At 47.2% G+C, this 72089-nt stretch overlaps 1 protein-coding gene and 1 pseudogene across 3 annotated transcripts; one reads left to right on the top strand and one right to left on the bottom strand.

The window, feature by feature from the left end:
• Positions 1-38926: 38926 nt before the first annotated feature.
• Positions 38927-54805, bottom strand: LOC115309849. Of its 3 annotated transcripts, none has more exons than XM_040217264.2 (8): positions 54680-54805; positions 54475-54584; positions 53035-53251; positions 52706-52854; positions 51467-51568; positions 43709-43792; positions 40560-40643; positions 38927-39259 (listed from the first exon to the last, which is right to left on the bottom strand). In XM_040217264.2, exons 1-8 carry the CDS (start codon positions 54726-54728, stop codon positions 39185-39187), a joined length of 870 nt encoding a protein of 289 aa, XP_040073198.2. In that variant the 5' UTR covers positions 54729-54805; the 3' UTR covers positions 38927-39184. The 3 variants fall into 3 exon arrangements, with proteins under 3 accessions (XP_040073198.2, XP_040073199.2, XP_042144077.1); XM_040217265.2 differs by having other exon boundaries at positions 39182-39681; XM_042288143.1 differs by lacking the exon at positions 38927-39259 and adding an exon at positions 41763-41836 and having other exon boundaries at positions 40592-40643.
• Positions 54806-56718: 1913 nt separating this feature from the next.
• LOC115309846 lies at positions 56719-60737 on the top strand (annotated as a pseudogene).
• The last annotated feature ends 11352 nt before the right edge of the window (positions 60738-72089 follow it).

The raw sequence follows: 72089 nt of genomic DNA, 5'->3' as shown, positions 1-72089 counted from the left end.
TTGGCGTCCCCCAGGGCTCCATTCTTGGACCTCTGCTGTTCCTAATATATATTAACGACCTTCCTCAGTGCATTAATTTTTCTGACTGTTTACTATACGCTGACGATACTACCATCTTTACTTCCGATAACAGCCTTGACTCATTGTTACTCAAAATTAACGCTGACGCTGCCAATGTTGCTGACTGGTGTCGGCGTAATATACTGAACATTAACGCTTCTAAATCTACTTTTGTCATTTTCACATCAACCAACAAAATCGTTCCAGGGCTTCCATCGGTTCACTTAAACTCTAATGTATTGACGGCTGCAAGCCACGTTGTATTTCTTGGGGTTGAATTAGACACTCATTTAAAATTCCACAGGCATATTAACTCCTTAACTAGAAAAGCAGCATTCGGCATAAGAGCATTAATCAAAGTACGCGCCTTTTTCCACATCGATACGCTCATTTCCCTCTACTACGCATTTATACATAGTCATCTTAACTACTGCATATCTTCGTGGGGAAATACTTATCGCACACATTTGTCTCCATTGCAGCACGTCCAAAATCAAGCATTTCGTATCATCACCTTTAGTCACTTTTCATCTGATATTTCTTGGTTTTTCCGCGCTTTTAATATTTTATCTGTTAGCAATTTAAATAAACATACCCTCGGGTTACTTGTGTATAATTTCGTGAACGGCAAACTCGCTCTAACACTTCTTAACGATAATCAGTTTCCACAGCATAAGATAACTCGATTCGCATTTCATCATAACTTGTTATTGCCTAAGCCTAGGACTAACTATGGTAAATTTACCACCAACTTCTCAGCCACGGCTGTGTGGAATTCATTACCTTTAGCCATCAAGCAATCGCCATCAATTCACGTGTTTAAGCAGAAACTTCGCACATTTCTTCAGTCCTTTTAGTCATACATTGCTGTCGTGACGTCATTGTGTATCTCTCTTTTTGATAATTGCCGTTTTGTATCTCATATTATTGTAATTAGTACTGCATTTCACTTATTCTCAAATTTTATTTGCAATTCCAACTGTTATAACCTTGTTCTGTTTATTCAGTGTTATTTTATTTATAAGTTTATAATTATTATGAGTGTTTAACTTACTGTTATTTTGTTCATTTTATATCAATGCAATTAGTTCTGTGTTTCACTTATTCATGTCATAATTTATTTTCTATTCTGACTGCTGTAAATTTGTTTTATTATTATTGCTACCATTAACAGGAGGTCCCTTTCCAGTCTCTGACTCTGGGACCTCCTTCTGTAATATTTCTAATGTATTTACCTTTGATCAACGCACAATAAAACCTACTACTATAAAAAAAAAAAAAAAAAAAAATTATAAAATACAATTAACACTGTCCTCATGCCAAGCAAAACTCATCACACGAAAACCGCGGAGATTGAGAGGAAAGCAAGACGACAATCAGAATCATGCTTGCAGTGCACTTACTAATAAAAGAGCGATATCATGTAATCCTTGATAGATGCATAATCGAACTCAGGCACCCCACAAACATATTCGAGGATTCGAGGACTGACGTCTCGTCGTCGGCGAAGAGCAGTTTTTGTCGAAGCGTGTCCAACAAACACATCACAAGTATTCCACGAACTCCGGTGCAAAAAATGGCTGTTACTGAAAAATTGGCATGGACGTATTCCGACCGTTTACGACGAAAAAACACAGCCGCGTCTGCAACGCACGAAAGAAACAGAACACTGAAGAGCAGTTCGAAAACCGGACCTACGTGGCCCGCTTATTTCTATAACTAGGCAAACGGCGAAAACGACAGCCCCAGAGATCCCATCAGCGTGACAGAGAAAGTCACGTGAAAAATTTTCGTCCAAACGTTTTTGTCCTACGCGTCCTACGTAGAGAGGTCACGCTGGGTCACGCGTTTCGCTTCACTCTTTTGATTTGCTTAAAGCGGCTGTCGCGCTCGCTGACAGCCACACGAAGACAGAAAAGCAGGTGGGGAGGATTTCCAAAAGGCAAGGTCGAAGGGGAATCAACAACGAATAAAAGGAAAGGCCGCTTCTGCCGGTGACCTTGTCGCCTTGCCTAGTCTGTCAGCGTTCGGCTTCCATTGAGGGCCTCAGAAAGATAATCGCCTTTCTTGAGAGCGAAATGGACGGGGTGGTTATGTTTTTCGGGCTTGTCGCCATCCGATAGGCCTCAATTATTTCTGTCCCCACTCGCTCGCAGTGGCCTCCCATGGCTGTCGTGCCGGTGAAATTAGGAGCGCAAAAATACTCCAGAAGCCGGGCGAAGACATGATAAATGTAATAAGAAAAACGGCTTGACATAACAAAAATAACAATTTAATTAAACGTTTCGCCTCCCATGCGGGAGGCATCTTCAGTAGAGCGGAGAGCGCTCTACTGAAGGTCGCACAAAAAAGTTCGGCTATTTAGGCATAAAGTTTGTGTACACGTCCGGCAGGGGGCCACGGTTCTTGTTTACCAGCGATGAATCACTTCCGCGTTTGTCGTTCTGGATGAACCAAGATTCCAGCAGCTTCCTCGGTTCCCACCTTTTATCTTTCGCCTTGTCAAAGTCAAATTGGGTTCCTTATAATTATAATGCAATTATAATTAAAAGGACACCAATTTGACTTTGACAAGGCGAGGGTTATAATTATAATGCAATTAAATGCAAAGGTGCAAGCGAGCTGGACAAGCTCGCTTGCACCTTTGCATTTAATTGCATTATAATTATAACCTTAAATTGCAAGCTTCACCCTTGTTGGTGTTCGACTGGTGGCAGCTGATAAAACCCGTTTGCTCTACTGACGTCTCACCCCTGGTTAGCTCAGTTGGTAGAGCGCTCCACTTGTAATGGAGCGGTCCCGGGTTCGATACCCGGACCAGGCGGATTTTTTCAGTCGCTCACCAGTCACCTAGCTGTGTTTGGAGATTTATGTTTGTCCTTTGTCCCCCTTGTTCCCCTTCTCCAGGGATTACTTTCGTCTTTCTTGTGCAGCTCGCTTGCACCTTTGCATTTAATTGCATTATAATTAACAAAAAAAATGTCATTTATAACTTCATACATCTTCTTCATGTAGTCATCCTTATCAAGCACAACGGTTCCTTTTCCTTTGTCGGCCTTTAAAATCATGGTGGAGCTGTCTGACTTCAACTCATTAAGAGCAATGCGTTCTTGTTGATCTAAATTTGACCCGGCCGGTTTCGCATTGTTCAAAACACTGACAACGCGGCTTCTCGCGAGATTTACCCCTGTGACAACGTGCACTTAATCTGAGTTTCTCTTCAATTTCAATTATGAAGTCACGTTTTGGAACGTACCGTGGAGCAAGGGCATAGTCCCCCAGACAGCACACGACGTCGGGCCAACATTGGTATTTAATTGGCAAACAATGGTTCAATATCGGGCCAATGTGGCCATCGTAGAACCAATAATTGTGGTACACTGGAATATACTGGCCAACGTTGGCCTGATTTGACCAACGGCTCACCAACGTTGGTAAACGATTGGCTTAGGCTGGCCAACATTGGCCTACCTCAGCCAATGGCTTACCAACGTAGGCAAACGATTGGTTTAGACTGGCCAACATTGGCCAACCTCATCCAACGGCTTAGCAACGTTGGCAATTGGTTGGCTTAAGTTGGCCAACATTGTCCTGTCTTAGCCAATTGGTTACGAACATTGGTAATCAATTGGCTTAGGCTGGCCAACATTGGTCTATGTTAGCCAATGAGTTGCCATCATTGGTAATCGATTGGCTAAGAGAGGCCAATGTTGGCCAGCTTAAGCCAATCAATTACCGACATTGGTAATCGATTGACTTAGGCTGGGCAACATTGGCCTGTCTTAGCCAGTGGCTAACCAATGTTATATATAATTGGCTTAGTTCTTTTAATGTGCTGATCGCGCACGCTGAGAACAATCTCTAGCTATGCCTCCGGGGGGAACGATTCTTCTGTTTTCACACGCAGAACAAGTTAGCAACTGATTTAGAACGCTGTATGCATTGCGAGCTGTAGCGAGTTTGAACGTCCACGCAGAAAAAAACCGTGTTCGGTGACAGGTTAAAAATAAACGCTGGGGAGGAGGTCGACCCCTCCTGATCTTTCGATCTACAAATATGGAAAGAGATGGGAGGAGCTTCTACCACCTGTCACCGACTATAACTAACACGCGTCTTCCCAAAACTGATAGTTATGCTTAGTAAATTCCACACGAAATACAAAATGCACGCTTCCTTCGATTTGTGTATATGTTTATACGCCAAAAAGCATGGTGCCTCTTCTCTTATGCCTATTTAGCGACGCAGCCGGGAAACCTTTCCAAAGAGGGGGGGGGGGGGGGGGGGGAGGTAGGGTTCAACCCCGAAATTTCCACCCGCCTCCCCAACATAGGACACGGGTGTATTGTCAGCTGTATGTGATTTTGAAAATCTGAAGGCAACTCGCTTTGCTGAGCCGCAAAACGCGGCCTATAATTCAGACTGAACCGGACAAAATTAAAAAAATAAATAAAAAACACTAATAAATTTAGCAAAAAAATAAAACCTTAAACAAATATCCAGCGACTGATTAAGCAATTACATGTCTTCACGGATAAAAAATTGCGTTGAATTAACATCTCGAACACCCTATGTTTGAGGTAGGAGGTGACATAAAGCTGATGCGCATTTCAATCTCCAAAGAAAGGTTATCACGCAACATGCTCAGGAATGCCTACTGTTCTTCATTTCCATATAAGGAGTATCGTCCTAATAAGAGGTCTAGGAAGCCCTGGGTGACTAAACGTATTTTGAAACTTATTAGAAAAAGGAACTCTCTTTATGACATTTTTATTAAAACTAGAAACAAAGAAAAATTACTCCAATTTAAAAAATTCAGAAATTTCGTCAATTCCGAACTAAGGCGAGCTAAACACATTTATCACGCTTCGTTATTCGACGCGTCCAGTTTAAGAAACCCAGAAATTATGTGGAAACGCCTGAACCGTTTACTGCGCAATCCAACCGAAGATAGAGCACCAAATACTATGATAATTGACGACACGGAAATTTCGGGCAAGGATCTCGCAAATAAATTTAATGATCATTTTGTTAACATAGGCAGTAGCACGTACGACAGTACGGCAGCAAATATTTTAGAAACTAACCGTGAAACCCTCTTCCTGAATCCTACAGATCCTGCCGAGGTGTTTTCCGCCCTCATTAACATTAACAATAGCCGAAGCCGTGACTGTGAGGATCTCTTAATCCAACCAATAAAATATGTAATAGATCTCGTACTGCCCTGCCTAACCCACCTATATAATTTGATACTCTCGTCTGGCGTATTTCCCAATAGAATGCAAATTGCGAAAGTGGCAGTCCTGTACAAAGTTGGAGACATAAATGACATGAACAATTACCGGCCGATCTCTATTCTTCCTATTTTTTCAAAGCCCGTCGGGAAAATCATATATTCGCGTCTTATGCATTTCTTCGAGCAACATTCTTTATTGGCGGAGTGTCAGTTCGGTTTCAGAAAGAACAGGTCTACTGAAACTGCTTTGCTTGTCCAGAAGGAGATAATATTAGAAAATTTTGAAAGTAAACTCTTAACCCTAGGAATATTTATAGACTTCAGTAAAGCATTTGACCGGATAAATCACAAAATTCTTTTAGACAAATTAGAATGCTACGGAATTCGGGGTGTTAGTTTATCACTCATTGAATCATATCTACGGTACCGGAATCAGTACGTTCAGATCAACTCATACACATCATCCACGCAGCAAATTTAATCAGGAGTGCCCCAGGGAAGTATTTTAGGACCCCTTTTGTTTATCGTGTACGTTAATGACATCATAAAAATTGAAGTCGCTGTTAACTTCATAATGTACGCTGATGATACAAGCATATTTTTCACTGACACTCGAGAAGATGTGCTTGCATCTAAGGCGAACGTTTTTTTAGAAAAGCTAAAGACGTGGATAGATTCTAACTCTCTTGTAATTAATACCGCGAAAACAAAGGCTGTATTGTTTCAATGTCCAGGATCGCGTGTCAGATTGACAAATGATCTACTTTTCGGATCATGCCAAATTGACTGTGTTGAAAATGTCAAGACTCTTGGTGTTATTTTTTCAGAACAGATGTGCTGGAATAACCAGGTAACACATATCCATAAAAAACTTTGTAAGGTTGTTGGCATATTGAATAGGTACAGACATACGCTCCCTGTTCATATTAAAAAGTTAATTTATGACTCCCTCTTTCAATCTGTAATTCGCTACGCTCATGTAGTATGGGGTACGACCACTATGCGAAATGTCAATAAGCTGCGACTGTTGCAGAAAAAGGCGCTTAGAGCTATCGAAAATGTTCCTCGAGATTATCATACCCTTCCCCTGTTTTTGAAACATCAGGTCGTCGACATTTCCTACTTGTATCCCTGGAGACTAATTTGCATGTATCAACGATCAGTAAAACAAAACATCAAAGTTATTTTAAATCTTGGAAACCTGGTGAGAAACGAAGTAACATATTCATTACGTGACCCTCCTCATTGGCGTGTTCCCCCTTCCAGGACCAATTTTGGATTGCAGAGATTTAACTACAGATTGGCGGTTATGTTAAATAAGCTGGCATCCCGAGATATTGACATACGCTCCATAAACTATCAGACAATAAAAAGAATATTATAATATCGAACTGTTTTTCTTGTGTTTCTTCTTCTGTGGTTATTGTATAAGAGTTGTATATTAAGAATTTCTGTAACCTAGCTGTGCCCCCATCACTGCTGCTTGGTTTTGGGGAACGCTGGACTTTGTCAAGCTGCGAGTACGCAGCTTTTTTCCAGCCCCCTAGTCCCAAATGTAATTGTTTGTGACTTAATAAACTGATTGATTGATTGATTGATTGATTGATATAACAGAAGAAGCTGATCATTATGCCTGCTTGCCCAAAAATGACTTCAAAGTGCGTACAAAAGACGGCAACTGCAGTACTGACTACGGTAGTGACAACGCCCTCAGAAATATAAGCTGTAATAGAGCCAACGGGGTACCAAAGTTGGCAATGGATTGGTTTAAGCTGGCCACCAAATGCCTGTCTTAGCCAGTGGCCTACCAACGTTTGTAATTGATTGGCTTAGTAGGGGGGATCGGTGGCCGAGTGGGCTGAAGCGCACACCCAGCTCGACGCGCGTGGAGCGAAAGCTCGCGCTGCAGAACCCAGGGATCCTGGGTTCGAGCCCCACCCCTGTCCGTTTCGATCTGGATGAGCATCGTACCGGCGTGCGGTCGTGTATCACCACTGCGTGGTGCACGTTAAAGACCCCAGGCTAGCGGTGTTACTGTACTGCTAAATTGCTCATTTACAGCGTGTGACTCGTCGCAACTTTAATGACAGACCAACTACACGCTGTATAAATATCCCCACAACCCCTATTATTATTATGATTGGCTTAGTCTGGTGTGATGAGCGATCCCGCGACCAGCCGAAGAGGACGAGAAAGAAGAAGACGAGGTGGGGGCATGCGAGGAGCGCGGGAGGGGATTCGGGCGGTTGACAAAGGACGGTGCAGACGCGACCAGGCCGGACCTCCGTCGGCGTGACCAGACGTCAAGAGGCCCGACCCACAACCCACTTCTCACGAAGTCCGGGCGCCAACCTTCCGGAGGTAGACAAGACTGCATGCGTGGCGCAGTTGAACACCCGCTGCCGCTCCGTGCCACAGACGTTCTGGGCCTGACTCAAGCCTTCGGCCAACGCCCAACTGCCTCGTCGCTACGTCCTTCGGCCCAGACCGGCGTACGGGGCCTGATTCCACATGTCTGATGGCCCCCTACGATTTCACTTATGACGTTTTGCAATCGACGGGCTAATACTTTCATTAATATTTTATAGTCGACATTGCCAAGTGCTATAGGCCTGTAATTGTTTATATTTTTTAGCTTGTATTCGTCATCCTCCTTGGGGATAAGTACCGTATGCGTGTTCATAAATGACGGTGGTAATTGCTTCGTCTCATATGCCTCGGTTATTACTGCGTGAAGGTGCTTGGTGGCGACATGTTTATATTTCTTATGAAAAGCTGCAGTCAAACCGTCAGGACCCGGAGATTTCTTTGCCGGCAGTTCGTCAATCGCTTTCTCGATCTCGGCGACGCTTATTGGCTCTTCCAGTCGCTCCTTTATCTCGTCGCTTAGCCGCGGCATCACCGCAAGATAATCAGCGAGCTGCGAGTCACTCCCGTGCCTTTTGTGCGCGAAGAGGTTGCGATAATACTTAGTAAATGCCTTTTCTATGACATCGGGACGACTGCTGAGCAATCCACCGTGTTCTATATCTACAATTTGTTTCTTTTTCACATATTTCGCCTCAGCGCTTAATGCCCGTTTGGTTGGTTGTTCACCAAGAATGTATTTCTCAGCGCGAGCACGTATCAGAGCCCCTTTATATTTTTCTGTTTCTAATTGCGCAATATTGTCCTTGACTTGCTTAAGCTGGGCCTGAAACCTTCCCGGATTTTCGCTCTCGAGGTGACATAGTCTACGGAGGTCTTCCTTTAGTAGCCTTTCCTCGGCCCTCTTCCAATAGGCAAGCATGGCGGAACGTTCCATAGCACATAATTTCACCTCGCGTTTAAACCACTCCCATCGCTCGCTTGCGCTGACACTTACATTCAGCATCCTGCTGATTAAGTTATCCACCATCTCATTAAACAATTCATCTTCGAGGAGGTTGTTGTTAAGTTTCCAGAGATCCCAACAGAAACTAGATTTCATCTTTTTCCCTCCCACAACAAAAGACACCAGTGCATGGTCAGAAGAATAAACTGGCAACACATTATAATCATCAAATCCAGTTAAAAGTTCAATTGATACATATACTCTGTCAAGGCGAGCATGACTCGTGGACTGAAAATGGGTGAACCATAAATTTGCGTAACTTCTTTGATAATTTGCAACATTTTGTAAGGTAAATTCCGTTGTCATTTCGTTTAAAAGTCTTGTACTACTATCGGAGTGTCGTGTTCTACTAGAACGATCCCTCGCGTCGCAAACGCAGTTGAAGTCCCCCAACATAACAAGTTTTCGTTGGCAGTCTAAAAAAGAATAAATGCGCTCAAAAAACTTTTTCCTTGCATTTGTTTCATTCGGCGCGTACAGATTTATTATTCTATACTCAACATTGTTAATACTGCAATCACAGATAACAAACCGACCATCGCTGTCAACTATTACAGATTTAACATGGGCATTTAAAGATTTCCTTAAAAACAACATACAACCTCCGGATAAGCCGCTTGCTTGCGACACACAAACTTCAAAACTGTGCAAAAACGGCGCCAGCAGGAGTGCGGTCTCTTCCTCGCCTTCTACCTTGGTCTCCTGAATCGCGAGGACGTCAATGCCATTGTCGATTAGGAGCCTTTTCACCTGGTATCGTTTACGTCGCGAGGCAAAGCCTCGGATGTTGAGCGTTGCTACCTTCAGCTTATCGACAAGGTTAGGCGTCCTCGCGGCTCATGGACTCGTATACTCTAGAGACCCTCACCATATGACTCAGTGCCGCGTCAGCCGGTCGGCTTGTCTGAACCTTTGGGATCGGGCGTAGGGCTTGGTGATGGCTTTAGCGTCGGTTTTCGCCTCTGCGGCACCGTCTTCGCTGGCGGCTCCGAGGAGCTCCAGACACTGCTACCCTTGGACGAATCTGGGTCCTGCTGTAGTGGCCGCTTTACGGCCAGTGCGCCGGCGTCAGGCATGTGGACCTCGTTGGTTTGCTGCGCCTCGGTTTCCTTCGTTGGCGTCGTCTTGCTTGGCGGCACTGTCACCTCGTCCTTGCTCGAAGTAGCCTCCTTAGGCGTCGTTGCGGTCACTTTGAACGGCGGTGTGCCAGTCGACGTCTGTGGACGCTCTGACGCGGGTCGGACAGCGTCACTCTTTGCCATGCCATCCGATGCCTCGCTGGCGGTAGCCACCCCCTCGTTCGCCGCCTCCGCATCTGCCTCGTCCATGACGAGCTCGGCGTTATCTTCGCTCCCACCGGGGGCTGTGGTCGTTGCGTACGTCCTCAAGCAGTGATCTGCGTCATGACCGAACCGCTTGCAGCTTTCACAATTTGGCACCCGGCACTCACGGCGGATGTAACCGGTCCGCTGGCAACGCAAGCAGAGTGGTGCCCTGCCCGGAGCCACAACTCGCGCCAACCCTCCGGTGATCTTCAGCTGATGCGGCAGGTCATCTAGGCTGACCCCGGGCTTGAGCCGAATGACGGCAGTACGCGTCATCGACCCGCAGCCCGTCACGCCCTGCACCCGCCACTTCTCAGTCCCGACCTCGATGACCTTGCCATAAGGTGAAAGGGCGACCCTCACCTCGTCGTCGGGGACGTGGAAAAGCAGCCAGTGGAGCTTGAGCCGGACGTCTCGGTTGCCTGGATCGATGACTAGGCAGCGCTTCCCCTTCACGACCAGGTCGCCCGCCGCGAGAGCTCTACGCTTCCCCTCCGATGACTTGAAAGTCACGGCCCAGACGTGGTTCATTTGGTACGCCCCCAAGGCGAGAACCTCGGGGAGCAATACCAGTTGGGCCAGGGTGTCACGGAAGTCCTCGACGCGGTACGGGCGCCCACGGACGTCGGCATGCAGAAAAACGGTGTTCAACACCGCAGAGCCAGTCGGCAGTGGAGGCAGGATTATCTGGTAGTCTGATGTGTCAGCGTCATGCCTATCACCGCGGCCCGGCTGGGCCGCTATCCCCGCTCCGGAGAAGCTCATGATTCGTCGTCCGCTCAATTCGAGTGCCGGAAGAAGAATAATAAGCCACGCGCCCCATCGGTTAAAGCAGTTTTTCTTGGAACTTATTTGTCTGCTGAATTTGTTTTTAAACATTGTGTGGTTAGTCTCGTATTTAATTTTTTGCTACCTGTTCAGGATTGTATTTCAGCCATTGTGGTGATGTTGACATGCTCAATAATTGAATATTACTGTGTCTCCTAATCGTTTTAAAGCGCTTTGCTGATTGTTTTATTGCAAGCGTGTTGAAGATACGCGAACATAGCCTCGGTATAGTCGCTAGGCATCCATAATAGCCAACGAATGCGATCCAATCTAATCCACAATCTTATTTTGCACGTTTTGCCGGTCGTGTTGTCCGTGTGTGTTTCAAATCTCCGTCATAAAGTAAATTTACCGATTATTCGTGATGCGTGGAGTTCACCTTAGTTTCAAATGTGTCTGAAAAAGAAGGAAGCTACTGTGAGCCGTGCAACTACGTCGAATCTGCTCAACAGCCGAGATCGTGTCACGGTCGTTCCAAAGTAAGTTCCTTTCTTTGTTCGTTAGGGCTAGATTATTCTTTCCTCCCTTCATAATGCTTGTTAATGTCTCTAGATCACTTGCTTGTATCGTTGTTACTAATTGTGCGCGAATGGTGTTATGCCAGGCTGTGTTTCTTCTTTTTTTCCCCGATGCAGAGCACTCCATCCTCGCACCAATTAGCGGTCACAGATGAGCGCTCAGGCTGCATACTCGCTCCAGGTCCATCAGTAGCGGCGGAAATTTTCGGAACATGGGGGCGGGCGGGCAGGCAGGCAGGCAGGCAGGCATGCTAAGACGGGAAAATAAAGGGATGGGGGGGGGGGGGGCTTGATAGCCTCCCTCCGCCGTATTGTTTACTGGTAAACTAGGATGTCTGGAATAGCGCGGTGCCCCTCCATCGCCGAAGATCTAGGTTTGACACCACAGGTGGATTCTGTGTGCGTATTTCCGTCCGGAGAGCTGGACCAGGCAAAAGTCAGCGATTGATTGATCGAGCAAGCCCGTAGCTTCCGCCGCCCAGTCGCCTGCAAACGACTTCATTTTCTCAATTTATAACCGGAAAAGAATTGCCAAAAATTGGTGCCGCGGTAAATTCACCCCACGGTGATTAATGCATAGCATGCCACTCCCGATCGCAAAAATTTGTGCCCGCGAAAAACTTTTTGACACCGCTTCTGGGGTAGTTTACAAGCGTGTCCTTATTTTGAATTGTGTCGCGCCAATTTATGGGAGGTATATTTTGTTCAGTGTAAGTATATAGTGTTCATACCTAACCCAATCCCTGTTTTTTTTTTTTCTCTTTGGTACTGCCTTTAGCGAATGGTGTAGTTTGTAATTGTTTTTGGTTGTAAGGGGGTGAGCTGGGGCTTATTGAACACCTTGAAATGCACAAAAAGTCACGGAGACAATGAGAGTAACACATAGACCACATGCAAGCGCAGACACTCAACTCGCATGAACAGAGAAGAAGGAAATAAAGAATGCGGAAGGAGCTCGAGCAGAGGCCCAAGTGGAATGCGCTGATTTACCCATTAGCATGTGCAGATTTTAAAACCATAATTTTCTCGTCGTTTAAGGTAACAGATCAATGGCTAATACATCAAAACAGCTCAATTCCTATCTAAAATTCACGATGGACTGTCAGCTATCTATGCACTGTTTACACTGCTCGTGTATGTCATCCTTAGAAAAAAAGTGGATAATTAGCATATACTATGAAAAACATAAAAGAGGATTATTTTAGGCGTTTATTATTCGTAGTATGGGCAACCAATGTGTCCGCACATTCGTCTGTTACTTGAGCTAACAAGGAAATTGTTTTTAGCCTTGTGGCTATGGTTGAACTAGCACGTTCCACTTGGACCTGTTTAGACTTTTGCTAAAACTCCTTCCACATTCTTGTTTTTTTTTTGCTATAATTTATGTGACTTGGGAGTCTGCAGTTGTATGTAGTGTATGTATTCCTCGACCCTTTATTCCTTGTTTTTTGTGTACTATTTTTTAATATGTTCAGTTAGAAAGAACTCACCACTTTACTACATGGAAAGGATGTTGTTAATTCTAGAGCGTCTGTAAAACAATCTACCTGACATCTTTGCCTCGCGCCACGGTTCCTGAAGCTCAGTTCTCCGAGCACAGCCTTTTTGATTTCTCTGATGCTCTCTTCTTTCTTTTGTTTTCAATGGATTGAGTTGCTAGTGTGCACCTGTCTGTGTTCTACGTGTTCCTGTCCTTCTGTCCTTGTCTTTTTTTTTTTGTGCACTTTTTGCAAGTTGGTCCACAATATTGTTGATTGCATATTGTACTCTGTTTTCATCTTTATACTTACTGCAGCCCTTGCCAAGCAGAAGTTGGCATTCACTTTCACCATCCCGATGTGAGTGTCCTGGGACGACACAAAATGACAGTCTCCTCTGCTGAAGTCCAGGCTTCATGGGAGACTATTGCTGCTGGGATTGTTTTAACATACACTGTGTTTATGGGCTGGCCTTCAGCAATTCTGATGCCACTCGCTTGGAATGAAAGCCTCTAGGGAAATTGCACATTTCATTCGTAAGCGGAATGCAGAGTTGACAAAAGAAGTGCATCACTACTTGCATGCAGTGTTGCTGGGTGTTATATTTTTGGATTTCTTTATTTAGTGTTCCCCATAATGGCTAAAGCCTTCCCATTGGTGCGCTTGTTAGCCCCTAGTCCCACTAGAGCGACAATACAGAAACAAACGACATCGACGAGCCTCAAACCAGAGTCTTTGTCGCGATTTCACAGGCTTATGCATAGAATAAAAGAGGCTACGCTCGGATACAAGTATTACGCACGCGAGGGTATCTTCGGCAGGCTTGCAATCACCCGGGGTCACTTCACGAGCACCGAACGACTATAAACGCCTGCCAAGGGTATACCATTGCGAGGATACCGCATGTGTTGAAGGCTTGTCGGTGTCGTCTGTTTCTGTTTGTCGCTCTAATGGGACTCGGGCATAAGTAACAACACACAAACACAAACGAACGGCAAGAGTGGTAAACAGTGCCTTTCACGTCCTTCGCCACCGTGCCCCTTGGTTTTCAGAGAAGTTTCCAGCATTAATATCTATAATATTTTGTCATATATCGCACAAGGACACAACCAGGAGCTGTACCTACAATTCAACACTCACAAGACTTGCGTGAATACACCCCATAGCTGGTCGCATTTTCAGAGTCATTTTAATGTTGCGAGAATAAATAATGACATTGGCATATTTGTCGTGCCAAATGCTATAGCAACCTGTTCCGAACTCTGGTCTCCACGTACTGCGGACTTTTTGCATCGATTCTTGTACATCTCTGCCTCACTTATGCCCAAAAACATTTTACTCGGTCTATCAAGCCGTGTAGTCAAGAAGCTATAATCTGTAAAACTCTTCAGAACACTCCTGAGTTGCGAAGCTTTGCAGTAGATATTTATGAAAAATATTCCGTGCTATTTCCTACCCTCGAATACTTGACTGCAGGAGCATGGTATGCATTCAACATACTCTCTTTGACAAGCTAAAGCATCATAAATGTCATGTCCACGACCCTTACTATACCTATTAAGTTTTTGGCTGACAATGTCATAGAAGCTGTGTATGGGCTGGACCAAACGGCAATCAGCCTTGTGTTATGTGGCACTGCTCTCCATGTAGACACAGGGGCAGGAGTGCAGCCGCATTGCTCCAAGCTCGTGGGTGGTTGGTTGAATCGGTATATACTTGCCACCCCACTCTCAGCTTTTATTGTAGCATTACACACATCATGTGGCAGTCCTGCACATTGTTCTGACTCATGTCATATATTTTTTTTTATATTTTTCACAAAATAAGTGGCAGCAGCACCAGCTCCTGTGATGCAGAGCATGTGGAACACAGGTGCAGCCTTCGGTGGTGCAGCTGCAATACCTGCAACCTTAGATGGAGCAGCTGGTACAGTCGGACCTGCATTCGCTGAGGCAGCTGCTAAAGAACCCTCTAAGGTGGAGCCATATCAGCTCCTAAACTTCCTAGAATGTGAAATGGTAAGTTGATTTGGTAAGTTTTTGCTTTATAAGAGATACCTATGGATAGAAGGCATTTCTATGGTTGCACAATGTCTTCAAGATGAAAAGGGCTTTACAATTTGTCATTGACCTTGTAGATCTCGATAAATGTTGCTCAAATAAGATCTCTTTTTCAGCACCATCGCCACAAATTATTGTTTTTTGGTGTTGCATCACTTCAGCAGTGGTGTAAGACCCAAGTTTTAGTGTCTTGAAAAACATGTCTAAGGCGACATCTCTTTGTAGAAAGTTTAAACCTGCATCTCTAACATTCTGCTCAACATTTGGAGTGCATTAGGCGGAAAGATTTGGAGCATCGTAATCCCCAATAATTACCTTTGGCCCATACAATAAACCCTTTTCAGAAGTGTGTGCACGTCCAAGGCTGCCATTTCTAAAACGCGGATTCCGAGTACGCGTTGGAAACAAGCGCCGTGTCAGTGATTGGCGTGGATAGACGTGAGTGCAACGTCAGCGTTCCACGTGGTCTTCAATCCAACCACAGCTTTCGTGTCCAACAAATGGCGACTGTCAATGTTGCTTGCTTAGGTTTTGAAAATGGTATATTCTTTCTATGCTCACCAGGTACATGGGAATGAAACTCAGCACTCTTGGAGCATAAAGTGGCTTCTTTTCTTTTAAAGCGTAAGTTTTATAGTCCCAGCCACGCTCGAGGTTGCATGATAACCCCGCACACAGGAAAAAAAGTGGCGCGCCTTGCACCGGCAACTCAAATCAGTGGGCGCATCTACTCATGTTCTCTGTCCATTACGCCGACCGAAAAGCTGAGGGGGGGGGGGGGGGGGTGATTCATGAAACACCATCTAATGAGGCAAAGGGGGCTGGAAAGGGAAGAGCAAAATCACAAGGCCAGCCAGTGATCGCACTGTCAGGTTTTTTTGAGCCGGCCAAATAATCTTCGCCAGCAGCCGACACTACAAGAGGGCTTGCCACCCAGTACCCCTTGCAGTTGACAGCGGCAGAATCAGGGAACGTAATAAAAGAACTTGATAGCTCGAGCACCGTAGTACTGTTGTATGGGAGCTTCGCAGGATTTTTGAAACTGATTCAACTAAAAAAGGAGTCAAACTAACGAAACTTGCTTTATTCAATATGCACGAAGCAGCATTTCATGAAAGGAGGATCTCACCCCCGAATACATCGGTTTCGCCTCCTATTCTAATTTTTTATAGATGCATTTCTACGACGGTTGATGTCAAGGTGACGTGGAAAGCCTGGGGTGACAACATAGTGAACCAGGACATAAGGTCAAGCGTTGCTGTGAAGAACCTGGCCGTTGCTCTGTGGGGTCCAGTGTCCTGCAGAGGACTGTGGCCGAAATGGCGTCGAATGTCAGTCTTAACAAGGACAGCAGGCTGCCTCTGACACCCAAGAAAGCGGCATTCCTAAGAGGTGAGTGCAAATTATCTCACGTAAGCGTAACCTAAGCAGTTATTTGAAAAATCTTCTCAATCAAGGCAGTATCTTGGCAGCTTGTTGGTATTATACTGGGAGTTCACAATGTTTCGGTGATCTTTGGATGGACCGCATAAAACTGATAGGATTGAGCACACAGCTGTGACATAATGGTGGAAGCTTTCAATAAAATTATAGGAAGATTAGGTAACCTCGGTAAAACACACAAGCTGTATTTCTTTATTTTTTGCGTGCCAACACCAGATTTATATTTTTTTTGTGCCACTGGCCTTTATTTCGACTATATGAAGTAAGCAACGCGTAGCGTATTTCCTTTTTATTACAATAATTTGCAGTTGCAATACATGCTACAGTGACCCTGAATAAACTGACCTCTTCACAAAAAAAAAGAAAAAAAAAAAAAAGCTCTGCGAAAGTTTCTTTTCGTGGAGAGAATTGTTGCAATTTGCAACAATTCTCTTCTTTCTTCTTCTTTTTGACGCAAGGGGGTTAATGTCCTTATCTTTGAAATATTAAAACCACCGCTTTCAGGCATTCTCTTGTAATATATCAGCGAAATATGCCCATTTATCTGGTCACTTCAATGTGCCCATGGAACATTGTTAACTCCCAGTAGGTATTGTGTAGAATTACAGTAGCTCAAAGTACTTGTCATGCAGTGGCAAACAAAAGCAGGGTTATAATATGCGATGTATATTAGTACTCTCAATGACTTGTAGGATGTTTGAACACTCTTAATCACTTTCTCTAAACTGAATTCTGCATCAGCATTGTACTTATTTTTAATGGTTTTATTTTGGCTTGCTCAAACATTAGATAGGAGAGGGGCACCATATGTTGTGTCTCAAACACGCGGCCTGCTTGGCGTTTGCTAGCGGCCCGTGCAGTCAGGCATAAGTGTACAAAAATTACATTAAGGGTATAACCAGCACTTTTTTCTAGGGATTTTTACGGTGGAAAACGGTGACATTGTGACGGTATCTTTCATAAGCCCAATACTTGTCAAAACCAGGAACTGGACATAAAAAGCTTTCAAATGGCGATGATTCCGAATTGCTATAGAGTCAAACCCACTTATGTCTAACTCGCAAAAAACTGTCTACCAGTTTGATATAGCGGGTAATTCTACATGAAAGTTGGAATGAATCTGACAACAAACAAACACGACAGATTTAGAAAAGTTGTTTACTCTCGAAGGAGCGTCTGTACGTCATAAGGGACGCTCCACATGGCTATTCAGTGGCCGCTTCTTCGTTTTTCAAGATCTTACCGGATCATCCTCTTCCCACTTCCGGAGGATCGACGCGGTTGCTTCCCCCCCCCCTCTTTCCTCTTCCTCCCCCCCCCCCCCCCCCCCCCCCCCCCCCAAAAAAAAAAAGGCAAGCTTTTTCTGCAAGCTGGCTGTCCCCGAATGCATCTCCGTGCTGGGGGGAAGCCAGCTTGCAAAGCTAAGCGGCGCTCTTGGCAGTTCTATCTATCGGAAGACGCTGCAATTTTCCTTCGACGTAACCGCATTTTTCGCTATGCATTTTTATAGCAGCTACTAGTCTGTTCACAAAGTTTGATACAAACTTCGATATAATCGGGTTCAGCATCATACAGAATGTGCCATTTTAGTTTGAACGTAATTCAAAAAAAGAGGGCGAGAGATTTGTGGGGCTCGGCGGACATAGATAAGGGGATAACCGTCACAATATGTTGACCAATTAACCGAGATTTGTTAATTATCTTTTTAATTATTAATTTTATGGGGCATGTTACAATTGCATTCTTCAAGTGCGTCATTATTAAAGGCTATTCCAAGTGAAACTGTTCATGAACGTGATGTGGCATGTGATTTTAATGAGCATTAGTTCAAGCCTTACGTCTACAAATTGTGCTCCTTTAAATATTTTGTCATTGCATATTTTTCTGAATGCCTAATGATGAAGCTCCGTGGCCAAAAGCACCATGCAGATGTCATTGCTGTAATGTCGAGGACAGCAAAAGTAAACCACATACTGGGAGAAAAAATGAACGACCGGCGAAAACAAGAGAAATGAAGAGCCAATCTGTAAATAAAAATAGAACCAGCCGGTTCTTGGCAATGGTCTGCAGTGAAATACGGTGTCAAGCATGCATTCCCCCACAGGTTCCCACAGAGATTGCCCACAGAGCATGGGGTTATGAAACCCTATGGGTTACCCACACGGCTCCCACGGGACTTTGGTCCTACACAGCTCCTATAGGATCTCTGCAGGACCCACACAGCTCCCGTAGACCCACACAGACTGTGCGGGGACCCATAGGGACCCGAACACCCACACAATTTCTGTGGGACCCACACGGTTTCATAACCCCATGGGTCTGCGGGTTTTTGGAGCGGGGGTGTCCAACATTCTATGCCTTGTTGGTCACATTTTTCTTCTCCTGCACTCTGAAGCAAATGAAGTATCCATGATTCATAAAGTTATCAAGTGAAAAAAAAGGGTAATTTCCGCAGCACAGAACTATATGCGACCGGGTGGACGTTCACCTGCTGCAGCGCATTTGTTCTGAATGTAAATCGAAAATATATTTTTTTTCTTTCCTTTTTATTGTGTAGCAAGGCATCAGTAGATTCCGCTCTTGAAGAAAACGTCTAGTTGTCTTATATTTGCGGATCAATTATGTTACAGTATTCGTAACAAGGGGAAAATATTGCGCAGCGCTCCATTCCTATGCTCGGCACGGCAGCTCTAACTCGCCTGCTGCGCGCAGCGCCCTCTATTATTTTCATCGCAACTGTGTGCAGCCCTTCGCTCCCGGCCGCCACACTTCCTTCTAGCCACCATACCCAACACCACGTAGAGCAAAGGTCGCAGCGCTCGGAGTTGTGACGTCACAGATTCACGACCAGTGGGCCGACCTGAGAGGAAAGCTTCTCCGCAATACACGCTCTCTTTTTCTTTTTCTTATACGTGTTTTCCCGAGGACGACAAGCGGAGCATGCTCCGGCCTTTTTTGTTTTTGTTTTTACCTTACTCCGAGCCCAGGGCGCCAGGGTTCTCCCGGGGCAGTTGCGCAGTGACAATTTTTGCCTCCTTCGCGCACCGCGGCTTGCACAAGCCTCGCGGCGGAGTACGCGAATTGTTCTAACCGTCTCTTTTGTCTGATGCGTTTGGTGTGCTTGGCGGTTCTTAACGCGTGGTGGTTGTGAAGTTACGGGCGGCTTTCGGGCTAGACATGCCTCATAAATGCTGTGTCCCTCGGTGCCATGGGAACTATGAAACGTCGTCGAAAAGAGTGTCTGTGCTGTGTTTAGTTCCCGAAGGTTGAAGAAGTACGAAAAGTATGGGTGCGGGCGATTCGCCGAAAAAAACCTGGTTCTATCGCCGCATAGCAGGGTGAGAAACCTCGTACCATTTCACTTTTTTTTTCGATTTAGTGAATTTATTTTGTTGAATTTTACACTGACGTGGCAGCGAAGGCGAATAGCACAAGCTAGCTCTCGATTTTAAGTTTAGAAACGTATCTTTGTAGCGCAAGCTCCCGTTTTGAAAACCACGTTTAGGAGCCTGTAGCCTTCTCTCTATGTCCCCGTCTTGTTCCCTACATCTGTGGCGCATATTATAAAAGGAATCAATGAAATCGTCGATGTCTCGAAATCTGAAGGAAATTTTAACATGGACGCCGAACAAAGGAACACGACTCAGAGGCGACTTTCAGGAACCAGTGACTTCTGCAGAGGACGATTCCAATGTGCATTTTTTTTGTGCTGTCTTTTTGACTGGCTGGATGCCTGGCTTCACGTATGGGAGAGCGAGAACCTTACCAGTGGCACGGTAACCAAGGAGACGCACGGAGCACTCCGTCAAACAACCCGTGCATTTGTAGAGATCGCCGAATACTGCTTAACTGAACTCGGGCTGAACTATGTCCTGCTGGGAAGGATGCAGACTGATAGCTTGGAATAGCTTGGAAGACTGTTTCGGGAAGTACAGACAGCTAGCTGGCTGGCTCGCAATATCACATATCTAAAAGGCAGCGACCCTCCCAGTTTTAGTCTACGTGGCAGGGTACGCAGTTTATGCCGCTTTTAAAAAGCCGATATGTCAAAAATGCAGGGCGGCACTTACTAAAGAAGATAAGACGGCAACAGTTTTACTTGCGCACGAGAACTACTCTCTTCTCAAGAAATTGGATCGAGGGGGCTCTTTTATCGAACTATGTTCGTCGTTAATGCCGTGACACACAATTACGTTGTTGCTCAAGAACTTTCCAAGCAGGCAGAGTTTCTGAAAATTCCGATCCAGCGTCAGTTCATCACCGAGCTTAGAATGAAACTGCTGTCTACCAACCAGACTTCTGACTTCGACGAATGTGAAGAAAGACACAAAAGTGAGCTCGTGCTAAAGAACTTGTTCTGGTGCAGCACGAACATTGTGCTGAAAAATTATTGTGGAAGGTTGAGCGAAAAGGTTATGAGGCTAGCTAATTCCAAGTCAACGAAAAGAAAATGTGAAATCTTAAAATCTAAATAATTATTTTATATTCATCGCAACAGTTGTCATAGCATTATTATTTCAAAGTGGCATTAAAGTCTACATGCCGTACATGTGCTGTGTCTTAGTTTCTCGAAATCTACAGAGGGGCATCTAAGTTGCTTGTGCTTGAATTGTGTCAAGGTGGATACAAGAAGAAAGTATGAATACTCGAGGATATACTATTTGAAGATTTCAAAGATGAGAGAACTTATATTCACAGCATCTATTCGTAATGTGAATGAGCGCGGGTAGATGTGTGCATGAAGCTCCTGCAGCTGCATGTGTCCCTTACTGAAACTTATGCTTTAAGTTTGCTAAGTTTGCCTGCAGTCGGTTAAATCAAAACTTGTGCACCTCGATTTAGGCGGCGTCATTCCCTCTGTTTTGTGTCTTTTCTGCGTTTAATTTTTCGCCTTCGTGTCTCAGTCTCGGATTGCTTACTTTATGATAAACATTCCCCAGTTCGCTTGCAGTTATTTCTATTATCATTTGTTTACTTCTGCTAAAAAGTACATTTCAACTCTTTGCATTTTTTGGTGCGCCAAAAGTCCACATTTTTTTTAATGATCTTCTCATTAGCTTCACATACGAATTCATTAACCACATATGTCATCACCAACTTGAATCTTGCTATTATGCATTTTGGCGGGTCCTATCACTTACAATAACAATTCAGGGCATTTATTTTTAGTTTTTTTGTGTCTTCTCACTCCTAAAAGTAATCAAAGCACCCAAGATTCGGATGCCGAAACGAAAACCCACCTCTCTTAAAACGTCGTTAACCGTGTTCTTTCATATCATAACAATAGTGGTACGTCCTAATATGCTGCCCGTGTAACAAATTATGTTTCCCAGTCATATAGATGATTTATAAGTCCTGTTTGACCAATTAAAAAACGTTTGGGTCAATACAAAATGCCATCTACGTCGGTAAATCTATGCGCGACGCCTTCAGTGGAGCACTTTGACGCGGCGCTCGGCAGACGACTCGTGGGACCTCACCGAAGGAGCGCTGCAGCCTTCAGGTCTAGGTGGTGTTGCCATACCCCTGGCAACCGAGATGCGTTGCGCCGGGAGATGATGTGTCGGGGAGGCGGTGGGGTGCGCCGGCGCGCGTGCCGGCCATCTTTCACCTCTTGAAAACACGGATGTTGGGCCAGGTAGACGTTATTATTCTGGCCGCGCTTTGTCCTTGATGTTCGGGTCGTCGCGGTGGGCTCAGAAGGACCACAGGAGCCCAGTTTCCTCAAGAAAAGTGAGTAGAGCCCTGAGCGCTCGGTCTTAGCTATGCCAGTCGCGTGTGGGCCGTAGTAATTCTACCCTTCTGTTACAGGGCATCCCCGGCGCGTGGAAGGATGCTGTCATGGCCCGCCCGGGCGTCAGCGTATTCCGTGCAGGCCAGGAGGAGATAGTCCAAATTGGCCCATTCGCCGAGGATTAGGCCGTATGGATCGGCGTCGCGGCGGAGGTGATGCAGCCGTGTCGGGGTCAGGGCGTAATCTGTCCGGATACGGTGGATGATGGCTGCGACTCGCCGGCTCGTGCTCCGGGTCAGAGGGGGGGGGGGGGGGGGGTTCGTTGGCGGTCTACTGCCGCGAATCGCTCGTCCGGGTGGCTTGAGGTGGCCACTCGGGCGACGAGGAGCTTCGTGTCAGCGGAGGGCTCGACATCGGACGTCCGGAACTCTTCCTCGTCGTGGACCCGTTCCGCCAGGGCGTCGGCGGTCCCGTTGAAAGGGATCCCGCAGTGGCTGGGGACCCACTGGAGCGCGACGCGGTGGCCGAGGTCCCCGAGGAGCCGGGCTTCCCCGGCGATCTGTCTTGCGAGGGGGCACGCCCTCTCGAGGCAGCAGAGTTGCGCGAGGGCTGCCTGGGAGTCCGACAGAAGCAGCCAGCTGTCGAGCCATCGGCTTCCACATCGGACGAGGCGCAGCGCAAGGGGGATCGCGGCGAGCTCAATGGTGGTGCTCGTCGCCCGGAAAGCCAGGAGCTCGCCCGCACCCAACGCCGCTCTCTCGACGTAGGCGTCTGCTGTCGATGAGTCGTCCGAGGGCCTCACCGAGCCATCGCTGTATAGCCGCGCCCACCCGGGACAGTGCTGCTCCACGTGCTTTTGTGCCAGCTGTCTGGCCGCGATGTCAGCCGTTTTACGACGGGTGCCCATTCCGTCAAAGTGGACTGTGATCGCCAGCGGGTGGGGGTCTGTGTGAAGTGTGGGCAGTTGTGTGAGGGCGGCGAGAGGCCGGCGACATCTCCCAGGACGCACAGGAGTTGACCCAAGCGCGACTCGGGCGTCTCCGCGATGCGTGCCAGCAGTGGTGCACCTGACTCACAGGTGGTTATGCGGATGAGGTGGCCAAGCGCGCGCTTCTGGAGGTGTTTGCCGATGGTGTTGGCTCCGGCCTCCGTGTACGTCGGGATCGACGTCGCCGACCTGGATATCCCCAGGCAGATGCGCAGGGCGATCCTCAGGATTGCCTCGAGGTTCGTCTGGGAGGTGATGAGGCCGAGCAGCGGTAGCGCGTATAAAAGCACAGACAGCACTAGTCCCTGATGGAGTTGGAGCATCATGCTTTGGGACGCCCCTCAAGTGCTGCCCGCAAGCGACCGCAGGGTGTAGATGCGACGCTGCATGCTGTGGATTCCACATGACACCGCTGCCCCCCCAATTCAGGCGCCGGTCAATCACCGGTCCCAGGTAGGTGACCTTTTGCTCGCATGGTTTCTCGCGGCCGTCGATGTGCAGTTTGGGCCTGAATGTTGGCGCTTTCGTGGCGTAGACAAAGGCCACGGTCTTCTCCGCCGACAAATCCAGGCCGAGCTCTCTCATGTGGTAGATGTCATTTTTGGGTGTTCTTTGTAGTTCCTCCGCGGCTCGGCCATCTCTATCCGCCCTTACAGGATATATTGCCATGCCCTCCGCACGGGCTGTCGAAGGTGTGGCGGACATTCCGGCGGATAAAAACTGTCCGTTGATGACGCTGCCGTGCGGCCACTTTGACGGTTGACCGAGCGGTCGCTGAGGAAGGCCCCTACGAATCCCACCGGCCACACGGTGACCCCGAGTTTCCGCAAGGAATCAATGAGGGGGGGGGGGGGGGAGCCTCCAAGGGCCGAACGGAATCAGGTCAAGGGTGCATGGATAGGGGGGCGGGGACTGTTTGTCCTTTGTCCCCGCTGTCCGAGGGGTCCCAGTGGGGTGTTTAGGCTGACGGTTTCAAGCTGACGCAGAAATCTCATCCCTAGTTAAAGTGGACTGGTGGCATTCTTTACGGGGGGCAACCAGCGGCTCTGGCGCGTTTGGTGCGCTACAGAGAACTCCTGGGGCAAGGCGGGAGCGGCTGCTCCTTTCTGGAGCTTGTCCGCGATCTTGGGCATCCTGGTGCCTCTCGTGTGGTGGGGTTGCCGGGGTCCCTTTGGGCTCCTCGGCTGCGCCTGCCCTTGCCTCTTTAAAGGGGTAGGGGAACGAAAATCCAGCGCTCATTTTATAGCTTTAATGTGTTGCATGTGGCAGCATAACCTCAAGAACACAAGGCTTGCGTTGAAAGGCAGAAGCAAGCTAATTTTGAAGCTAAATAAACGATCTTTCAATGTGCACCTGATGGATGCATGCGGAGCCTACGTGGGAGGTCATCTAGCAACGTTGGGGAACTTGCTACGTAGTCATGAGGTAGCAAGCTTCATCGAAGCAGCGCTACTCTTTGGAATTTCAGCATTTTCCTTCTTAGCTTTTGTCCTCAACTCAGATATCGCGCATTGAACCAAACAGTCCAAGAAGACGGAAAGGAGGGACTCCCCTCTCTCTCGGACCCTCGTTTGTACACCCAGATACAGCCGTTCTCACCCTAGAAGATTAACCAGTCGCGCATAATTTGGACGAAAGTTGCTTTTCCCAGCCCGTTCACCTCTAAGCTGACAGTGCTGTGGAAGCTACGTGCTCCTTGGGCCAGCCACATGCTCGCCACCCCACGGGTACTTCGAACGGCTCAGTTGTAACGCCTTGACGCTATTAGCGAGTTTTAGTAGGCCGCGTTTTCTCTCCGCAACCCAAAACTCCACAGCCAAGGCCATTGGCGCGCAGGAGCAGTGGCGGCTTCGTCGTGGCGGAGGGAGAAATGCGGTCTGCTAAAGCTCCCTATTGACTCCACCACAACCCTGACAACGGCAAAGCTCCTAACCACGCCAGCCTTGCTCCGCCACGAAGGCGGTGAACCTTCTTTCTATTCCTGTTTGCGTTGGCTATCCCATGACGCATCGCGCTCTCCGTTCGCTGCTCCTGGAGCGCTTGCTGGAGTGCACAGTTTGGAACGAAAAATATAGAAAGTCGTTCAAAATACAAACGTGCGATTATCATTTCCGCTTATTATCCGTCATGCTTGACTCATTTCCGAACGAAATTTGAATATTTCCCATTTTGTTTCCGTACACCTTTAAGGCACGAGGGCGGTAAAAATGGCGCAGTTGAGGGACTCAAATAAAATCACTTATGATTGTTTGAAAAAAACTGCGCGGTTCCCCCACATAGCCGATTCGCACGACGGACCGAATCGCGATTTTTGTCGGCAGACCGTGTACACGTGACCAGCAAGTCGCCGATTCCTGCGATCCGCGCCCCGTCCGCGGACGCGCGTACTGATAAAGTCTAGGGCCTTTTTCACTCGCGGACGTTTGGCGGGAGATTGACTTGGAATGCATTTAGTCTGGCAATGGTACATAGATTTCTTGTTGTTTTTTTCTTGTTTTTTTTTTTTTTGCTTTCGGGAATTCGAAACAAAAATGGCGCATCGTTATGTTTTGTGCGTTTTTTGGTTCGTTTTGTCACACGATTCTTGGTTCCACGCGTGAAAGGAATTCCAGAAACTTTGTCTGGCTGACGCGATGCAGGTTCCGGCACTCCTCCGGGTCCATGTCAAGAAGCTCCCGTAAAAACTCGTCTAGCACGCCGCGATAATTCTTGCATGTCTAATCAGGATTTCACCCAGCAAGACCTCTCTTGTGGATGTGGTGTGCTTGAGTGTTGTGCACGAGCGCGGAGTGCGTGAAGGCACCTGCAAACGTGCCTCCGCGAGCCCAGAACTTCGTCGCGTCTACACCGAAGCTTTCTCAAGCAGAAACATGCCGGTGTCACTGCCATGCTTTGGGTTAGTAAAGTTTGTGACGCTTGGCGCGAAGCCTGTCCCGGTGTTTTGTCTCGATCTGTACGTAACAGCGGCGTACGATTCTTTATCGCTTCAGCAAACGTCGATTTTTGTTTTGGACAACGGTGCCACGGTGCGATGTTGGAGTTCCGCGGCCATGTTGGGTGGCGTACAGGTTCGGTCCGGCCTCGCTGGCTTCTGCTCGTCGTCTCCCTCGTGTGGATGCGCTTGGGAGACAGACGAACCGCGGACATGTCGTCACGTGATCAATCCGTCCGCGCATCAGTCGTGTGAATCGGCCTTAAGGAGGAGGGACGGGCGGGTCGGGACGGTTTTAAGAGGATATCGCACCTCCCGAGCCCTATGCAATTCCAATGGCAAATTTTAGTATTTTTTCTCAAGAACCACCAAACGGACTGACTTGAGACTGGTTTTATTAGAAAGATAACAAAAAAACTGAGTAATATTGTGGCGCTCCATTTTTCGATTTGTAAGCTTAAAATGTTTTGCAGGAACTTAAAGATGACTGTTCTCGTTCCGTGCTTCATAAACATTTAACAATAAGCCTTGACCTAAATACAAATTTAGGCTCCACAATATTCAAGACCAGGACTTTTTTAAAAATATCTCTTACAAGATCTTTCTTCCAGAAATTATCGTTGTAATAAATTTTAACTAAGTTTGTAGCCATTCAAAACGTCGAAAAATTCAGCTGTCAGGTGGCGCCATCTATGAGCGAGTCCGCGAAACTTGCTCCTGAATTTCCGCAATGTGTTATTGCGCCCCGGACTACTTGCATCTTCAAGGTCGTCGGGTTGACAGTCGGGACTTTGAGAAAGAGTGCCTTTCGAAACAGTTTTTTTGTTATGTTTAGGGGCGTAGATATTTTGCGGGTTATCGCGATAGTGAGAGACCGACACGCGGAGCGGCTCTGTTTACCAACACGGCCGGATGGCCGCGCATGCGCGGTAGCTATGTGGGCAAAAGCAGCCCGGCTCTCCGTGTTTTCGCCATTGCGCTCTATGGCGTGCGCTCGTTGTCGACGTTGTAGGGACGCTTGTATCTTTATTTGTGCGTCGTATTTCCTCACAACGTATGTCGTATGCTATGCCCGACTATTCGAGCTCGTTGCCCGAGCCTGAACGGCAGCGGTATCGAAACAAACTGTGCGTGGACGGCGTTGACTACGAGGATCCGTACGCCGTATAAACAAGACCTGCTGGACTTCCGACGTAAAGTTGCTGCCACCGACGTCGATGGCTCACGTCGTCGTTTATTTAGTTTTTTCGCCAAGCCAGGTCACGGCCGACACGGTGCAGGTACACGTCTCTCGAGGTCTACGATTACTTCGAGTTGGTTTCCGCACTGCCGGCAGGATCAGCAGCCTGTGGGTCCGCGGAAGTGTGTGTATTCATTAATTGATTAAATACACACAGCGTCTTCAAGTCAAGGTATGATATTTTCCCTGCCCTCATGACCACAAGGCATGGCAAGCAGTAACGCTTTGTCCGTTCTGCAGTCTTGGCGTTAACAGGTTAGAAGTAACGGCGTTGTTGGTGACGCGTTACTTTTTTCAGTAACGTAGTAACCCACTCGTTACGTTTTCGACAAAGTAACGGGTAACGTACTTATGTTACTATTTCAAGTAACGCCTTACTCGTTACTACTTCCTAAGTCTTAAAGAAATTACACTTCAATTTTTTACGTGTTTTAGGCGTCAAGCCATGATTTTTTGTGCGTTTTTTCTCGTAATTATTAGGTGAAACCGCAAAAAGAGATAAAGCAATTATGTTCAGTTTCTGCATAAACATAATGCTTCTTGATATATTACCTGTATCGTCAAAACCGTAAAATGTGTTAAATCATAATTTAAAAAAAGTAACGCAGAATCAGAAGTAACGTGCGTTACTTTTTATCGGTAGCGGTAACGCGTTCCTTTTATTTTTAGGTAACGTAGCTCAGTAACGCGTACCTTTTATTTGCAAATAACGAGTAACGTATTTCGTTACTTTTTTTTCGCTAACGCCTACAACACTGCCGTTCTGTCGCCGTTCCCGTCTGCTGGGTAGCACGGGCGTAACGAGCCTCCGACGAGCGCTTGGCCGGTGCTTTGTGCGCGAACACCATGGGAACAAAATCCGGGTGGTCTCGATCAGCCAACGGTTTCCCTGCACATAAGCAAGCCTCGGGACGGAGATTAAAAATGGAAGCCGCAGTTGCCTTCAAGAAAGGTTTTGCCGCACAAACGGTCGTTCGCGCGAGGCGACCATACTTTTCGATCCACGGTTATTATCCACCTTCTATGCCTTTCAGAGTCTGCCGGGAACCTGTGGAAATTCACTCTGCTGCCTTTCTTGTACATTTTGGCGCAATTAACGGCAACACAGCTTCGCGGCATGCTGAAATGCTATGACTCCCTTGCCCAACGTGCGCGCTTTTGCCCACACCCCCCCGGCTCCGGCGCGATCGCAGCGCCGCCGCAGCTCCGTGACGTCAAGCCCGCGTGTCGGTCTATAGGTTGTACATCGCTTGAGCGCGTCCTTGGGAAGATGTTCCGTCCTTTGTTGGTGTTTTGGGGTCGCACAAATGCATGTGAAACGTTTGTTGTTGTTCTTTTTTCTTTTTTTGTTTGGCGGCGGAGATATTTAGCGGGTAGGTGAGAGTCCTTAGTTTTCAATCGCCAAAGCGCGTTATTGGAAGGATGTTCCATTCTTTGTTGGCATTTTGGGTCAAGAAAATGGGAGTGAAAGATTTCACGCTTCAAGCGGTCCTTGCATGAGGACTGAAGTTAGCAAATGCAGGCAGACAAAAGCTACCGAAGGGTCAAAGAGTAGATACTGTCTTACCACTTCTTTCTGTTCGAAATAGGATAGGTGATTGGATCTGGCGAGTGCAAATATTCTGCAGAGATGCATTTAAAATGTTTACTTATTTTAAATGCGGAAGAGACATACTTGAGTTTGTCGACATTCGCTTTGCATGTCAGCTTGGGGAGGCGGATTTCTACCCAAATAAAACAAACATTGCGAAAAAAATTCAGTGAAGCTAAAAACAAAACAAGCATTTTGTAAGTAGGCGTGACACGTTGCAGTTTGGAAGTTGTGAAAGTCGCGCTGAAGATTCTTTGTTTGACTCGAACCAACACACTTTTGATTCAGTATTTTATGGAATAGAGGCAAAAGTATTAGACTAGAACTCGCAAGTGTTTTATTATGCTGTTCCTCGATTGCACTGTCTTGGCTGCGATGAGCCCTTGGTCAGCTGTTACTATTGAGCGGCGGACAAATAATCTCACCGGAGAACGGGCGGCGGAGAAAAGCTCACCGGAGAGAAGCTCACCAGTGAAATGCTCACTGCAAAATCGAGAAATGCAAAGAAAAGCTCATTTACGAAATATTTTATTACTGTTCGCACTGCGGTGTTTATATTTAAAACTCACGTCCGCACTTTGCTCAGCGCTCGCGCGCTTTTTGCGTGTTCGTATATTTGTAAAACCATGTGTTCTTGTTCACCCCCAGAAAAAACAGCTTACTTTCTAAGAAAAATGGGGAAGAGGCAGACGAATCTACAGTTTTGCAGAATGCGAACACACAAAAAAGTGGGGAACGCTTTCCTTTTTTTAGAACTTTTACATGGAGACAGGACATTGCCTCAATGTTGAGTACTACGGAAAGCAACAATATGATCTCCGTCTCGGCACCCGACGACTCCTGTCCCCCAAAAAGTATCAAGTTCGTCTTAGGCCTCATAACCGAAGGAAGTCATTGTTTACTACAAAGCAAAAGAAAAACAGGCCATAATATTACCGCGTGCGCAGCTAGCCAACTAGGCAGCGCGCCCGTGGCCTAACGGTTACCGTGCTTATCTTCCACGCAAGCAGCCGAGGTTCGATGCCTGGCCGCGGATACGCCTTTTTTTATTGTTTCTGTTATGTTGAGTTCTGGTGTATTCCAGAACCCTGTTGCTTATTCGAGGCTAGAACGTTCTGCGCGCCGAACCTTCTACGCCGGTTGTTCCAGAAGCCCACGCGTGTACGTAACGAGCTCCGCGTGGAGAGCCGGAGTCAGTCCCGATCGTGCTGTTTCGCTGACATCGACGCCTGGGACGCCAACCTTCTATTTTCTTCGCCCCGTTAAACGTTAATTTTTTTTTTTTTTTCAGTTATTCAACGCCTCATCATTTGTCATTCGGGACATTATCTTTATCTGTTGAATGCAAAGAAGAAAAAAACTATAATTACAAAAACGAGAAACGATCTGGCGAGAAACCATGATGTTCGATGAAACGGTGTTCTACGAAGCGGCTTCGATGAAATAGACCTATCGCTATATTACCCGAGCATGGAGGATAATGCAGGGATTGATGTTGCACACGCCACACGTGCTGGCCTCAGCAGTATAGTAACCTTCCTAAAACAAATACCTAAAACAAATGGCGTCTTGCACGCACGTCCATTAATGCTTTATTTTGGTTACTTACTACGAACCTTCTATACGAGGAAGGCGTGCGCGTGTGGCGCGTGGAACACCAATCCCTGCATTCTCCTTGATGCTTGGGTAAGATAGCAAATGGTCTTTTGGGTTCAATTGCATGGCTTTCATTTAAATGACTTTGATGTAAGAGTTCGATAAAATATCGAGAGTTGCGAAGAAATAATGTTACAACGGTTTGTAAAGGTGAGCTTTTCTCCGCATGTATCCAAAGTCTGGTGAGCTCTTCTCGGCATCCGCCGGATTTCCGGCGAGCTTTTCTCCGCCGGAGAACAACGCAACACCGAGAGGCTCGCGGGAGAAAAGTTTACGAAAAAACTGAGAGATGCTGAGATAAACCAACTCAAGAATTATACGATCAAGCTTTTAAATTTAGTATTTGCGGCTCTACTCTGGGGTCCCTGTGGGGAACAGAAACGGAGATTTATACACTATTCGTATATTGCAGACACCAAAATGATTGAATAAGCAGAAGTCCACAGTTTTGCAGAATGGGAACAATTATCATTGTGATAGACACGTCCTTTTCTATAAAGACATTGCCTCAACACGGAGTTCTATGAACAGTAACGAAGTGACCCCGTCATTGCATCCGACGACCACAGAGAGCCCCTAAATTGTGTCAGGACGGCATCCATGGGATACGGTCCATTCGTCACATGCACACACGTCACTGGACGTTTGGTAACAGGGCGATTCGTCACACAGGAATATTCGTCATAGGATGACTCGTCACGCTGCCACCCGGTCCCACAATAGTTCGTCCCCCCCAAAGTTGTATTGTTTAATTGGTTCGGGCGGACAAAGTGGCTCACCTCATATCTTAGTATGCGCTTGGCTTCTCGAAGGCGAAGAATTTGTAACAAACGCTTTAGCTTGTGGTTTGGTCCCGAACATTGAATGTGGGTTCGGCCTCACAAAGTGGGTCACCTCTTATCTTAGCATGTCTTCCGCTTCTTAAGGTCAAAGAATTTGTAACAGACGTTTTAGCTTCTTGGTCCGTCCCGAATGGTGAATGCGGAGGCCATACAAGAGCGTCTATTTTTGAACTCGGACTTCATTCAAAATAATGGAGTCGATCGCAACAGAGAGAGGTCGAGCCATGATGCTGCAGGAGGGGTACTCGTTTACATTCAGCAGAAAGAATTTCGATACTTATTGATTTTGTCGAATAGGTATGCAAGGCCAAAGTGAAAACTGATTTGGCTGCCAGTCGGATTATTGCTCGTTCAAGCCAGCAACTGAGATCAACCTGCTGAAGACTCGTAATATAATGAAAGGAAAAGCGGAGGAATATTGTACGATTAGTTTTCCTAACCATTGGTTTATGTGACAGTGGGAGGTCGTGAAACTCTTCATCAGGGAATGTGGACAGTTGCTGAAATTTGCGATTTACTATCGTCCCCTGCCCGATCGATGTGACCAGTTGCCCGCATGACGAGTCATCCTGTGACGAATGTTCCTATGTGACGAATCGTCCTCTGACCAATCGTCCTGTGACGAGTGCGCATGTGACGAATCGCCCTCATCCCGGGATTCATCACACCAAAAATGTTGTTACTAGAAATTCAAAAAAAATATATATATGAAAAAGAATGTTTCTTTTATTTATATACCAAAAGAATGTCATTTCTGAAAACGAAAATCGCAGATGAGTTTTCACCGCATTCATTAAGAGGCCGATGAGCAAGTTCTCCGCGTCCGTCCGTCTTGCGGTGAGATTTTCTTCTATTGGCTTTTTTTCAAGATTCGTGACCTCGGAATCGACCTGAACCTTTTTTATATCGGAACCGCAGAAGATCGAACGGGCCTGAAAGACGAGGCCGGTTTTCAGCCATGAAATTTTCACAAAGTGAGGTATTTAAAGTTCTGTTGTGCACTAGAAGGTCACGCGCACCTACACCGGACATTGCATCGAACGCCGTTTCATTGAATGCGTCAAAGGTTTATGCCAATAAAATTGGAAAATCTCTCATTGTCCTCTCGTACGACAGACGCCTGGATGGCACGACGGAGGACACACCTGCACGGGGTGTAGTCAAGCGGATGGATTCGGGGTTCCATCACCTCCCCCTCCACTAGCCTCAAATTTTTCGTTTTGTTTTGTTAGCAACGTTTCTCTGCCGGTTATTAGAATTCTTTCTTTAAAAATACTGGCCAATTGTTTCAATTGAACATTTCGGTACCTGACAACCACTTTTTCGATGAAACGGTGTTCGATGAAATGTCATGGAACTTTCGCGCTTGCCGCTTTTTTTTCCTTCGAGGTTATTTTCCCGATTACTCCTTTGTTCAACGACAACTCAGACAAATCTTTGTGCTCCCCCCCCCCCCTTTTTTTTTCTCCCTAAAGAGAAACAGACAAAGCACGAAGAAGGTCCAGAATCCTCGATATGCCATATAACGACGCAAACCCTAGCCACAAGCCAGTGGACACCCGCAGATAGACCGATCTCACCCAGCGTTCGGCGCATGCGTGAAGCCGACATAACTTTAGTTAAAAAAACTTGGGTTGTGTGTGTGTTTATACAGCCTATAACTTGGTCTGCCTTAAGCGCGATCCAAACCAACGCTTCTTTTTGCGCCTGTAGGTCGTGCGGCTGCGGATGTGACGTATTTTCGTGAAGTCGCGCCGCTTCTTCGCTCCTTCCGGGCGCGCACAAGAAAGTTGGATAATTTCAACTTCTCGACGCGCACAAAAACGCGCGGTGACGTACTAGGGCGCTCCTGTGTCCCGGCCAATCGGTGGAGGGCAAGCTAGTTCCGGCTCCGCGTTTCTCGCCGTCTGGCTGCCCTCCCTCCCCCCCCCCCCTTTTATTATCTTCCAACATGACTACGCGATCTCTCTCTCTCTCTTTCTCTCGCCGTCTGGCCGGCCAGTCTGTCGCAGTTGTACTTTGCTTGTGCGCTCGCGCCTGTGTGCGCGCGTGCGCGCTCGCCCGAAGTTTCGCCAGTCCAAACCAAAGCGCACGGTTCTCACTCAGAAAGCGCGCCCGGAAACAGCAAAAACGCCACGAAATGCGTCACATCCGCAGCCGCACGACCTACAGGCGCAAAAAGAAACGTTGGTTTGGATCGCGCTTTACAAGGGCGACGAGTCTCCCAGCTGTAGATGTGAAATTTAGCCAGTGCGGTACAACCGCTAGCCTGGGGTTTTTAACGTGCACCACGCAGTAGTGATACACGACCGCACGCCGGTACGATGCTCATCCAGATCGAAACGGACAGGGGTGGGGCTCGAACCCAGGATCCCTGGGTTCTGCAGCGCGAGCTTTCGCTCCACGTGCTCCGAGCTGGTGTGCGCTAGACCACTCGGCCACCGATCCCCCCAACTTTAGTTCACAAGAAGCAGGCGGCAGTCTCCGAGACGGCTCGTGCTGTCTCGTGCTTTTCGCGCGCAGAGTTCCAGCGAGGTTGGGGCAGGTGCTGAAATACTAAATTTACCTCGATGCATTGCTGCAGCGCTGGCGTAATTCGAGCCTGAAGAGATTGGTGCCTGCACCTAGCAAGCTGCACGTGGCAAGTTAATTTTTTTTTTACTAAAGGTGTATTGTAGTGTTGCTCTTTACCTTGCACAATTTGAAAGCTCCGTTTTTGTAAGAAATGAAAACAATATGCTTGTAAATGTCAATAGCGCGCACCGACGCAGCGAATGAAGTCGCAGCGGGCGACTACCAGGAATTAATTCCAAGTTGTCGAATAGGTAAGCGCGCATGTTGTTGAGATCTCTCCTATTAATTCAAAATTAGGAAATCAGTTCCTTTCCGAATCTTTACACTTTCCACGGTAGAGCAACCAACACGTTTCACACGAGGCTTCGCTTTTATGCTGTCACTGCGTTGCAGTGTCAGATGCTTCTTCCTCTGAGCGATCGTTTTGTCATAGTTCGTGTTTTGATCCTCAGTGCTTGGCGGTAAACAAGGCACAGTCGCAATGTCACATCCGTTGTACATCCCCTCGCTTTAGCGGCCCCGACCGCACCTTGAGATTAGCCTAGCCAATCTGTCGAAAGCCGTTTGGCTATGTTCGACACAGTACGACCAATGGGGACTTTCGCCCTGTTCTCAGTTCTGCGAATTAGAGAATTGTGCTTCCAAGTTTCCGTTTAAGAACGCGCCTGTTTTGAGCACCTTTGCTGGGCAGTTCATTGTCTTTACGAAGTGCTACAGTAGCTATCTTGAAAAAGAGAACCGAGCGTTTCCTGGCTTTTTCGCTACAAAGGAACTAAAATAGCAAAAGTCTGGAGAAACAAACAAAAATGAATGTATATATTTATTTATTTATTTTGCTTTTGGCTAAGATTGTGCGGAAGCCGTATTGTAAAACGTGAAACTTTCGTTCAGCTGGATAAAAATAAAAGATAGTATGCGGATTGTTGAGAACTTCCAGGGCAGTATAAAAGAGACGCAGGTCGTAGACTTTCTTCACTGCGGTTAGGCTTCTCTGAAGATCCTGTTGACACCTCCCACTGGGCCCAGCTGTGAAATGGTAAGGTATATACTGTAAAAACTTATTTTCCGCGGGCTCAATATTTCGCTATTTAGGTAAAAGCTGAAGTTTTGGATTAATTCGCGAGTTCTAATTTTCGTGACGTGGTGGGATCTCAATAGAGATTCTAATGTGTTTGTAGTTTATCGGGATTGCTCGCGGGATTCGCGAAAATTAAGTCGTTTACAGAATGTTCTTCAGAGGCGATAGTTCCAACTTTATTTCAATCGGGCTGATATTTCTCTCCTGTAGTAAGTCCAACTGCCGCACTAAAGCGAAATATAGCTAACATAACCAGATTGAGAATATTATGATTTACGCCATGCAAAGTAATAACCACCATGATGCGATGATACCGATATATGCTGTCAACACCATTGAACCTACAATTACAGTCAAAATTTGGCTATTTCGAAAATAACATGTGACGATTCTTATTTCGCCGTAGTACTGCTATGGGTCGTCGTCTATACCAAATCGTTTAGGTTCTGAAAACGAAATCGCAGAAATAAAATAGACTGTGACGGTTTGCATAGAAACTTGGCTTGAGTGGTTAAAATGTTACACTTTAAATGTTACACGCTCGCTCGGAATGGTGATGCGCTATGAGCAATTTATGACATTTTTTTCGGTATTGCATCGCGGTAGCTCATGTAGAAGGATACGGAATACGTTTCTCAATGAGCTTTTGATTTAGCTTTTTCTTTTTTTTATGCAGATGGAAGAGCGACTGGCTGCAATTGAGGACATATTGGCGTCTCTGCAGCCTCTGGCGGGGCTGCCTCGCCCCGCTGTCGACGAGGCCAGGGGTGACCCCCAGCAGCCGTGGCTCGAGGCGGCTAATAGGGCAACGCAATCTGAGCCCCCCCTGGAGACGTTGTTTCTAGAAAAGCAATGGAAGTCGGAGGGGAGGGAAGAGCGTTGTCGGCAGGCCAAACACCACGGAAGGACTGAAGGGGCGATGTTCGTCGTCCCCACCATCGACGACGACGTCCTCCGGCACTCAATGTCCCAGAACGTGAGCCTCAACTTCTCCTGCGGCAGGGCGCTGAAAGGCGTTCAAGTGGCGAACACCGCCGTCATTGGTCCTCTGGCGGGCATCTTTAAGTCCCTCCAGACTGAGGGACCAGTAGACAAGGAAGCGATCGTCCGCCATGTAGGGGCTGCCACCTCCACGCTGTCGCATACCGACAGCCTTGTTCGGAACCAGCGGCGGGAGCTGGTCCTGGAGCGACTAGCGCCTAGGCTGAAGGGGAAGGGCGGGCAAGTTGCATGATTGGACGAAGGGCCCCAGTTGTTTGGAGAGGGGTGCCTTGACCGCATGCAGGAAGACAACCAAAAGTTCCATGCTTTGGACTCCTCCTGTGCTGTGACATGGCATCCCTCTAGTCCAGGACACGCCCGCCCTCCTTTTCAGCTGAGGTACGCGGCTAAAAGGGGCCGCTGGACGGGCCCGGACCGACAGGCGCACAACTTCCCGGATGGAAGCTGGGTATAGCGTTCCAGATGTAAGCATTTTCCTCAGCACATACATGTCGCCACTCTGCCTGATTTTACTGATTTAGACCTTCGGCATGACTGATTGATTGAGATCGTGTATTTGCAATGAGAAGGTTCGCCTTCCTAGTGTCTGCTAAACCAGGAAGGATGGGGGCTGTGAGGATTGCAGGAATAGGGTTTATAGGAGGACTTGCCTTTGATAATATTTTTGACAGCTGTCATTCGCCGTACTACAGTAACTGATTTTCTGGGCCTTGAATATTTCTTACGACCCCTATTGAAAATAACCCATCAGCCTTGATGTGTTATGGGACCCTGTTAGACCTTCAAACCCTTTAGACCCGTCAACCCTTTAGACCCGTCAGCCCTTTAGACCCGTCAGCCCTTTAGACCCGTCAACCCTTTAGACCCGTCAACCCTTTAGACCCGTCAACCCTTTAGACCCGTTAACCCTTTAGACCTATCAACCCTTTAGACCCATTAGCCCCTCAGAAATTGAATTCTCTATACTCCGTTTCATAATTAGTGTACAACACTGTCAAGGCAACTGACACGCGCAAATGGCTTCACCAAGTCCAAACGCGTGCACAAAGCTCATGATAAAGTCACATGCTCGTGCAAGTAGCCTCGACAGCATTGCGTACGAAGTATGAAATGGAGTACAGGTGTTCACAAACTTACAGCTTTAAAAAAGCTGCATGGCAGGCCCAGATGGTTGCAAACAATTGACCAAGATAAGATTTCAACGTAGGATGAAATCAAATTTTTATTTGAATGTTATACACAGAACAAACATTTGTACTTAAGTTGTAGGTCACAGTATACATAAAACGTGATCTATGCATGCTGCAAAGGGAAAGCATTATTTAGCACAGTAGAGTTTACTAAAATAATGGATATCACACTGTCCACTTTTTACGATGGCACCATCTCTTTAAAAACCATAAAAAAATAGTTTGTCATTCTGGAATCTCACTAAAAAACAAGTTCACATACAAAGTACAAAACACTAAATTATCCTCAATCAATCAATTATTTCCAATCAATCAATAACAACCAAGCTTTGTTAAAATATTCATGACTGCTTTATCACATAAATTAATTACTATTAAAGGGACACTGAAGTGATTATCACAGAAGTTTGGGCTATTTGGTATACAGATATAATTAAACAAAAAACAGTTCAAAGACAAGGACAAAGTGAAAATAGTCACCGACAAGACACAACACTGACTCTCATCTAAAGATTTATGTTAGCATTCAGTACCAATAGCATACATGCAATACCAAATAAATGAAGGAAAAAAAATAAATACATATCACGTGTTCAATACAAGATTGTTACTGGTTTGCCCTCCTCGCTCCAAGTATTGCCGCTCTTTATCAGAAAGCACGAGCGACGGGGCGCTAGCACAATCTGGTCTCAGTTTCACGATATCACGAGCTTCTATTATTTCACGCATGACACTGTCTTTATTTTTAAAAACCACTTGGTATTTGTCGAAGACAGGGACGCAACTGCAATCTCTGCAGTGCACCCCTAGGTGACCCGACACCACTTTAAAATGTTATACTGGTGTTCTCCGAGTCAATCGTTGACACATCTTCCTGTTTGACCAAAATAACGACGCCGCAAGATAATGGAATGGAATAGGCCACTCCCTGACACAAGCCACGAATTGATATTGGTGTTTTTAGTGCATCCAATCTTACTTGTAACATCTGAATTAACATTTCTGCAGAGCCCAGCCGGCTTATTTGGTGCTGTTAATGTCAAAGTTGTGTTCTCAGCACCAAAAGAGCAGCCCGGCTCTGCAGAAAAGTCAATTCAGATGTTAAAAATAAGATTGGATGCACTAAAAAAAACAAAATCAATTTGTAACTTGTGTGCAGGGAGTGGTCTATTCTATTATCTTGTGACCCCTGTTAAGTCGGTCAAACAAGATGTGTCAAATATAACATATTAAAGTTGTTTCGGGTCACCTAGGGGTGCACTCCAGAGATGGCAGTTGCACCGTCTTTGAAAAATACAAAGTGCTTCCTAAAATCAAGACAAGCGAAGTGGTCGACGAAGGGTGCTTCTTACCGAATCGCAAGCGATGCCTTCGCCCACAATGAAAAAGCCTAGTCTTATCCGAACGTGTGCCATAAGACATTTTTCAAAACAAGTCATAATAAAATTGTTTGGAATCTATACGTATTGTAGGACCTTCATTGATCTAGACCAGGGGTGGCCAAGCTGCGGCTCGCGAGCCGCATGCGGCCCTTCGCGTGTTAAAGTGTGGCTCGCGGCTCCCTTCCCTCCCCGTACCCCCCTCCCACTTTCCCGCCTCTTTTCCGGTCAACCAGCACTTCCCCAAAAAGATAAATTGAAATCGGTTTAAATCGAAAGACAGGTTGCGGTTTGGTAGTGTTGTGCCACTGCTACCCAACGTACAGTTGGACTGCTTTTGACTCGGATAGATTGAAAATAGTTTGAGTTCCCCCCCCCCTCTCCACCCCGTGGCTCTTGGAAGCTTCGTGGTTTTGTTTGTGGCTCTCAGGCCGGGTCAGCCTGGCCACCCCTGATCTAGACCATGTAGTCCGAGAGAAACATCAGTCCACATGTTCTATTGCCCCAAGAGAAATAAGCAGTTTTGTAATCTAGAAATTAATATGTGTATTAAAACCTTTTAAACAATGTAACATACAAAAAATATTTTTTCTAAAAACCACTTCGGTGCTTCTTTAAGTATATTGATTGCACTCTTCCCTAAAATACTGGCAGGCTTTGTTACTTAATTGGCAGGCCGTGTCCACAACACAGCTCCAGCTCTTGTTTGCAAATCACATGTCCCAACCTGTGACCCTGGGTGAACAGATGAAATTAATACAGTGAAAAAGATTGACTATAAAAATATTGCAAAAGGTCCGAGCTCACACTGAGCACAAACGTCACCACTCGAGATGTGCAGACCTTTTTGAGTCCAAGCCCGACTACTTCTTTCTTCCGAGCAATCACAATAGTTTTTTTAAAGAAAAAAAACACTTGTCACTTTTCGATCATTAACACTAATTAAAACAACAGTAGTAGAAACCAGCCAGTTTGCCGGCCATTGTCAGAACCCCAAAATTCCCCCACCCCCTGGGTGCAGCCCTGCTCTGAGGAGTCGTAGCAATACGTCTCGTGGCTCAGACAGAGCAGTACACCATGCCGTCTCAGACCTGGCAGAGCATAGCTTTTACTGCAGATTATTATAGGTGAGGGGAAAAGTATTGAGTATTCAGCACCTGGAAAGTCGGTGATAAGGTCATCAAATAATGAACGAGAAATGGTTTGTGCCAAAACTGGCACTGACTGCGAGCCGATTGGCCACCCAAGAGAGGGACGAAAACAACTTACAAAACCTTGTCACAGCTCAATTTTTTTTTATTAGTAGTACTGAATTGCTTCGAAGCAAAGTGCTCACCTGGCATACATTATATTTTTCGCCACTGTATAAGCAAACCTCTCACCTTGAAGGACCCCAGACACCAGCTAGGAGACAAAAACGGGACAACAAAACACAGTCTCAAAGGCGAGGTTGTGTTGTCCCGTTTGTCTCCTAGTCTCTGGGGTCCTTCAAGATGATTACCCCCACTGCTTGCTGTCATAACTCTTTCGCTCGTTTGTCCGAATCACTCTAGATAAGCGAAGTCGGCGCCAGGGGTGCAAGTTGCTGCTTCACCGGCTGTTCTGCCGCACATCTGGTTCAGCTGCCTCAACCCCCCCCCCCCCCCCCCCCCCCTCACTCGGAGCGCGGGTCACTTGCCAGATAACATTTCGCGTCGGGCTCGGCTGCGGGTTGAGCAACCATTGATATTTATATTTTGCTTTTACGCTTGTCAGGGGCATGTTATGCCATTTGTACTAATACACCCTTCTTTTCTATGTTTGACACCTATGATCCCAGGTTGTCTATTGGTCAGTATATGCAATAAAATGTATATTAGGCGCACAATATTGCTTATTTTAAAATGGCTGCTCGATGGATACTCTCATTATATCCCTAGGCTTTCAGTTGAGTGCTAAATAGTGCTTTACACATACTATGTGAATCCTATTTTCTCCTCAATGATTTCTCCAATCATTTAGACTGCAGTACAATGTTAAGTAAAAAGAAACTTACCATTGTAGCACCTGACTCGCCGTCCCCACTTGCTGGGGCTGGTGGATGAGTTGGTTGGGACGCAGGCGCCTGGGATGCATTCACCTGAGGATTTGAAACACAGGCTAGTTAGGCTCGACAACTCATTTGATGCTTGTGCCCCACTCACGGCTAGCACTGCTATGACATACAGATACACCTTCTGGCGGGTTTGAATCCTGACAGTGGTGCTCAGAATACAATTCAGGCTTATGTATTAGACCGTTTTACTGAAAGACAGCGAGAGAGAAAAGGGCAATAAGCTACCGGCGCTTTCCCCCTCTCTGGGTGTGTAGAAAGAGTGAAAGTCCCGGATGAGAGGCTTCGCCAGTGTTGGGTGTCTGCAGTGCCGGAACTTCGTTCGCGCTTTCTTCTCAGTTTTAAACTCTCAAACTTAATTAGAGCAACGGGCTTCGATGGCGACAGTCCCCCGGTCATCGGGACTTCATTGCTCGGTGATAGGGTGCACGAATAACGACGGAAAGCGTTGAATACTGTCCGAGGACTTATGCACCTTGCAAGGAATCTGGCAAGGCGAGAGCGGCTGCAATGTCTTTAAGCTCCATCGCTAAGTTTCCACATGACCCCGGTCTCTGGTGGCAGTGGATTGCGTTCATAAACCGGAAAGGCGTTTCCTCAACGTCATCCTTTCGACTGTGCTCGGAACATTTTGTAATGGAGCGCGCACCGAAAGCTGTACCGCCGATGAACATGGGGTACACTCGAAAGGTGCGTGCGAGTTTTCTCGTGATAATTGCTGTTTCAGCTTGTAAAATTTTGTAACCGAATTTATCTTAATATTGACATTTCGCAGTGGTGACATTGGCTCGATTTTATTATCTACAACACTTAGTTGAAGGCTCATTTCCGCCGCCGGGTGTGGCTGGAAATTGTTGAAAAGTTAGTTCTATCGGTTTTCCTGAATCACAATCTCCTGCGCGATACCAGAGTGCCGGCAAAGGTGCTCCTTGCAATGCCCCTGGTGGGTTGTGTCCGTTGATTGGGCACTTTGAAGCGCTGGATATTCGCTGCAGGGTACGTCTTGTGTGTTACGATCTCCATTTTCGAATAACCGGTTTGAGTTGAGCTAGTAGGTACAAGTCTGTAAGAAACACCTTGAACACTAAACACTTTTACATAGACAGGACAGGACATACACAGAGACGACTATCGACTATTTAATACTTATTCTTCCTCCACCTCCTCCTCTTCTTAGTCCCTTCGAGCATTCCCCGATTGCCATCCGTCCGTCCATCACGCTGCACAGCAAAGAAAAACAATAGCTACGGTGTGTTACGGCTTTGGGCCAGTGACTCGTGAGGACAGTCATGGGAAGAAGTTCTCAAAACATCCACGGGATACTGATGTCAGTGACTGGAAGTGGAAATGTATGGGGTTAGCTTGGGCATTTGCGGATAGTTTTTCAATTTTCATTCATGTAGTATAGGCTTTTCTTTTCGTCTATGGTTTATTTTTTTATATATATACTCCTTATTATGCCTTGTTCTCTTTAAAAAATTCTAAAAAGTGCATCTTATCTCGCAATCGTGGAATTCCCGAAGGGACTAAGAAGAGGAGGAGGTGGAGGAAGAAGTATTAAATATTTGATAGTCAGCTCTGTGTATGTCCTGTCCTGTCTGTGTCTAAGTCTTTAGTTCTCAATCCGTTTTCGAGCCTAATGTGCACATTTCTTTTTTTTTTTGAGTCATGGCATCCACCAGTGTGGCGACGGGGGGAACAGCGGCAGCGAACGTGCCAGCAATAGAAATTGGAGGCGAGTACTCAAAATATTGCATCAAATAGTAAAATAATTCGTGGCTGCTTTGAGGCTTTCTGCGGTTCGATATAAGTACATCTAGAACGTCTTCGTCGTTCATCCACAGGGAAATATAAGAAAACGGACACGCAAGATAAAAGCAGCGCAGCAAAACGATCTGAAGCAGCTCCGGGTGTTTAGAAAAGTTAATAGAGCTTCCCGTGTCATGTATCGCTTGTTGATTACTAAACACGGCTACGTTGAAATAGGTACATTGCGAGGAAAATTGATAAACGGTTCATCAGTTCCAGTCATGCGGAAAGCGATGGAGCTTAAACACATTGCAGCCAAACTCGCCTTGCCAGATTCCATGCAAGCTACATAGGTCCTCGGACAGTATTCGACGCTTTCTGTCGTTATTCGCACACTCTACCACCGAGCAATGGTGTCCCGATGACCGGGAGTTTGTCGCCATTGAAGCCCGTGACTAATTAAGTTTGAGAGTTTAAAACAGAGTTATAAAATTTAAAAGCGCTAACAAAGACGAGGACGAAAAAGGAAGGTCCTGTTCGTCCTCGTCTTTGTTAGCGCTTTTAAATTTTCTAAGTCATGAACCAACTCGCCCGCTTTGCCACTTTAGTTAAAACGAAGAAGCGCGAACAAAGTTCCGGCAATGCAGACACCCAGCACCGGCCAAGCTTCTCAGCCGGGACTTTCACTCTTTCTACACACCCAGAGAGGAGGAAAGCGCCAGTAGCCCTTTCCCCTTTTCTCTCTCGCTCTCAAAACGGCACTACTCACGATAAAACGGTCTATACCAGGGGTGGCCAAGCTGCGGTTCTTCGCGTGTTAAAGTGCGGCTCGCAGCTCCCTCCCATACAACCCCCCCCCCCCCCCTCCCCTGCGCCACCCTCCCGGTCACACGAGCACTTCCCCAAATAGAGAAATTGAACGCGTTTTAAAATGAAAGACAGGTTGAGGCTTGGTAGTCTTGTGCTACTGATACCTTACGTACAGTTGGACTGCTTTTGACTCGGGTGAGTTGTACGCAGTTCGAGCTTTGTTTAATGCTCTAAACAAAAGCAAGCCCCCCCGCGGCCCTTGGAAGTTTCGTGGTTTTGTTTGTGGCTCCTAGGCCGGGTCAACCTGGCCACCCCTGGTCTACACCAACAGGCTACACGATTCTATAAAAACGATCCCATTAGGCACAAAAGATTGCGCATTTTAGAATGTCTGCTCGATGGCTACTCTCATTATATCCTTGGACTTTCAAGTGAGTACTAAATAGTGCTTTAACATACTGTGTGAATCTTATTTTCTTCTCAATGATTTCTCCAATAGTCTGCAGTACAACGTTAACTGAAAAGAAATTTACCATCATAGCACGCGACTCGCCTTCCCCACTTGTTGGTGCTGGTGGACGGTTTGGTTGGGACGCAGGAGCCTGGGATGCATTCACCTGCGGATTGGAAACATAGGCCAGTTGGGATTAACAACTCATTTGATGCTCGTGCCCCACTCAAAGCTAGCTCTGCTAGGACTTACAAACCTGCCGTTTGGCGGGTTTGAATCCTGACAGTGGGGCTCGGAAAACAATTGAGGTTTACGTATACCAACAGGATATGTGATTCTACGAAAATTATCCTATTAGACACAAAAGATTCATATTTTGGAATGCCTGCTCGATGGCTGTCGTGTGTCTCGCGGCACGATGAAGAAAGTGACAGCCAACCAAGTAGTTCCCAGCAGAACAACCCCCAGCCTTTATTCCGCGCGCGTATATATCGCCAACCGCCGTATCACTGATAAGCGGAGAGCGAGGCGAGTCACGTACGCAGGTCAGATAGTGAATGACAGTCAGTGATGGTACAGCAATATTATGATGATGCGCTCAGGATGACACCACATTTCCCCTTTTTTCTTTTTTTTTAATGCAACAGTTGAACTATATTGCCCCCAAAAACAAACAGTGGAACACCTAAAACAAACTTAGTGATGCTAGCTACACCCATAAAATTGCGGCCTTTTCACGGGCCGACCAAAACGCGTGACGTACGTGCCCTGTGTACCGCTCTCTTCTTGAGCTGCTGAGTCAGAATTGAGCGCGGAAGGCTCTGTCAAATTCGCCTCGTTTTCTGACTCTCCATTTTCCCCTTCCCCGGAATCCTGCGGAAATTCATAGAGGGAACCGCTTGTGATGGAACCGCTTGTTTCGTGTGCTGGTTCCTTATATAGTACCAGGCCTCGGCGGTTCCTCTCTAGCTCTGCTCCTGTTTCTGTTTGCACCATATAGGACCTTGGCCGGGAGGCTGGTCTCAAAACCGTAGCCCGGGCTCGACAGTCCTTCACCCACACCTGGTCTCCAGGTAGCAACCGTGGAAGTGGCCTGGCCGCATGGCGGTGGTCGTAGTCGCGCCTTTGTTTGTCACGGAACGCCTCATCCTTCCTTCTGAGGCTCGCAAGGCCTCTTGCGGTGCACGGCGTCAACTCTTTAGGGTGCACAGGTAGCGTAGAGCGCAGGCGTCTGCCCATGAGCAATTCCGATGGGCTTTTTCCGAGAGGGCCTGGGGTGCTCCTGTAAGCCAGAAGTGCCAAGTATGGATCCGCCGATTTCTCTAGCAGCCTTTTCACTGTCTGAACTGTGCGTTCCGCTTCTCCGTTAGATTGCGGGTACCGAGGGCTCGACGTCACGTGACAGAACTGGTAGCTTTCTGAGAAAGCCTTGAACTCTGTAGATACAAATTGACTACCATTATCAGTTACAATAAGCTCTGGAATACCATGTCTGGCAAAAAAACTTTTCAATTGCACAATGACAGCGGCAGATGTCGTTGACGACAGTAGCGCGAGCTCAGGGAAACGTGAAAAATAGTCAACCACAACGAGGTACTCTTTCCCCCTAAAATGAAAAAGGTCTGCACCTAGCTTTTGCCACGGCAGAGCGGGGGTTTCTGAGGGCAGCATCGGTTCCGCTCTTTGAACACGGAGCTTTGCACATTGCAGGCAGTTGTTCACCACAGAAGCCAGCTCCGAGCTGAGACCGGGCCACTAAACCGACTCGCGAGCTCTAGCGCGACATTTGACAATACCCTGATGACCTTCATGCAATGAAGCCACAACTTCCTTTCTGAGTTTTTGAGGAATCACAAGGCGAGACTTATACATTAGCACGCCATCACAAATCGTAAGGTTCGCTCTTTCTGACCAATAAGGCCTTAACCAACTGCTCACAACTGTGAAGCGTGGCCAACCATTGCGACAGTAAAGCAAAAGTTGTTGGCATGAGGTGTCCTGCTCTTGTGCCAACCTTATTTTGTCGAGGTGCGCCGACAGTCTCAATTCACTGACGCAGCCGGCTACAAAACTAGAAACGTCCTCAGATGACAGTTCCCCCAAAACAAAATCGGTTTCTTTGCGGGGCGCCCGAGAGAGGGTGTCCGCAGTAACAATCTGCTTTCCGGGTACGTAACATATTGAGAAAGAAAAACGCATGAGCCTTAAGCGAAATCTTTGTACTCTCGGCGGAAGCACATCTACCGGCGATTTCCCAAGAAGCGTCACCAGAGGCTTGTGATCAGTTTCAAACTGAAAGTCAAGACCCTTCAAATAACCTTCCAACCGTTCTGCTGCCCACGTCAATGCCAGCGCTTCTTTTTCTATTTGAGCATACCGCTGCTCGGTTTGCGTTAAAGAACGAGAAAGATATACAACTGGCCGTCTTTGACCATCTGGCTGCACCTGCGCCAATACAGCGCCGATCCCAAACGATGATGCATCGGCTGATACTACAGTGGGAAGCCTCGGATTAAATTTCGCAACACAATCGGCTTAAGAAATAACCTCCTTCAATGAATCGAAAGATTTTTGCTGCGACCCGCCCCAGCACCAATCTTTATCCTTCAACAGCAACTCCCGCAGTGGTGCAGATATTTCAGCGAGATTCGGCACAAACCTCGCCAAGTAATTAACCATGCCCAAAAATCTACGTATGTCTGCAACTGACGAAGGTATGGCCATTTCTGTTATAGCCTGTACCTTTCTGGGGTCTGGTCTGATACCCGAGTCGCCAACAACGTAGCCCAAAAACGCCACTTCGCGAACCGCAAACGAGCACTTAGCCCGGTTAAGGGTGACGCCGGCAGTGCTCAACCGTTCGAGAACGGCGCGCAATCTGTCATCATGCTCAGTCTTTGTGGCTCCAAAAATTAAAATATCGTCCATCATGTTTGCTACTCCCGGAAGCCCGTCCAAGACTTCGGCCATTCGCTTTTGAAAATGCTCTGGTGCCGAGCTGATTCCAAACGGTAATCGCCGGAAGCAATAGCGGCCATACGGGGTGATGAATGTTGTTAATGTCTGGCTTTCCCTTGCCAACTTTATCTGGTGAAACCCAGAGTTAGCGTCCAGCTTCGAAAAATACGTAGCTCCCGCCAACTGGCCCAAAGTATCGTCCACTGTTGGCAAGACAAAGCGTTCGCGCAGTACACTCTTATTCAGCTGCGTCAGGTCTACACAGAGGCGAACTTCGCCAGAGGGTTTCAGTACAGGCACTATGCCTGCACACCATTCTGTCGGACCATCTACCTTCCGTATCACCCCATTGGCTTCCATCTTAGATAACTCCGTTCTAACAGACTCCTTTAAAGGAATGGGAATGCGCCTGGGCGTGAAAATAGCGAAAGGTATCGCGTTGGCCTTCAACCGAATGGTGTACTCGCCAGACAATGCCCCAAGACCAGAGAAAAGCTGGGGGTACCTTTGCTCATAATTTTAATCTTCCAGCACATCTACAAATTTCACCACACCGAGCGCCTCTATGGCGGGAAGACCTAGCAAAACTGCATGTGCCGATTCTACGACATACAGAGTCTGTCGTGTGGTTTTGCCCTTCCAAAAAATGTCAGATTCAAACGTGCCTTTCAAGCGAAGGCGCTCATTTCGTGCGCCAGTCAGCTGTGCCGAGGAGGGCGTTAACTTAGGCGGTGCTCCTGGGAAGCTGGGCGGAACAACTGACACTTCTGCCCCAGAGTCTACTTTTGCGGAGACCGGCACGCCATTAATTGACACTTGAACAAACCTAGCTTTCGAAGCGCCAACTGATCCTACAAAATAGGTAGGTTGGTCCCATTCGAGCGAAGAAACGCCTACCTTCGGCTTCTCAACCTTGTTACGGCACACCGCAGCAAAATGTCCTCTGGCATTGCAGTGGTGGCAACGCGCGGAGCGCGCCGGGCACTGAGTCCTGAGGTGGTTCGGACGTCCGCAATACGTGCAGAGCTGGTGGTGCTGCTCGGAGAGCCGCCACTGCTGCTGCTGCTGAAGTGAAGGCAGCCGACTGTGCATGTTGCCGGGTGCTCCAGTGCGTCCACTCCGCTGGCCCACGGCGTCCACTTCCCCCGAGGTCGCTGCATCTGAGTGAGGACGCAGCTCCTGCTGCTGGCGACGAACGGTCTCCTTGAGGCGGGCCTTGGCTAGTGCCATCTCGAGAGTGAGGCTGGCATCCATTTGGAGGGTTTCGGATAACTTTGCATCGGCAAGTCCCACGACGAACCGGTCACGGATCATACGGTCTCTGAACTGTGCGAAGTCGCAGCGGTCAGCGAGCACGTGGAGGTCGGTAACGAACTGGTCGACACTCTCCCCGCTCTCTTGCTTGCGACGATGGAAACAGGCGCTTTCGTAAACCACGTTCTTTGTGGCTACGAAGTGGCCGTCGAACTTCTTCCTCACTGTATCGTAACTTTGAGACTGCGTTTCCGAGAGGCCAAACGTCTGGAAAATTTTCCTGGCCTGCCTTCCCATGGTATACAGCAGCGTCCGCACCTGGGCTTCCTCCGACCTCTCGTTGAGACCCACGGCGTAGCGGAAATCGTCGAATTCTTGAATCCACTCCGGCCATTCTGAAGTTCGGTCGAAGTTGAATTGTTTGGGCGGAGGAACTGCCACAGGAGGGACCGCTGTAGGTACTTCCATCTTGCAAACCGAGTGCAAGACGAGGGCCGCCAAAACAACACGGGCGAGAAGCATCATCCCACTTCTGACACCATGTCGTGTGTCTCGCGGCACGATGAAGAAAGTGACAGCCAACCAAGTAGTTCCCAGCAGAACAACCCCCAGCCTTTATTCCGCGCGCGTATATATCGCCAACCGCCGTATCACTGATAAGCGGAGAGCGAGGCGAGTCACGTACGCAGGTCAGATAGTGAATGACAGTCAGTGATGGTACAGCAATATTATGATGATGCGCTCAGGATGACACCACAATGGCTACTTCTCATCATATCCTTGGACTTTCATTTTAGTAACAAGCAGTGCTTTACTCATACAGTAAAATTAGATTCATTATACACTGCGGTAAACTTTTTGTTTAAATTACCCGGACGACTTAAATGAAAGAAACGAAAAATGAAAAAAAGAGCCCAATCCAATTCACTTTAAAGGGCAACTCCGGTCCATGCTTTCGATTTTGGGATTATGACTGTTTTAAGTGCAGTCAGCGTCCCTGAATTGCAAGGTGTAATTTTTTTCTCGTTATTGTACATAGTTTTAAAGGTATCGACGCCTTAAAGTTTTATTTGGGGCGCGGCCAACAAAACTGAAACTAGCCGCTCGAGGCTCCGGCAACACTGGAAATCAGCCGCTATGTGAACGTGACGTCAGGATCGTTCTCGTTCAACGAGTGCGAAGTCTGAATGGCACCTACCTCTATTGCGCTAGCCGTCTAAAGATGGGAGGTAAGCTGACTTTGTTTTAATTCTGTATACGTGGTAGCTATCCAGCATATGCAGCAAGAGTTAGTGCATATACCTAAAAGCTAGCGACTGGAAAACCCGTGAACTCGTACGGTGCAGTACTCGGCGGCCACCGCCGTGTGTGTGCTATGCCGTATTCGTTGCTTGTATACCCAAAAGCTAGCGACTGGAAAACGAGTGAACTCGTTCGCTGCCGTAGTCGGAGGCTGTGGCCGTGTGTGCGGTCTTCCGTACTCGTCGCTAGGCCTAAATTGTCATCGGGGCTCCGTGGATGGTGCGGCGTTGCTCCATCCACGGAGCCGCGCTCCCAGTGATGTACAGTACTGGGGGCCCTCTCGCTTTTGCGCTGCGGGTCACTTCCAGACGCGAAGCTTTGAGGCTCTCCGGCGCGGGCCGCGGCACCCGAACACACGTGTGCTGGGCTGTACACGTCTGTTTCTTTGTTCTTTTTTCCTCGGGCGCGTAAAAGCCGAAGTCCAAAGTCCACTCGTCGAACAGCGTTCACCCACACCTTCTACAGTTTCCGGTCCGTTGGAAACTTGTGAAAAAGCACGTCCGTGTTGCGCAGCGGGTTGTTTGAGCAGCCCACAGCGCTACAAGTTGCACTCGGCATCTTTCGAGGAACAGCTGGGCAGTTTTGGGCGCTCCGAGTTGCTCGCTAACACGAGTCTTAGAGTCCTCACAAGCAAATAAACAAAAGCTACACGGGCTACAGATAAAAGCAACGGCTAAACACGCCAATCATAAGCCGAAGAAGCGGTGGTAGCGGCTCAAAGAAGCGCGCTCCGCGCAACGCCCGGACCGGAGGAAAAAAAAAAGAACGATAGTGACGTCACGGCCCAATGTTGCTTTAGCGATCGGCAACCCGCTGGCCGCCCGCTAAGGAGCAGCGGCTGGCGGCGGGTCGCATTTTTATTCTCGGCATTAGTTGAGAATGCGGCGTCCCACGGATGTAATATTTTGGCTGGGGTCGTATTTGTGTCACTACAGTGATACCAGTAATTTATTTCATTTTGAGTTTTGGCCGGAGTTGCCCTTTAATGTCTACGGTATGCCCAAAACATGCGTGTCCGACTGGTCTGTCTACCACATCTTAATTATTGGTCCCTCGATTTCTGCCTTGTGATGTCAGAACTACATCATTTTATTGCTGGTTACGATACTTATCATGGCACAATCGTGCAGGGGGAAACGACACGCCTGCCAAACTGTACATAGCGCCGCATGTGTCCCGTGAACGACAATGTACGAAGTGATGGTTTGCAACATCCAGTAACTGTGAAGACAGCAACACTTATGTACACTCAATTTCTCTGACTGCACTTCCATTTCCGTCCACCAAGACCGTGACAAGCAAAAAGATTAAGGTTCTACCGTAGGCAGCCGAGTTGCTTGTTTATTTTCCAAAGTACTTTTATGTGCCGCCATGCCATACTGGCCGAAATTGAGCACGTTAGCATTCAAAGCTTCAGTGCTATGCAGAAAAGCCTCCCCTAGAGCTATGAAGATTTTTTTTAAGTTACATGTGCGATCCTCATGTATTATGACCTCAGATAAGCGAATTCTCAAGGAGCACAAGCAACTACTTGCAAAGCAATCATGCAAGGAGTAAAGTTCAATACTCTGGAGGAGACCCACAGCTACAGCGATGAATGCGCAACTCTGGCTGCCTACAGTAGCTATGTACAAGAACTCAGAAAGACATAACACGGCAGCCCCTTTGTTACCACATTAAGCACGTGAAGGGTACATAAGTAAACACACGTCTGAGACGCGTTCCAGGCACCACATTTAAAGACATCCGATCATGGGCCGTTAAATTGCGTGAAAGAGGATGGTGAACAGCAGCCGACATCTCATTTTCGACTTGAAGAACAGCGGAAATTGAAGCAGCAAAAGCAGCTGCAACAAACACGGATGTAATAAAAAAATGAGGGTGGTGTTGCCATTGTTTCATGACTGTCGTAGCTTTTCTACTTTTCTCAGTTCATAAGATGGGAGTCAACTTTTTATAATGGCATTTTAAGAACACACTTAAGCCCATTCGGCTTTGTGGCACGCAGTCGCGGAACCGAAATCTCTTTTTTTCTTTCCTGATTTATAACTGTAACTACACATGCATGCATTCGCTCGGGTCTAATTATGCGATGCGGTGCCCTTGCACGTTCAAACTAAGGAGCTTTCTCCCTTCCAAAGAAATGTAAGCACGCTCATTGAGAATGCTGACAACTGATCAAATTAAATGAAAACTCGAAATAGCTACGGATGAATTAACAAACTTTTACTGTACTGTATGAATCCTATTTTCTCATCAATTATTTCTCCGATCGTTTATAGATTGAAATGTAACATTAACTGAAAAGCATCTAAAAGCATCTTACCATCACCGCACCAAGTTCGGCTTCGCCACTTTCCCGTGCAGGTAGAGGAGCTGCTGGCTGGGACACAGCAGCCTGGGAAGCACTGTCGTATGATGCATTCACCTGAGGATTTGAAACACAAAGCATTTGGGCTTGACAACTCATTTGATGCTGGTCTCCGAACTACAACTAGCCATATACGTTGCTCCGAGGCAAAAGCGCTGCCTACACATCCCTAGTTAGCTGGTTCGGATCCCGTCCAAAGTGAGTGCAATATGACTAAGGCTTAATGTGGAGAAATCAGGTGTAACTAAAATTTCGGTTACATACCAAAAGATCTCAAGGCGGTCTAAAGCAATTCCTGGTCCTTTAGTGTGGCATGCTGCATGCTTTTTAAATGCAAAGCATTTCTGAGCTAACCCTTTTCACTTTGCGCGTCGGTCGCCGGGTCGCTGTGGGTTCTGTCTGAAACCACTAATTAGCAAAAGGCACCAAAAGGCGTCTTTTGCACATTAAACGTGCGCACAGGCTCTTGAGAAAATAAAATATAGACAGACACCCTGTTTACAAACAAGCCTGCATCTACCCGCAACGGGTGTGGGCACTGCGCAAGCGCAGAAACCGGATTCGAGCGAGCTGAAGCTCCGGCGCATGCGCCGTGGCGACAACAGCACCACCACAGAGGCATGACGTCAGGGCCGCGTGTTGGTCTATCAGAGAGGGAAAGCTAATTAACGGGTAGCACAGGAATCTGAAAAAAATTCAAGCATTTTCTGCGCCTTCCTCGTGCTGTGCAAGCGTCGTCTGCTCGCCGTAGAGGCAAGCAGGCGAGTGTCAAGCAACAGTGTTAACAGAGAGCCACTCACATAATCTGATCACCTAACACTAAATCACATGATCTAAACTCACATGATTATGTGACACACATGATTATATGATCATTTAATCTTAGGTATTTAGCCAAACGTTGAGCCTAATCTTATGTGAGAACGTGTCCCGCGATCATGCACAACTAAGCACTGAGTCACGTTATCATGTAAGATTAGTCCTAATATGAGGACTAATCTGATTACAGGGCACAAAGTCACATAACCACAAACATCATAATTAGACATAGAATTTTATATTAGTATTACATCAGTTACGGAGAAACATTAACGGAATAGAAGGCACTGTAAATTGCTGCACATTTTGACAGGAATCAGCGCAGCAATTTTGGCTGCAAATTTAATGGTTTGGTACGTAAATTTCCCAAATTACCTTTCTTATATTGCACTCGACTGTCATTGCACTTAGGCTTAACCAGGCGGGGTCTAGTCCTGGTTCGTTGGCATCCCCCTGCCCTTCAAAGTCCACATAATAGAGAGGAGCAGTCTCCTCTGCTCCACCCTTCTGGCACTGGAAGCAATCTAGAGAAACCATTGTAGGAAAACAGCATTGAAAGAGAATGTAAGTAGTTGAAACATAAAAACTTATATTATAACATTTCATGGCAGTAAATACAAAAAATGCTTTGAAAAACATGATGCCTGGGGCTTGGAACTCAAAATGATTATTTATTTGCGAATGAACTAGATGCAATAACTTACCTGCTTTCTTTATCTTTGTGCAGAGTGCCTCCTGGAGCTGCTCATTTAGTTTCTGGCACTGCTCCAGAGCTTTTGTTTTTTCGTGCAGCTTGCGTAGTACCTCCATGTACTTTTTGCGGGGCACGAGGTCATGGTTCTCATGCTCTATCTTTTGGAGCAGATCCAAATCTCTTTGGCGCTTGTTGACATCTTTGTCATTTGTCGCTTTCTTTTTTTTCTGTGCCGAGAAAGATATTAGAGAATGTTTTCAATGATAACTTCCGTTTGTAGATTCGAAGTGACCCGGAAAGCTTCATGCTTACGGCTTTAAAGCAGTACATGCTAGCTCGCACTTGCACAAACAGAAAAATTAGAGGTCCAAAAGCGCTTGAAATTTACGGGCGAAATTTACCATAAGAAATACCATATTGAGGGCATAAGGAGCCTCTATTGCTGTTGTGCTAGGAAGGTCACAGATACAAAACAAAAGTGCAAGTTACAGAAATACCTTGAACAAAAAGTTAGTGCAAACCGGAGCTGGTGCTGTTTAACATTATTTGACAAAAAAACCCAGAGACTAGGACGAGACAATTTTTTTAAGCTACATGTGCAAGCTTCATGTACTACGACTTCAGCTGCGCGAATTCTCGCACACTGGCAAATCAATCATGCGAGGAGTAAACTTCAATGCTGTGAAGGAGAGCACAGCTATGGCTGTGAATGCGGTATTCTGGCTGCCTACAAGTTTTTGTACAGGAACTCATAAAGATTTAACACAGCAGCCCCTTCGTTACCACTTCGGGACCACATTAAACACGGGGGTATAGGAGTAAACACACATCCGAGACGCGTCCCGGGCACTATATTTAAGGAAGTCCCGGGCACTATATTTAAAGAAGTCCAATTATGGGCTGCTAAAGTGTGTGAAAGACGATGGCGAACAGCCGCCGACTTCTCATTTTTCACTCAAAGAAGAGTGGAAATTGAAGCAGGAAAAGCAGCTGCAACAAACACGGTCACAATGAAAAAAAAATGGCTGTGTTGTCAGTATTTCACGACTGTCATAGCTTTTGATGCTACTCTCAGTACGTAAGGTGGGAGTCAACTTGATATAATTTTAAGAACACAGTTCAGCCCACTCGGTCTGGTGGCGTGCAGCCGTGGAGCCGTACTTCATTTCCTGCATTGATACTGTGCAACTACGCCGGCATGCATTCGCTGGAGTCTAATTATGCGATGCGGTGCCCTTGCATGTTCGAACTAAGAAGCTCTTTTTCCCCATAGAAATGTACGGGCGCTCTCCGAGACTGTTGAATATTGATCAAATTAAATGAAAACTCAAAATGGCTGAGGTTGAGCTAACAAAAGTTTACTGTATTCTATTAATCCTATTTTCTTCTCAATAATTTCCCGAACGTTTAAACTGCAAAGCAAAATAATAATAATAAAAAAAAAACTTACCATTATTGAACGAGGCTTTTTGCGCGCCTCGGAGAAGTCTGCTGGCATTGCGCTACAGAGCGGCCTTTTCCGTCTTCGTTTCGCTACATCACGCAGTTCTTCTTCGGATTCTGCAATCGGTGAATCAAGGTATATTTGGTGTTGATGTGCACCACAATCAATTAGCTACTTGTAAAAAGAGGAGTCGGGGAAATCGTCCACATACCTGCCATGTTGACAATCTGAGCGTGGTAGTAGCCGCCTTTCGTTGTCATGTTGCCGCTCCAGAACACGTCATACAACAAGTCTGGATTAAAATCCTCACAGGTTACGGGGCAGAATTCTTTTGTATTTCGTGCGGAGACAACCGCTGTCGTGTTGTCGATCTCATAGCGCACCAACGCGAACATTTTAGACATAGCTTCAGTATTCGCGCGACGCCCTGACCCCTTACCTGCTTCAGTAAGGCTAGTTCTTACATAAGTATTTTCTTGATTTTGGCAGGGGGCGCTAGTTGTCTGCAAATATTTAAACTAAAAAAAGTGACGTTTTTTGTTTTTTTTTTAACTTTTATCAATACCTATTTTCTAATCAAATGAGTATTTATGATGCTATATTACCGACAGGATCGCGACCAGTGTGTCAATGACTTGGTGTTGCATAATAAACTGGAAACCGAAACCAAGAGAGAAAAAGACCCGGTTGATAAGAAAAGACGTCTTGGATTGTTATTAATGTTTAATTGTCGCTTCCATACAATAACTAGCTTCATTTATTTTCCAGCCTTTTCACCATTTATTGTGAGCAAAATTGCGCGTCGGCAGACGCCTGGTTTCGGTTTCCGGAAATAACTATCCAATCAGACTCGGCAAAGAGCATCCGAAGTTCAGCATCCGGTTAGTCTAGAGAAAACGAGATCTTCCGCTGTCTTCCCTGGTCTTCTTCCCTTATTCGTTTCGGGTATCGGCTGTCGCTACTGTTACCGCTAGCGAAGTCAAGCGCGACTTGTTATAGTAACGTTCAGCGCGATGCCGCCAAGAGCGAAGAAAAGAAGGAAGGTATACATGGGGCCGGATCAGGCTTATGTGATACCTAAGCAAACAAAATCGAACCGAGCGGCGAGGGCCAAGCGTGCAGCAGAGCTCATCAACCTTTCACAAACGTCAGGGGACGGAGATAATTCGAGCCGGTGCTACGATCTCGACGACTCTGACCAGAGCTCTGACTCCAACGAGGATGAAATCTCTAACCAGAGCTCTGACTCCAACGAGGATGAAATCACGTCGGGCGTCACCAGCGATGAGCAAGCCACTTCTGATGGCGACAATGAATCCGACGACACGAGCGAACATGAAGAGCTTTTTCACGACTCATGCACCAGCGAAGATGGGCTGGCATCAGGTGACACGAGTGGAAGCAGCGAAACTGACGAAACGGCGTCGAGTGGCGGTGGCGAATCTGAGCAAGGGGATCCCGACTTGACTACCAGCGGCGAAGATGAGTCAGACTTCAAAATTTTTGAAGAGCTGTGCAGTGGGCCCCCTATTCCTGGCCAAGACTCGACCCGAGGGCACGTTCTGTTGCTGATTTTGGCCTACGTTGTGTCCGCCGGCCTCTCATGGAGCAGACTGAGGGCCTGTTGAGGCTCGTAAACACTCTGTTCGGCGTTTTCGTGGCTCCAAAGTCAAAGTTTCTATTCCGGAAGGTGTGGAAGCAGAGTCAGCAAGGCATGGTGGATTTTCATTTTTTTTGCGACAGGTGCTCAAAACCGCTCATGGTTTGCAAGACGCCCCTACAAGACAAGAAGGCGAGGTGCTCACAATGTAAGACTTTGTATGGAGCAGAAGAAATGGCATCAAACGGCACATTTTTTATCATTTTCAACTTGCGCAAACAATGTCATGACCTGGTTAAGAACTGCAGGAAGGCTCTGTGGGACAACCTCGAAAAGATCGCCCAGAGATCACGGGACATTTTCACTGACCTGGCTGACGGAGACCTTGTGAACCAAGCACGACAACAGTTTGGCTGGGCAATGGAAGATCTCACTGCTAGTTTCAGTACTGACGGATCTCCAGTATTCAAGTCCAGCAAAAATTCCATGTGGCCCATTCATGTAATGCTCAATGAATTGCCCCCCATCCTCCGGTGGAAAAGCCTCTTGCTTGGTGGAATCTGGTTTGGCAAGAAAAAGCCAGTCATGTCACTCTTTCTTGACGGGTTTGTGGAACAATTTCGCAGAATCGGCGCAATCAAATAGGTTTGCCACAAGAACGGACGGGCTCTTGAATCCAAAGTCCATGCGGTGTGTTGCATCGCGGATGCTCCTGCCAGAGCAGCAGTGCTAAACCGCAAGCAATTCAATGGCTACTACGGCTGTCCGTGGTGCTACCACAAAGGAACTCTGGTTGATGGTGAGTATAATATTCACAGCAATGGTTCCTTGTCCTTCAAATCATAGACCGTTATCTCCGGACACCATGGTTCAGTTTAAATCTACTGTAAGACAATATATAGTGCTGCCCAGCTCAGAAAGCTTTATACCACTGGCAAAATAATTGCAGTAGTTTCAATTTAAATGGATGTTGCTCGTTGCTCCGGCGTACCTCTAATCTGTTGATGCTCGGTATGAGGTCAAAGTCGGTGAATTGTTGAACTTGGCAAACAGCGAAAGCTATGGACCTGAAGCAAACTAATTGGAGTATTGGAGCAAGGCTTAATTGTGACAATGTACCATAACAGTGTTCTTGAGCTTTTCAGAGCTGCTTTTGTTATAGGCGCTTTCAGCACGCGCCGGATTGAACCGCCATAGCCGACTTCTCTTGTCTTACCGAGATGCCGAGCCACTGAAGCGGGCCTTGACGAGCCTCCACAAAGGCGTATTCTACGGAGAAGAACACAGCTACGTCTAAAATGGCAATAACCTCTCCTGCTGCAGCAATGATGAAGTGGAGCGAACGGAATAAGAGGGAACAAAAACAGAAGGTTGGTTATGGCGGCGCCCATGCACAGCTGCCTGAAAGCTTCTATATCTCAGTGAGATGGGGAAATAAATGTCATTTTAAAGGGGCCCTGCAATCATATTTAAGCGTCTACCTTTTTTGCGGTTTCCACGTCCCTCAGAGCTCAGGCAAGCCAGCGGGCACGGAGAGAGTAGCTAAATATCAGTGCATCATATTTTAACCGGACGGCGCGGAAACCTCCCCCACCGACGGAGGCGACCCGCGGTACCGAAAGCGCGCGATATTTGACGTCTTAGGTCCTGGGCTTATCACTGGTCACAGCAGCTAAAAGCTTCTTTTTAGTAGAAATACAAAATATAAGTGGTGCGAACCGTTTCAATTATTTATAAAATTAGTTTTTTGTTCAGTAGTTTAGATCAGAAAAGAATCGAATGCAGTTTATAAAGTACGGAAACAAGAAATGACCCGTCGACATACCCGCCACCAAGCGACGGAAAAGGCGGCGCATACTAGAAAGGAGTAGTGGCATCAGGTGCCGGCACGGGAAGATCACGGATGTACGCGGCGGCGCTGCGGTCGTTTACGAACTGGAGAATCCGACCAGCTCCGAGCGTTCCGAAGGCCTTCGGCGAGCTGCTTTGTTTTGCGGTTTGACCGTTTCGCGGTATGGCAGCGCGAAGTGGCTCCCATTTGAACAGATCTTTACCCCGTCTTTGCTGTCGTTTGTGGCCAATGAAGTGTCATGCCGAATTAGTGTTTAATCGCGCAGCAAATGCAATGAGAGCCGTTCTGGCTGCCTGCTGCATACAGCCTATCCAGAATATGCTCTAGTGGCGCCCTCTCGCGCCGGCGACACGGAGTCGGGCAGCCGTGAGCGCTCGCCATGAGTCCACTACCCCTCCCCTAGTTCACGGCCAGTCAAGCAACCAAGGACGTCATGAGAGAGGTTATTTTTTGCTTGTTTTTGTAATTTTAATTTGCCTATAACTTTTAAACTAAAGCGAATTTTGAGAAAAGAAAAGTTGCACTACGTTACTACGTTCAGTGCGCTCAGGTTCGGTGCAAATTAAAAACCAGTAAAAAGTCCTTGCAGGGCCCCTTTAATTGAATGTCATTTCACCGCTTGTTAAATCACCTTGTGATCCTGGTTCTGCATGTCGCGTGTGCATGCGCAGCGTGCCATATTAAAGATGCGGATTGGCCAAGCTGTAATATGTCATTTTGCCTAAATGTCATTTAACGTGCCGTCTCAAAGGGGAATTAGCTTTCTTTTGTTTAGCAACTTGGCTTGGGTCGTTCTGTCGTGGAACTCAGCCATGGGACGAGCTGTAAGAGCATCGTCCAGTAATGTCGCAAACGCACATGTCAAAGCATGTCGTTTTAGCTCTACTGCTAAAATTCCCATTGATTTGCCATCTTGCTGGAAACAAGGGTTACATTTTAACCTTTCTGTGACGACTGTCATCATGTCAGGGGCCTAGCTCCCAAAATGGCTGCTCTATATTCATCCGTGTTGGTGTTTTTACCACCTTCATGCCCAATTACAGAAACCTAAGAAAAATGTGAAGTTATGTACGACATAATGCAGAGGTAGTCTGCATGGTGTTCATTTGTGCTTAATGTAAAATAGGACGGCAGATCTATCTAACGAGGCGGAATATCACTTTTCACAAGACTGCGACCACGGCTCTGCTATTGAGTGACACCTTCCGCGGAGCATCGAAGCCGCCCAGCATAACAAAAACGAAGGGAATGACGATGAATCAAAAATGGTCCTATAATCTCAGATTTACATCGAGTACTGGTTGTGATAGTGTGTAATCATTCATTGTCTCACAACATTTGCATCTTTCTTCTTTCTAGGCACTCTGAAGTACCCCTACAGTTCCAGTGTGACGGAAAGGACGCACAGAGGTGTGCTGCAGGACGTGAAAGCGGCTGTGATGACAGGCACCACGAAGCACGGCATGTACGGACCGAGCCCCATTGCAAGACTTCAAGGTTTTGATTTGGTTTGGGGCATAGTGCCCGATTACATGCATTGTGTACTTGAAGGTGTTGCGAAACAACTGACAGAGTTGTGGTTTACAAGCACAGGCGCACCTTTTTACATCGGAAACCAGATGGCTGCTGTAGACCGTAGACTGCCAATGATCCGTCCCCCAAATCTTCTCGCTAGGGCCACACGATCGGTTAGAGAAAGAGCTCTATGGAAGGCCAAAGAGTGGAGGTACTGGATGGTGTACTATGCTATGCCTTGCCTTCATAGCATACTTCCACACCACTACCTTGCACACTTCACACATTTGTGTCAGGCAGTGTTTCTGCTGTTACAGAAAAGCGTCCACAGGGATGACATCCAAGCTGCTGAAGGGCTTTTGGCACGTTTTCTCCAACAAGTGTCTGCCCTTTATGGTCAAGGTGCAGAAACCTCTAACATGCATCTACTTATGCATTTGCCCAAAAGTGTTATGCAGCTTGGCCCTCTGTGGGCTTCATCCATGTTCCCATTCGAAAGTGCAAATGGGGCACTTCTGCGCCTTGTAACCGCTGCTAAAGGCGTTCCTCTTCAGGTTGCTGAGAGGTGGGCTATGAAGCACGCACTGGCACGATTTGGTGAAATGACCAATCTCCCAGCTAACTTTGACCAACTCTTTCGCATGTTTCTCAACATTCAGAATGATTCCGAGGACGGTGTCCTGGGCGTTCCGCAGGAAGTGTCGTTAACAGCTGCTGTGCATAGCCTTCTTGAATGCCATTTTGGCCAGGTACCTACTCTTGAAAGACATCTAAGAACAAGAGTAGTGGGGTTCGAAGTCCACAGTCGTGAGTACACGCGCCCTAAGAAGAGATGCACACAATTTGTAAAAAATACGAGATGGTACGTATTGTGAAATTCAGGCTATCTACAAGACTGTAAGGACTGGTGAAATTTTTTTAGTCTGTAAGAGCCTGATTCTTGAAGATTTTGGAACTGGTAGCGTGAAGTACCTACATAAGTGTATTGTGCCCCCTAATGAGGAGAATTTAGTTCTCTTCTCCTCTGACCATATTGAGTGCATCTGTGTTTTCATTGAACTTGAAGATGAATCTTATTTGTGCGACATGCCCAACTTTTATGAGAAAGAATAATTTTGGGGGAAAGGGGGAAGGGCTTGGAATTCATTTGTGCTTGCTACTGTTAAGGCTGGAAGCCTCGGAGGGACAGCCGGCATTTCACTGAGACTTGGCTTCATCACAAGCCGTGCCCGTGCCACACGGGCAACTCTAACGCCATTTACAACGAATGACATTTGAGCGGACGGCCAATCAGCGCGCGACACTCCGGGCATGGCACATTCCACGCGCGACAGATTGCGAGCTGATTCGCCGATCACACAAATGTCATTCGTTGTGAATGGCATTCGAGTTGCCCGTGTGGCACGGGTATAAGCCTGTCGGTGAAATGGGGGCCAGTCTAAAGCTTTCAGGTGGTTGCTTTCTGAATTCTTGCTACTGGCTTTGACCATGCTCATGCTCTGTGTGAACTCCATGCTGCACTTTAATAAGTGAGCAGCGTTCAGTGTTTCTGCTAGCATTGTACCAGCGTGCTCTTATATTGCTACGGTTCTTGAGTTTCCTTGAAGTTTTTCAGTGAATGTGTCGGTGCATTTCATGTACCTTGATTTTGTTAAACTTGTCAAATAAAACTGACTGACATATGCACACACATTGATTCAGACTTGTGCCTATTACTTCAAATATGTAGTGAATTGCTAATTTACATTAAAAGTAAATTGTTACAATTCCTGGTTGTAAACAATAATTGATTACTTACATTGTTACTTGACTGGATTAGTTTTTGTTACTTTAAGATAGACACACAAAGCCATAATTTTTGCTTAGTATTTTAAGCACTAAAGATGTTGAATTAGAAGTTGCATACAAATACGACTGGCAGGCTACAGTTTGTCTTATTTTAACAAACTTCTGTGAGTTGCTTGTAATTGTTTGACGGGTGTGTTTGAAGGCCCCACAGACATTTAAAGAAACCTCTTAGAACTTTCTAAAGGGCATTTCAAACCCTTTAAGAAAGATTCTGACGTGGCCCAGAACGCATCAAGGAATCTTAAAGGGTCCTTCAAACATTTTAAGAAATCTTTGTGGTCCCCCTTAGACCTTTCAAAAGGTTTTGACGGGCCCATTAGACTTTCTTAAAGGGTACGTCACACCCATCAAAACGTTTTGATGGGCCCTTTAGACTCCCCTAAAGGGTACTTCAAACCTGTTAAAAATTCTTGAAAGCCCCCTCAAACCCTTTAAAATGTTTTGAAGGACCCTTTAGACTTATTTTCAATAGGGACAAAACACGCTAATCACGAAAAAAAAATTTAATCACAACACAATGCAAAGTTAGTTTTTAAAACTTCTCGAGAACGTTCGCCGCAAGAAACTCCATTTTAGTGCAGCAGCACAGCCAAACCTACGAACGTCCGTCCGGTCGAGACGTCTGACTGTTGACACGGTGCTGTCGCGGACTACAGCGAGGTCCTCGCGACCGGCAGTATTTGATATTTACATGTAGGACTGCGACTTGAAATCACCTTTAACAACTCGGCGATTTCGCTCGCTGTGTTTTTGGAAACGCCCTTAGAACTAAAGCGATATCTAAAGTGATCAGTGCCGAGCCTCAGCGGTCCTGGCATGATGCAGAGGTAATGCCAAAGTAATTGTAACGCGCTCCGTGCGCCAGTTGCATCGATATTTCCAACCTCTAAAATGACTGAAGGTTCGAACAAAATTTCGTGTATCATTTCTCCCATATTCTATTCACTCCATTTCCAGGTTCCCAGGGATGAGTGCACCGTGCATATCTCTGCATATGAAATAAAGATTGGATTAGACAAAATATTGCGTGTTTTGTGGACTCACTTTTCTTCCTTTCTAAGGCAGCTTTCGAGAAATTTCAGAACTGACCGACGTCACTTCTAAGTATGAGAAAAGCGGCTTTTGTCGAGTCGACCAGTACGTGGCAGCACGGCATGTTCACATTCTGTCAGCATTTGCTGGCACTCAGGTGTCACGAAAGTTTCTTGCCATATATTTGGTTCGTCTATATAGGAAACTAATGTAAAACTACTCAAAAAGCTTTTTTTTTCTAAATTGGGTGAATCTAGGAATTGAAATAAGGTATTTTCTGCTGAAAAAAGAACTATACCCGTCGGTGCACCGATCTTATGTTTTTAAACGTGAATCGGTCATGGTATGCGACGAAGACCACTGCGGAGGTGGCCGCAGTACGTGGCTCACTGATACGCAAACATTCGACATTATCTCAGTTTCTCTTGACATAGAATTGGCTCATTTCGAGAAAAAAAAAATATTATAATTTTGTAAAAATTATAATCACATAACCCGAAAATCCACCTGCGCACTTTCACTCTTTTACTATGTGCAACAGCGTTTACTTATTTGAGTGATTTGCGGTGGCGGCGTTTTGTCCAGGCGAACAAAACAAAACAAGAATGAATGCGGTGCTTGGCAAAACATGCTAGAGCCTTAGTGTGCAATTCACTTTGGCGAAGTGATTAATCGGAACACGTAATAATGGAAGTTATTGTTTTAATATTTTTTTAAAGCATAGCTATGGGACTCAAGAACTACGCTTTGATCTGTCTGTCTATGCTGGAAAAAGCGATGGAGAAACTTCATCGTGACGTCGCCGGTGGGAGGAGCCGAATCTCAATCGGCGGCGAACTCAACTGGCAGGGAACTTCATCGCGGCGCGTTGATGACGTCGGCGAAGAGCGGCGATTGAGTTGTAACTTCATCGGGATTTGTACCCAAAACATGTCCCTAGAGGGGAATGCGCAACGTCGCATTGGAGGTTCTTGTAAACGCAACATTTTTAACTTCTGAAAATGTATAATTTGCTACAATCTAAATATAATTACCGGTGTCAAGTTTAGGTCGTATGAATCGTGTCTTTTTACGTAAGTGAAACAATTTAGATGATCGCAATGCGTGAGCTGCATCGCGATCGTGATGAATCGTCATGGCCGACGGTGGATGTCGCACGTAAAGTGCTCGTGTGTCTGTACGAAGATTTGCCTCACTTTTGGAAGTTTTGCTGTCAAGTCGGGCTTTTCAAAGGTTGTCACGTCGCGATTGCCACTCGGCAGTCTGTTGGGGGACGTGAACCAAGTGTCGTCGCTGAATTCGAGGAGTAGGACAGAACCCTGGCCCGCAAAGACACGGACGCGCTTCGTCCGTCGCCACACGGCATCTCGGCAGCAGTTTTGGCAAGTGCTGGGAATGGCAATAGGCGGTTTTAGCGTAGCGTTGCCGTGCGCAGCGAAATTGCTACTGGTAGCTCGCGCTGTAACTTTGAAGCATGCCTTTCTGCGCGCTTAAAGCCTCACCGGCCGTACGGTGGCCACCGCAGAACACGGTAACGGTGTGCTAAAACTTGCTACTGGTAGTGAACAGACACCGCGTTGGTTTTGGTCTTATTGACTTTGCACGACTGTGCTGCCTCGTAATGTTTCTTCGAAAGCTCGGATCGTAGCGCTCAATCTCACGAGTTAATTCCTCTAGACCTGTGCATGAGGAACTCCGATACCTGAATTCTAAGGTATAGGCAAGGGGGATTACATCAACGCGTAACCAGAAAGGATGTCAATTCGTTGTGCGTTAAGTTGTGTTTAACTGGATTTTGCTGGACTCACCTGCTGCGACCAAAGGTGCTAGTCAGGACCTTGCACAGGTGGCACCTCCACCACCACCACCTCCACCACCAAATGGTAGGTATAAAAAAGTCTGGACTCATCTCCATGATACACTGTTTGCCCCTATGTCGCGTCATTAACATGTATTATGGAGGAGTGCCGTCGGTAGTCTCATGCTGATGGCCAGTGATGGTCCGTGGTTGCAGCTTTGCTACACTGTGATCATGGTGAACTGTGCTGGCTCCCGTGGCCCAAAGCGACAGTTTTTGTGCCCATCTCAGCAATTGCATAAAAATGTGACCACTATCTGCACCGTGCATAACTACGAGGAAGGTCGAAGAAGCTGTCATAAGCATTATTATGCCTGGTCGGTAGCTCTCTAGGTGGCCGTAGGCCCAACCGTGTTTCTAGCAAGGTGACACCTCAGCAAGACTCAGCAAAACTTGGGTGTACACACGGTGCAGAGGCAATTCACACATGGTTAATAGAGTTTTGAGTTGAACAAGACAGCAGAAAAATAGACGACACTAAATGTCAGTTTGCGAAAAGGCTGTGGCTCCGGTTATCCGTTTCCCGACAGTGGCCTGCTTGCACCAAACATTCCTCTATGTCTCCGGTCCCATTTCCCAACAGCGGCCTGGTTCGACCAAACATTCCCGGCAGCACTACAGCTACCCACCACTCTGAAATTGACAAGGAAATAACACTAAGACAAAACTGGCTCACCAGTTCCAAAATTGACGTCTGCTATTTATGTAGATAGTACATAGGTCGGTGGGAATACGACGCACCTAGCTGGGCATTGCCTATCGAACTCGGTAAAATCGTCGTCATGCACTTTGGCATACCCAGGTAGCACACCATGTCGGCCGATACTGGGATTACGTCGGCCAGTACCGGGAGCTGTACGGCGGATCCCGGCCAGGGACGCCGGCAAGAAACCGACCCCGGCCGATATCGGGACTCGTTGTCCAAACTGGCCAGCACCAGCCGGAAAGTTCCCGATAAAGGCCGACATCGTCTTCTTGCTGTAGTCACCGGCCAGTCTAGCCGTGGAGTTTCCGGTGACTGGCCGATATCGTTTTCTTGCTGTAGTCACTGGCCAGTCTAGCCATGGAGTTTCCGGTGACTGGCCGACATCGTTTTCTTGCTGTAGTCAGCGGCCAGTCTAGCCGTGGAGTCTCCGCTGACTGGCCGACATCGTTTTCTTTCTGTAATCACCGGCCAGTTCAGCCACGGAGTTTTCGGTGACTGACCGACATCATTTTCTCGCTGCTTTCACAGGCCATTCAAGCCATGCAAATTTTGATATGTAACCGACATGGCTTTTTCGCTGATATAGAAACTATACGATGGTTACAAATGACCGTTAGGTTGGACATGTCTTCAATATGCTAAAAGGTGACACCTAATATTATCCTTGGCCTAGTATTAACACTGCGTCAATATTAAACCAGTTAACAAAGGCTTATTTCAGTTTTGTTAAAAAAGACGGGTTCAAACATGGCTGTGGAATGAAAATTTAATTTGGTTTACATCTATTATTTTTTAGAGAGCAGCTCTTAGGCGCCCGTTTCCGCCTTGAGCGGCATCACCGTCGCAGTCGCCGTCGGCGTAACCGCGCGTTGCATTATGGGAAACGTCCCATAATGCAACGCGCGGGACTCACTCGTGACCCGCGCATTGCATTATGGGACGTTTCCCATAATGACGGCGTGTGTGACGTCACGGGGGTCCCTCGCGTTGTATTATGGGAAGCGTCCCATGATGCAACGCGCGGTCGGCGACGGCGACGCCAACATCGCCATCGGCGTAACCGCGCGTTGCGTTATGGGAAACGTCCCATAATGCAACGCGCCGTCTCATTTGTGACCCGCGCATTGCAATATGGGAAGCGTCTCATGATGCAACGCGCGGGTCGGCGACGGGAACGTCGCCGTCGGCGTAACCACGCGTTGAGTTATAGGAAACTTCCTATAATGCAATGTGCAGTCTCATTCGTGACCCGCTCATTGCATTATGGGACGTTTCCTATAATGACGTACAATTGACGTCACGTGTGACGTCACAAGGGTCCCGCACGTTGCATTATGGAAAAGTCCAATGATGCAACGCGCGGGTCACTCGTCACCTGCGCGTTGCATCGTGGCGGCGAAACTTGCTTTCGATGATTTGGGCATTTTTACTGCGGCACTGCGCTTCCGTAAAAATTTCCACATGTTCTCAACGGCAAGTCTCAGGGCTTACACAGGTTTTTAAAACGCTTCTTCGACGAATGACTACGAACGAGTAGAAAACGTGCCTTCGGCTTGTTGCCGCCAGCCTCCGCAACGCTCCAAAAACGCGATTTTTCAACATGCAAAATCGCCGATCGGTGGCTTCACTCTCGCGCTGCAGCTGCAGCGACCAAACGGGGATGCGCGATCCAGCCCTTTGCCCAGGCAGATGCCGAGCGCTCCGCGCAAGCGGTCGTTCAGCATTCGGCTTCAGTAAGCGATCCACCCAGTTGCACGCGCTGCCACCGCTTTCATAGCGTCTGCCCTCGCTCTTTAACAGTTTCGGTTCTCATTGTTATCTTGCTGAAAGCATGAAGTTCTGATCGGAACTTAATGCTCTGACAAAAATGTTGATTGTTACTACTTGACTAACGGTGACCCCGACGTGAAACAGTATTTATTTTTTCTTACAGCTATATAAACCCGATGAAGACAACAACAAGTACTTTTGTACGAGCCGCAGGATGCAATAGACCTTTTGCAAAAACTCAAAAGCCCGCGCGCGCCGCGCGACAAATAATGGGAGTCCTCGTACGCCCCTCCTCCCTCTACCGCGTGGCATACGCGAGCAGGCACAGGTTACCACGGCAACAGAGCAGCCGAGTTGGGCCGTTGGTTGAGCGAGCGACGATCCGACGGCTGCCCATTTCGTATCCCTCTCCTTTGTACCGGCTCTGTCGTCTGCTGCACCAACGTTTTGTCCAACCTGGTCGAAACCTGCCATGGTTGCGGTGCAAACTAAATGGATTTGGTGACACTTCAATACGTGAAAGTAAGTTCCGACGAATAACGTATTGGAATAAGTTCACCTGTCGCGATGCCTTTACGCTGCCACAGATACGGTACGCCAGCAACGACGTACGACTCGGCGGGATGGCTGCGACGGCTGCAGGCGGTAGCTGCCGGGACGCGCGCGCAGTCGCGGAGGCGCAACGAGAAGGCGCGTGCGCGTGATCTGTACCGAGGGTTCCCAAAATTTCCTGCCGTCGTGGCGCTCTACGTTTTGCAAAGGGTCTATTAAGCAATACCAAACACGTGTGCCGTAAAGCGACCGTCATCTCCGAAGGCGAGTTCCATCTGAGGGTAATTTGTCGTATTGTCTTCTAGCAAACGACATACCTAGCTCTTATCCGAATAGGTGCGCATAACGTCTTCGATGTAACGCCATATCTTGGGCCTCTTCGCTGGCGAGGCGAATGAGTCGGCAAAGACTTCGCCGAGAACGGCTGCCTCGTCGTCACTCGAGCTGGAGCTAAGCTGGTATCTTCGTCGCTGTCGCTGATTTCGCTGCTACTGCGTTTTATTAGACCTCCTGAAATTAACTGCGGCGATGTCAGCGCCGCAGTATGGTCAAGCCAGTCGTTCATGACAAGAGGAACGAAAGGAACAGAGCCCACTACAGCAATCGAAACAAAAAAACAGCGAAACTCCCTCATTCTCTCGCGGCAACGTTGATAACGAAACTGAAATGTTGCGAGTGACTACAGATCGTACTCCCCCGAAAAAGGCTGCGCGGAGAACTACTCCGGGTCCGAGCGGTCTGTCCGTGGAAGACACATTTTAGTCGGCACATTTGTTTCTTACATCTTTCTGCATGATCATAATCGAAACATCACGTGCACCCTATATTCAACCAGAAAAGGTCACTACATTTAACTTTTACGCGCTTCTTAAAATCAGATCTGCTTCTCGCTACCACTGTTAGTGGATTCTAAGGACTACTTGCATAAACCCCTGCGTGCAACACGGCGCGCGTTGCTCTTTGGGAACTAGTTGGCCAGGGAGGAGAGTGGCATGGTTTCGGTTTCGATCGGCAGCGTGGACTATTAACGGCCGTGATCTCACGTTTTTTGGTCTCGAGAGCATCATTTTTGGTCTCTAAACTAACCTAAGTGGCCAGACCTCGAATCTATAGCACAAACCCGAGACGTATAGCTTGTCTTCACACATGCTTGTATTTTTGTACACCATCGAGCCTTTCTGTTTGCGTTTCGAGATATATGTCAACAAGCCAGTGCTGGGAATCTCGACGCTGCGTAGCTCGGGTATCTTGCTTATGTACGAGTCAACAAGCTGTAACGACCAATAAGTTTGCATACATCGAGCTCGCACCTTTCCAGCTGTCAGGAAGTTTGTTTGTTTTGTGCGTCCATAAACGAAATAATATTTTTGCAACTACTGTTTTTCTTTATACGCCTGAGTACGTGAGGTAAAACTTGGAGGCGCCATTGAAAAGCTCAATTTGAACACACATCTTATCTCTTATCTGCACTGACCCGCAGCACTGCACGAAGCTAAGTCCCCACCCGCTTGCATTCTACTAATATTTAACATCGCGCATGCACATAAAGTTTTTCTGCCCAATCATATAGGCACATTCCCACATACAATCCGTTTTAAGAAAGCAAAAGTCGAGCAATTGTGTGAAGAATGTCGCACCGTTCGCCGGAAGTGCGTCGGACGGGCGTGAACCTCTATGCGGTGTGCCAAAGGAACGAAATTATTCAAAGCGCATTTGACGGTTGCTAATGGCCGTAATATTTATGTGTTTGCTTTCTTCCTGACTGAGTATGCCGAGATAATTTCAGACACACCGTTCAGACACAGATCTTGGGCGTCAGTAAAAGCTCGTCCAAAAAAGCTTAGCGAAGAGTAGAAGACGCTTGTTAGAGCCTCCGTCGTAGCAAGCCGACCTCAGCGTTTGCAAAAACCTAATCTCCTATCAGCGTAAACTTTGAGTGGGCGATATTTGATGACACGGGGAAGACATATCATAGTAATTTTTGTGCAGTAATGAGGTCGAATTTATTGTGTTTCCTTAAACGTTCATGCGTCAACGCTGGGCTCAACTTTGATACCCCTGTGAGGATGCGGCTTGCTTTTCGCCCGATGAAGTAACGAGAAGCGGACGTTTGGAAACAAAGTACGTGTAAGGCTCAAGGTGACCAAATTTCAGTTGTAGTTCACTGGTACTAGGCGGGATTTTTCAAATTGAGCTCAAAGATGCACTCGGTGGTGAGAAGCCTAAGCTACGTCTTACTACGTTTGCACACGCACGCACAATATCCGGTGTTTCGGGTACCAAGAAAATTGCCCCAGTCTTAGTTTTGTATCGTTCCAGAATGAATGTATTGTACATTCGTGAAAAGTCAGGTAATTGAAAACTGAAGCGGCACATTCGATCACGGCGTGATAGCATGAAAGGAAGCTGCTCAATTGAAACCGAAACTGAGAGGCCAACTAGTTCCCAGATGGCACTTCGTCGAAACGTCGTGTATTTCTTCCTGCCCCCGTTTTTCTTTTCTTTTTTTTTATTTGGAGTAGCACAGTGGCACAACTATATATTTGCGACTTCGTGTTTAGACTAGAACAGACCTCATCCAGCATCCAGCCAGCTGTTGATAGACTTTGCTAGAAAGCCGATCCAGCATCCAATCCAAAGCCGGACAAGGTGAGCAAACACAAATGGCGAGCGGGACGTTGGCGTGGTTCGCGGCATGGTTGAGGTACGGTGGCTCCAGGGTTGAAGAATTGTATGTGACCGTGGTGGCGAGTGAAAGCGCTGCATGTAAATCTATGCGGGGCAGAAATCACTCGAAGTTACCGCCTGTGCTTTGATTTTGATGTTCGTGTTCTGTCGGTTTCGTCGTATGTAGGCCTAGTGAACCAACTTCCGCTCAACAACGCTTGCTGGTGGTTGACTCGACGGTGTTGACGGCCCTTCGCCGTATCCCGACGATCGTTTCGTCGGCATGTCCCGCAAGACGGAGTAGCCGTCAAGTAAGAGAAAGTACGAGCAGCAGGAAAGGGATGCGGCCGCGGATTATTTCGTAGTGGCGAGCGATGGCACTTTTCTGTTTACGTGTGCGCACGTTTTTGCATCGGCTTCTGCCCGTTCGTACTGTAGATGCCCTTTGCCTTTCGTTGCATCGCGCTGTTTCCACGCTTCGAGCTCACCTTCGGGGCTCCCGGCATAGTATGGACGAGTGTCGCGCCGCTAGCCCGGCGAGACGGCGATGGGTCGGCGGCGGCCTCCGTGTGCTGTTGTTGTAAGCGTTGAAGTGAATATAAGGGGGGGGGGGGGGATAGAGTCAATCGTGTACGCGTGCTAGGCGCATTGGTCACTGACTTGGGGTAGGTTGAGGGGAGAAAAGTGGGGGAGAAGACAGAAATAAAAGGAGTCGGGCGTCAGGAGCGTCGTCTCACCGTCCCGCTTGCTCGTCATCCCATCGTCGCGCTTAATCCGTGAGTGAGTGTGTGGGGGAGGGGGGGGGGGGGGGTTCCAGCACTGGTGGCTGGCACCGCGCGGTGTCCGGAGATCAAGGCGGTCTCCGGGGGCGACCGCGCCGTGTTGGTGGAGGCATACTAGCTCGCCGAGACGCCGCTGGCGGGGCATCGGTTTGTGCCGTCCGCGAGACGTTTGTCCGTTATTTTATTTATCCTTCCATCAGGGTTTAGATTATGACGGTAACCTTGCACTGTTTGCCATATTTCGCAAAGTCGTAACAATTTTTTTACAGGTCACTCCTAGAGCCGCTCGTCAAATTTTGCGGCACGCAATACAACTTTTTTTTTTCGACACAACATTTTCTTTTGCATTATAACTTAGCGGTATCGCACCAATGCTGAAAAATTCCGCACGTACTGGCTAACAGTCATCATCGTAAGCTCGGCTCATTTTTCCGAGTTCACAGCAAACAAAACTAGGTTCCTTCTATGAAAATATTGTGTGCCGTTAAATACCGGGCAAGCGCGCACTCAAACTTTGGAAATAATCGCAAAAAAATGGGGGATGGGTGCTTGTCCGGTCGTCAATTTTACACACAAATGTACTGTGCGTATTTTCTCAGATCTCACAAATTTGGTAATGGGCGCTTAATGTGGAATGGGCGGATGCACGGTATTCTACGGTATGTCCAGGCAGTTAGCGGCATCCTACGCCTTGGTAAGCACATCCGCGCGTTGTGATGTCCACCACCGGCATGGCACAGGGCCCCGTCCTTACCTAGCGTGTCGCCATATGCAAGGAATGTATACTCCATTCGCCTTTAACCTAAGACTAGAATCTCCGCCTTCAGCGCGGGCTCGCTGGCTTCTGCAGTGCTTTGGTTGCGCCTGCCTGCGCGATCGCACTTGTGTTAGCAAGAGCAGAAAGCTTGCGTTGAAGGCGGAGCTTCTAGTCTCAGCTTAAGGATGAACGGAGTATAGTCGAAACGCCATTGCCGTTGCTTGAAAAACTGGGCGTAAATAAGCTACTTGCACGAAACCTCGGTATCACAAAACCGTTGCAAGTAAAAAGCTACAAAGCATGGTATAAACAGACCTTTACGCGAAATGAGCACCGTTTATTTCTTTTTACCGCTACTTTTATTACTTGGCGTATACCGGAATGCGACGCCGTTGTGTTTCATTGTGGCCATGCGTGCGGATATAGCCATGGAGTTATTATAATACATGCTAAAGGTTGCGAAGACGTGACAGTGTGAAGTAACTTGAATGAACATCATGTCTGACCACGCCTTTTATTCTAGTGAGGAGGAGTACTGTTCATCGAAGAGAATGACGAAATAACGGTGGCGCCTGTCCCCCTGCTGTGGTTCGTCGTGAGTATGAAACAACGGTGGGTGGCCAAGCAAAATGTCTGGGGCGGACATCTTGTCTCGTGTGCGAGCGGACTAAGCACCAGACCC

This window comes from Ixodes scapularis, unplaced genomic scaffold (assembly GCF_016920785.2).
Source record: "Ixodes scapularis isolate PalLabHiFi unplaced genomic scaffold, ASM1692078v2 ptg001158l_1___fragment_5__unscaffolded, whole genome shotgun sequence".
Classification (NCBI taxonomy): domain Eukaryota; kingdom Metazoa; phylum Arthropoda; class Arachnida; order Ixodida; family Ixodidae; genus Ixodes; species Ixodes scapularis.
Note: the sequence above shows the minus strand (reverse complement) of the source record. Positions and strands in the feature narration are given on the sequence as shown.

What these genes read in the sequence shown, in the direction of transcription:
- LOC115309849 (XM_040217264.2), bottom strand. Translation starts at nt 54,728, where the DNA reads ATGACAACGAAAGGCGGCTACTACCACGCTCAGATTGTCAACATGGCA. An exon ending in AAAAGCCTCGTTCAATAATG is followed by an intron (nt 53,252 to 54,474) that starts GTAAGTTTTTTT and finishes TTCTCGGCACAG; the next exon opens with AAAAAAAAGAAAGCGACAAA. An exon ending in TCGAGTGCAATATAAGAAAG is followed by an intron (nt 51,569 to 52,705) that starts GTAATTTGGGAA and finishes TCAAATCCTCAG; the next exon opens with GTGAATGCATCATACGACAG.